General features: G+C 36.2%; 2 protein-coding genes and 1 pseudogene across 3 annotated transcripts; 1 reads left to right on the top strand and 2 right to left on the bottom strand.

The window, feature by feature from the left end:
• The first annotated feature begins 14975 nt into the window (after window positions 1-14975).
• Window positions 14976-31335, top strand: LOC145636006 (uncharacterized). Of its 2 annotated transcripts, XM_081687442.1 has the most exons (4): window positions 14976-15207; window positions 16561-17404; window positions 28673-28839; window positions 30600-31335. In XM_081687442.1, the coding sequence occupies exons 1-4, from the start codon at window positions 14978-14980 to the stop codon at window positions 30805-30807; spliced, it is 1449 nt and encodes a 482-aa protein (XP_081543568.1). In that variant the 5' UTR covers window positions 14976-14977; the 3' UTR covers window positions 30808-31335. The 2 variants fall into 2 exon arrangements, with proteins under 2 accessions (XP_081543568.1, XP_081543569.1); XM_081687443.1 differs by lacking the exons at window positions 28673-28839; window positions 30600-31335 and adding an exon at window positions 20100-20212.
• Window positions 31336-31904: 569 nt separating this feature from the next.
• LOC145636008 (NDR1/HIN1-like protein 6 pseudogene) lies at window positions 31905-32922 on the bottom strand (annotated as a pseudogene).
• A 2205-nt stretch (window positions 32923-35127) lies between these two features.
• On the bottom strand, window positions 35128-51504 carry LOC145636005 (protein translocase subunit SecA, chloroplastic-like). The gene is made up of 20 exons (XM_081687441.1): window positions 50976-51504; window positions 50731-50803; window positions 50431-50637; window positions 49998-50101; window positions 49687-49866; window positions 49299-49517; window positions 48797-48910; window positions 48595-48708; window positions 40779-40946; window positions 40473-40648; window positions 39991-40057; window positions 39751-39897; window positions 38596-38691; window positions 38455-38523; window positions 38240-38341; window positions 37902-38153; window positions 37734-37801; window positions 37038-37155; window positions 36030-36269; window positions 35128-35499 (listed from the first exon to the last, which is right to left on the bottom strand). Exons 1-20 carry the CDS (start codon window positions 51372-51374, stop codon window positions 35353-35355), a joined length of 3060 nt encoding a protein of 1019 aa, XP_081543567.1. The 5' UTR covers window positions 51375-51504; the 3' UTR covers window positions 35128-35352.
• Window positions 51505-72089: the final 20585 nt, after the last annotated feature.

Genomic DNA, 72089 nt, shown 5'->3' on the forward strand with positions numbered 1-72089 from the left:
ACACTAGGGAATTGGATCCACTCAACCAAGGCAATTAGGCAAACGGGGAGTAAAATAGACAAGGTATAGCAAGGACAATATGTAAAATCAACCTCATGCAATGAGAAAACAACTCACACTACTAAACTTAGATTCCTCATTAGTCTAGCAATAGATGATACATAATCAAATTGCAATAAGTAAAGACATAATCAATTTACATTCCCATGTCAAACTAAGCATATCATGCTATCAAGCTCCTAAGTCAAGGGTAGCTAATCCTATCATGAAGAACTAACAAGCAATCTCATATAATCAATTTAATTACAATACAAACATCAATGCTTCTCCCACATTTGCATAATTAACCCAAAAGGTTGAGCTTCACCCAACCCCTAGCAAGAAGACTACTCAGATCACAACTCATGTTTATCAACATGCAAACAAGTATTAGGGTTCTAACTTCTTCAATAATTGGGGAAAAGTGATTAACAATTGAAATAACTATCATCCAATAACAAATTATCGAGAACTAAGAAGATTTAAATATCATGCAAGAACAAATAAAACTAGAATGTGAATGGAGAAAAGTAGAATGAAGTTACTAATTGAAGCTTGGAGATGTTGAATACAAAGTGTCAATTCTTGAGGATGAATCTTGAAACCAACTATTACAATGATTAATTTAACGAAAACTAAGCTAAATTAATTAAAAGGAATGTTTCAAACTAAGAGAGATATCTGAAAACTAGGCTACTGTTCGCTGCCCTCAAATGAGCTAAAGGGTAAGTATTTATACTCCCCGAAAAAATAGGGAAATCCGTCAAAAGAAAACGAATTCCCAGCGAGGAGCGCCCGCTCCAATAAGAGGAGCTCCCTCTCCAAGGCTTGGAGCGCCCGCTCCGTTTTGATGCACGCCCGCTCCTCCTGCTTCAGTGGGAAGTTAGACTTGAAAGTAACAAGGAGGAGCGCCCGCTCCTGGTTCAGTGCACGCCCGCTCCCCTGTTCTCCAGCATAGGCAGTCTTCAAGTTCAAAGGAAGGAGCGCCCGCTCCTAGATAGGTGCACGCCCGCTCCTCACAGACTCTGCATTTGGGCATAATGTTGCTGAAGTTGGGGGAGCGCCCGCTCCCACTGGAGCGGGCTCTCCCTTCTTTGTCTTCGAGCAATTGAAATTTACTCCATGATTTAAGTGCTTGTTAAATTGAAATATAATACCTGCAAAACATGGAGAAACACAAGCAAAGAAGGGGCGAGGCCAAGATACAACATTTTCATTCAAAAACGGGAGAAAGAGGGGAAAAGATTACAAAATCGGGTTTAAATCAACACTATAAGTGGTCAAATACACCACTTATCAAATTCCCCCAAGCTAGCCAAATGCTTGTCCTCAAGCAATTTACATTGCCCAAAAACAAACCAAAATATCAATTTGCTCAAAGAAAAGCACATGCATAGATACAAGAATCTTTAAGCAATAAAACTCGAGCATTAGGTATATGCCTAAGATCAACCACGGTCATGACTAGCCATGACCTAGCTAACCTTCCCGAAAATACTCAACTCAAGCCTATGCAACACATCTTACCGCGTCCCTATCAAAAAGTTCAAGTCCCCCCTAATGGTAGTGTCTCGTGACTCCTCGAAGGAGCCGAAAAAACATAGATAAAGCGGGTTTCAAAACACTCGACATCTCAATGAACAAGTACCCTCTCCATATGCTTGTGAATCAACTCCCTCCACCGACAAAGGCTACCACTACTCTCCTAATCATTACAAAACTCAATGATTTCGACACAAAGTTAAGGCATAAATAGAACTAGAAGTGCATTGCAAAGTGAGCCAAACTAAGATGTATATCATTGAGAGCAAGCCTTAAGAGGTTCCTAACCTTGACCCGAGTTACAACCATGAATGAACTTTTCAAAATACACCCCCAAGCTTGTTTAGTTGCTAGGGTGGTGACATTACGTCACTTCTTTTCCTTCTTTCACCCCTTTTATTTTATTTTATTTTTATTTTATTTTTTTTTACAAAACTAGGGTATTTACATTACTAACTACTAATTACAATGAACTAAAAAAAAATTAAACTATGGAGATGGTAATAATAGAAATAAGGAAAAATAATATGCCTTAACCTTTTGTGAATAAGCAATACATGACACCTTTTATCAACACTAAGAGTAGTTTAGGCCACGGTCTTGGGAGTTGAGACTCAAGTTCTCGATCTAGGTACTAAATCAAAGAGGATCCTTGCCACTCATGCAAAATGTAGTAGGCTTGAAAAATATTAAAACCTCGCTTTTTTTTTTAACAATGTGGGATCAAATACTACCCTTCGGGGATCAAATTCCTTTGAGATAGACGACACCATCTTACCACAAACCTAGACTTTAAGTCTCGTATATTCGGGAAAGTTATTCTCACAATAGCCTAAACTAGCCAATCCTGTGTTCAACCAAGGGCATCTAAACCATGCTCGAAATTTTATTACAAGAAGAAAACAAGCATCCACCACATGCATTCCAATATCATCATTGCAAACCAATCAAAGGCAAACAAATTTTTTTTTTTTTTTTTGAATATGAGGGGAAAAAGAGAACTAATTAAAGAATTTTCATATTAGGGTTTTGGATATTAGGGAATTTGGATGTTAGGGGGGTTAGAGGACAAGAGAAAGAAATTTGGATGTTAAGGAAAACCATCATCATTAATCCACATAAATCATCATTAGTAATCATCATCAAGAAAGACCAAGAACAATACCAACCATACCATGATACCAACCAAAACATGAACATATCAAAGCCATTGATAAGGATAAGATGCTCAAAAGCACATATATAAGGAGAAGTGAGACAAACACATCAACATGCAATTGCTCTAGCCTAGGCATGCCATTAAATCGAGAAAAGAGCACAACCAACCTAAAATAGGCATGCCATCTAGAACATAATAACACATGAATCCTACCACAAGTCCCAAAGGCTAAGCTAAGCCTTTTATGCCAAACATTCCGCATACAAACTCAAACTTCTCTTTATATTGCAAAAGATCATCACATGAAAGCACAAGTCCTACTAAAACCAAAACTACCCTATGTACAAAGACCCCAAGACTTCCCCCAAGCTAGACATGTGATTACCGTTCCCACGATTGATGGACACAATGAGAAACATCTCCCCCCAAGCTAGAACTCGACACCGGCCTCGGTGTTTTACATGATGAAAAAGAATAGAAGGGAACGGTAAAAACAAGTGTCTAAAAGCTACTCCCGATCATCCTCTCTAGGCGGCGATGGCATGTAGTTATAGTTAATGTCTACATCGCCGGGAAAAGAAGGTTGATCCATGTATGGTGGAAGATCATAGTTGGGGCTACTAGGGTAGTGACCGTAGTCCGGTGCACTACTAGTACCCCAACCACCGTCTCATACCCGGGTGGAAACCCGAAGTATCCCCTTAAGGGGTGGTTATCGATCTCCTCGGAAGACATCTTACCACATGTCTCGGGCACGTGGTAATAAGAGGGGTCCCCCCTAAAATCACAACCTCCGGGTTGTGTATAATCGTAGGGAGGGAAGGATTGTAGCTCCGAAATGGAGCTACGGGGTCCTTGCTAATAGGAATAGGTGGGTTGGTTGTTGTTCCAACCCGGAACCGGCCCCTCTTGCACAGGGCGGTGAGGATAGTTGACATAGGGGAGGAAGTCTCCCCTCTCAACTGGGTTTTGATAGGACATTTGAGACACATAGCTTTGATATTCATTTTCTTGGAGAATTCTTTGGTTGGTAAGGTTGAGGTGGTAAAAGGCCGACTCAAGATCAAAGGAGGAGGAAGATGAGGAGGATTGGCCGCCCATAAAAGTAGGAATGGTAGATACGCTATGGCAGCGGGGTTGAGATGGTTGGTCAAGATCGGGAATGTTCCCGGGGGGTGGTTCATTTGGCACTTGCCAAGTGTTCCCCACGGTGTTCAATACCGCCGCATTAGGGAGAATGCAACGGTGCTTCCCCTTGACCAACCAAGAATAGGTGGTCACATTTCCCCGGATTTCCACAAGCATATGCATTGAGGCAAGTCCGGCAAGGTCAAGGGCATTGGAGCCATTCACCGGGGTTAATTGCTCAACCCAATTGGTGAAATTCAATGCCTTGGCAATGATAGTGATCATCCCACCGCACTTGATCTCACCCGTCAACTCCACACTCTTCTTAATATCGAGGCACCGTTTAACAAATAAGTACCCCATATTCACATTACCCTCAAGGTCCCCCTCAAATCAGGAAGCTATAAAGAGGCATTTTATCTCCTCTTTATTTAGCTTCCCGAGATCTTGCTTTGAGAAGCAGGCGTACCCCATAATTCTCATGAATATACGGAGTACGGGGTGGAAAATGTGGCTAGCATGGCTAGACCGGGTAGTGAATTTGGGGTATTTCGCAATAGTATTCCACCAATTGTACTCCTCATAACTGTTGAGGTAGAAATTATCGGGATCGATTATTTGGTTGTTAACGGGCCATCCGAAAATCTGATTAAGGCGAGTTAAGCTTAATGTTTTTTGTTGGTTGAACATATTCAACTTAAGCTCGCACTCAATAGGCTCACCCTCACCACTAACCTTTCGCATGTTTAAGGTAGAATGGAATTCGAGAGTGAGCGATTCGTAGGTTAGCTCCCTTATTTTGAGGAAGTCTAACCATCCGAAATTTTCGTCCACTTGTCCAATTCCATTGTCTACACCTAGGATTTGGCAAGTTTCTTGGTCGTAAAATCGAGTTGGTAGAATTTTTCGTGAGGAAAGCTTTTTGTGGTACCCCTTGAATTTGTCAGGAATTCTTATTGAAAGGGGAGGATTGGTTTGGTTTGTTGTTTGGGTAGGTGTTTGAGTTGGGCTTTCGGAAGAACGATTTTCATTTATTTGGATGCCGGAAGTAGTCTTCCTTTTCTTCCCTCCCGCACCCCAAATAAACGAAGAACCATTTTGTATTAAGGTTTGGATTAAGAAGTTAACTCAGAACTCCACAAACAAACTCACAAGACACCACAAACAATCTCCGAATCTTCAAACCCCCGATTTAATCCAAGTACTTGTTTCCACAATTCGATATAATTCCAATACAACCAACAAACAATTCCAACACAACTAATTCACAATTCCATTATAATTCACACAAATTTAAGCACAATTTCACCAAACTTGTACAAGAAATCAATCACAACTCCTACTCCAACAATCATTCACAAAATTGCACCAATTAATTTTTAAGAGCAACTAATTTGTATAAATCACCAAATCATGCAAATAATCACATAACATTCATGAAATAAAGAAATTTAAGAAGATTGAACACAAACCCTAAGGTATAAGAGAAAAAATGAAGTAGAGAAGAGGAGTATACCCACTAGAGTATGAAAATACTCTAAATTCCTCCAAGTTTTCCAAAATTAACTTCTTTTCTACCAATTTTCACCCTTTTGGTTGCTTGTTCTTCAATTTTGAATTTGTGAGTCTTCTTAGTTTTGCTCAAATTTGATAGAAATTTTGATTTTTGGAGAGAGAGTTTGATGGAGATTAAGAATTTATGAATTTTTAGTGAAGAAAAATGGGTTTTGATGATGAGATTTAAGAGAGAAGTTGGAGAATAAGATGGTTTTTAGAGTGAGAAATGGATGTGTAAAGAGGAGAGAGAATATGAATGGGGGAAATGAGTGGTGAAAAAGGAGGAAGGAGGATAAAAAGAAAGGAAAAATCTCCTCTCTTTTTTTACCCGGACAGGTCGGAGCGGGCGTGTTTGATGGGCGTTAGAACGGTCGCACATTCCACACTCAATCAAACACATTTATTAACAAACACCTTACACACCAAGCATAATGATAAGTAAGAGTTCAGTCCACAAGGAACGGGATATGGTTGTTAAAGATCTTAACACTTAAGCTAATTCGAAGTCTATGTTAATTGGGGTTCGTCAAGTAGACAAACAAACTATGATTCTAAATCGATGGATTAAAGACACTAGGGAATTGGATCCACTCAACCAAGGAAATTAGGCAAAAGGGGAGTAAAATAGACAAGGTATAGCAAGGACAATATGTAAAATCAACCTCATGCAATGAAAAAACAACTCACACTAAACTTAGATTCCTCATTAGTCTAGCAATAGATGATACATAATCAAATTGCAATAAGTAAAGACATACTCAATTTACATTCTGTAGACACCCAAATGTGTCTCCCCAAAACCAAACTCGGTGATGAATACCTTTCATGTCATTTGATTATCGAATAAAGCAAAAGTGTGAAAAGTCTAGTGATGAGGATGTTTTTATTAAAATATCTCTTCTTTCTGTTTTTGAAAATATTTCTTTTCTTACCTTATTTATGAAAAATGAGCATTCCAGTTTAGTTTGGTCTATTATATGGGTCCAATAATAGTGTAGTTGGATAGGGCTTTAAAAGACCTTTCCAATGACATATTATAAGCTCAATTCCGATGAATAATGAGGAAGTTATGGCCAAAATACTAAATTGGGCCCGGTTTGGTTTTTATATGCGGCCCAATGATCTAGAGGAGGGCCTATTGTTAATTATCATTCCTAAAGCTATTAGGATTGATTATAGTCTTCTAGAATACTCTAGAAGTTCTTTTAAATCCTAATGAAGTTAGGATTGATAATTATGTTTCAAAGAGTTTGAAATTAAATAAAACTACTCCTTTTTAGAATCCTTGTTTTGTACGAAGTGGAATATATTCAGATTTTATTTTTGTGCCTCATAATCTTTATCCAAATTTTATATGGTTGGATAGATCTTGAAATTATCTTTCCGATGATATATTATAATATTAAATCCGAGCTATAACGAAAAAGATATGCATGAAAGATATGAAACTTTATCTATAACTGACACCGCCCCACTATTTCGGCCATATATTTTTATCTAAAAAATATTTTTATCTGATTCTAATTGGGTTATAAATTAGACTTCAAGATCTTTCCAACGACATATCATATGCCTTATTTGGACTTCTGGATCAAAAGATATGATAAAAACAAAAAACGCGTGAAACTGATTATTAGCGCCCGACGACAAGCATTAGCGCCTGGCGCTAAGGCTTGGCACCTGGCGCTAATCATTTTTTTATTCTCGTTGAAACTCTGATTTGTTTTTTTATTAATCCGACTGATTTTCTCTATAAGTAGCCTCTTAAAATTCTGTTTTCAATCATCAATTCTCAACAATCATCAATTCTCATCAATTCTTATTCTTTCTAATTCTTTCTTCTCATTAACTCTCATCAAGAATTTCTTGATTCTCTCTCTCTTTCTAGTTTAGCCTTTTACTATCACAATTCCTCATACATTAGCACTAGACATACCTAGCCAAGTTCGAAGTTGTCTTCGCCTTAGACGTGAAAGGTTTGATTTCTGAGGGTTTGGTCCCAAATCTAGTTTAAACTTTCTTAATTTCTATTTCAATTATGATTTAATTTAATTATTTTATTTATTATTTTCCTTGAAGTTACTAACGTGTGTATTTTGTTATTAGAAAGAGGTACGAGGCATCCAATTAAGGGCTTTAATTTTTTACCTTGTTATTATGATTTAGAAATCATGTCTAGATTGTTATTATGATTCCTAGTGTCATGTTAGGGCGTTTTGATCTTCCTAGTATCATGTTTAGGGTAACAACTATAATTTCTATTATCAAATCTGACAATTGTGTTTCCTGCGATGCTTCCTATTTTCTTCCTAATGTTCATGTTAGTATCATGTTAGGATAAATCTTTGATTTTTATTGCTTAGTGACATGCTAGGGTTTGTTATTAATCTTGTTAGTATCATGCCTAGGATATTGCTATTATTATACTTAAGCATGATTATGATTATTTTTATAATTGTTATAATTATTATCATGATTATTTTAATTATAATTTGTTATTATGATTATTGTTTATGATTATGTTGCTTGATATATATTTATTGTTATTGCTTGATCACACATTTTATGCATGTTTAAAGAGAATTTGGTACTTGTAATCACGCTTAATAAGATAATTAATAATCTTGTTTAGGGTTAATTTGATTATAATTCAAGTGATCGCCAATGATAGGTTTGTTTGTGCATTAATATTCAACCAACATAGATAAACAAGTTTAGGGTAAACCTATCGATTGCATGTTAGTCAGAAAGCGCACATGAATACAATCAGAATAAAGTAGAGGCTTATTATTAGGGCAGGTTCAATCTCTTTTAGATTGGATTTGTAGCTTCATCCCTGAACTACCAGTCATGGTTCCAGACCTATTGGAGTTGACGATTTCCTGGATCGTTAAGGGGTGTAACCTTCACCTCGTGAACGGTTTACAAGTTCCTAAAACTTGTTGGCGACTCTTTTGCTCTATCTTCTTTCCCTTTGGATGCCACAATGCTTTAGTGTATGATCACAGTGGGGTTCAAGCTAGGGATAATGCTTGAAATATTCCCTACACATTCCCATGTCAAACTAAGCATATCATGCTATCAACCTCCTAAGTCAAGGATAGCTAATCCTATCATGAAGAACTAACAAGCAATCTCATATAACCAATTTAATTACAATACAAACATCAATGCTTCTCCCACATTTGCGTAATTAACCCAAAAGGTTGAGCTTCACCCAACCCCTAGCAAGAAGACTACTCACAACTCATGTTTATCAACATGAAAACAAGTATTAGGGTTCTAACTTCTTCAATAATTGGGGAAAAGTGATTAACAATTGAAATAACTATCATCCAATAACAAATTATCGAGAACTAAGAAGATTTAAATATCATGCAAGAACAAATTAAACTAGAATTTTAATGGAGAAAAGTAGAAGGAAGTTACTAATTGAAGCTTGGAGATGTTGAATACAAAGTGTCAATTCTTGAGGATGAATCTTGAAACCAACTATTACAATGATTAATTTGACGAAAACTAAGCTAAATTAATTAAAAGGAATGTTTCAAACTAAGAGAGATATCTGAAAACTAGGCTACTATTCGCTGCCCTCAAATGAGCTAAAGGGGAAGTATTTATACTCCCCGAAAAACATAGGGAAATCCGTCAAAAGAAAACGGATTCCCAGCGAGGAGCGCCCGCTTCAAGGCTTGGAGCGCCCGCTCCGTTCTAATGCACGCCCGCTCCTCTTGCTTCAGTGGGAAGTTAGACTTGAAAGTAACAAGGAGGAGCGCCCGCTCCTGGTTCAGTGCACGCCCGCTCCCCTGTTCTCCAGCATAGGCAGTCTTCAAGTTCAAAGGAAGGAGCGCCCGCTCCTAGATAGGTGCACGCCCGCTCCTCACAGACTCTGCATTTGGGCAGAATGTTGCTGATGTTGGGGAGCACCCGCTCCAGGGGAGATGCATGCCCACTCCCACTGGAGAAGGCTCTCCCTTCTTTGTCTTCGAGCAATTGAAATTTACTCCATGATTTGAGTGCTTGTTAAATTGAAATATACTACCTGCAAAACATGGACAAACACAAGCAAAGAAGGGGAGAGGCCAAGATACAACATTTTCATTCAAAAACGGGTTAGAAAGAGGGGAAAAGATTACATAATCGGGTTTAAATCAACACTATAAGTGGTCAAATAAACCACTTATCAGCACCGCCTCCGAAATCACCAGAGAACTTCCGCAAGAGAGAGGGAGAAAGAAGAGAGAGAGAGAGAGTGCAGTAATTCTAGGGAAGCGGGAAGCGTGTGGCAGTAATAAAGGCTATGAAATGACGGTTAATTGAAGAGTGGGAAGTTGGAGTAAATTCTCAAGATAAGTGCGAAGGTGTAAGGACGATTCTGCCCTTAAGAAAGTAGCTTTTTAAATTTTGTAATTTTTTTAATTTTCTTCCTTTAAGTTCTTTTTGTTAAAATAATTTCCAAAAATACATAGATCTCCATGATTAGCAATTAGGGGCAAATTGTTATGGGTAAAATTCTACAAGTTAAAGTCAATGAAATTCAACCAATGTCAACGACGAGATCAAGCTTCGACGAAGAGTGAACCTTGACGAAGAGGAGCCAGTTTCGATGGACGAAAGACACATCAACTGTTCTCCTATATTCTAGGAAGTGATAAGCGTGGGAGACTAAGTCTCTGCCCTTCTAAATACATACAGTCGTTAGTGTGCTGAACTGGAGTGAAGATATTGAGGAGCTAACTCCGAGAATCATGGGAGGAAGCTTATCACCTTGCAACGGCTAGGGATTAACCCTAGGCACCATCTATATAAAGGGAGAGCATCATCAAACGAAGGACACACTGCAACTTAGCCTCTAAAATACTCTAAGCATACATTGTAACTCAATTCCTTTGATATTTTTCCATAGTGAAAATTTGGTAAATCCTCATTCTACATGCGGTTTTTACCTCCATTGGGTTTTCAGCGTCACCAATTCCTTGTGTCGTTTCGTTATTTTTCCATATACTTTCATTCACGGTTTTATTTAGTTGATCCGTAGCCTAGATTTTGTTATTCAACCCCACTTGACAAAAAATAGCATAAACAATATAGTACTTGAATTTGTTGGTCTTTGTTGAGTTTAGTAAAGAGTTCACGAAATCCAATTCAGAAACCCTAGAATTTTAGTTTAATACATTAGTAAATAAAATTGAAAAGAACAAAAACACTAATTAAAATAAAAGCACTACTTAAAATTAAAGTGTAGTCACCTAATTTTGTTTGTCGTTTTCGAGTTTATTTTCTAAATTATACTAACTTAGATTAGATTTAGTTGTTCACCGTTCTTTGTATTTTTGTTGAAGTTTCAGGCTTTCTCTTTCTTCCTTTTTCTATTAATTTTTGGAAAGCATTGGCATTAGCAGCAATCAACTGCATTTTGACGATAAATTCCCCCACAAGAAGATACATGTAACACCCCCGATTTACTAGCTAATAATAAACAATAAATAAATGAAAAATAGACAACATTTAAATAAAATTGCGGAAGCATACACCTAAATCGGAGGTATTACCGCCACACTTAACAACCTGTCAAGTGTTAAGGCTTACAAAAATCCCAATAATTACAACCCAATAAATCTAAGTGAGCTATTTATACAACTTTACAAACTTGTTATAACAAACTAATCGAAACACTTGAGCTCCTTTAGCTACGACCACTTGATCAACCTGCTTAGACAAACTTAACTGCTCACCATTAAGGACAAATTCCAAAATAGATCGTCGCAGGGCCACCATGAGAAAAAGACATGGCCGCAAACACAAGTAGCACAACAAAACAACACACACGTCAGCAAAAGCTGAGTAATTGCCACATATCAAAATATAGAGTATAATATAATAATTAACATTACTAGATCAATTAAACAATGTAGTTCGAAACTACATTACACATTGTACTCTGAAATAACCTTTAACAACTCAACCTCGAATAATAATACGAACTTTTACTCAACTCATAACCAATAGTGTGTCATGCTCTTTGTTCTATACCTAGCCTTGGACATGGGTATTTCGAATAACAAACCAACAAGTATAAAAACTTGAATACTCCCAATAATTAGAAAACACCTTGAACCAGACCACATACGGGCCAATTCCCACTATAGGGGACCATAGAAAAACAAATAATAAAGATTGTACCTCATTCTTAACTCATGATCATTATCTCATTACCAACATGCCAAGGACTAAGGTCTATAACGCCGAGCCTCAAACCAATAACAAAATAATAATCCTCAACCTTTTGATCTCAAACTCGATCAAATAATCATTCACAAATAATTTATAATATCTCAATAATGACACATGTTCTCAAATAATGTAACAATTCGATTCAAAAAAATCTCAACTCTTAGGGAAATAATACTAGCACCCAAAAATAATTAATTCTCAACCCAAAATAATACTCTGCATTAATAACCCTAAAACCTCGATAAAATACTCCCTATAGAAACAACATTAGAACCCTAGAATAAAACATAATCAATCCTAAACAATAAAAGTAATATGATACTCATATCCAATCAAATCATATAATACCAATAATCAATCATATATATATACGAACTTGATCACACAAATTACAATTATAAAATTTACACATAATAATAATATAGAGTGCAAATAATAAATCATATCACACATAATAATACGAAATATCAAACATGTTCAAAGTTTCGTGTGATTACCTTTCGAAAAGCCAAAACATGGTGTGTTGATGGACGAAACAATATAAAATACGAACATATATACATATTACCAAAGTCATGAGAATGAATAAATGATACTTGGAGTTTTAAGTATGCATGAGCATGAATTCATGATGAGGTGGAAAGGAAAGATCAAGTGTAGCTTGCTTGATTCACGCATAAACCCAAACAAATCAATAAGAAGAATAAAAGGTATATCTAGCTCACGGTTACACTCGATACTCTGTAAAGAATTTGATAAAAAATAGCATATTTTAGGGTTTATGTATACCTCTAAATATTAGAGTTCTACTTAAAATAAAATAGGGTTACCAATGTTTTATCATTTACAAAATTATACTTAAAAAAAATTATCAAAATAATTATTTAATAAATATACGGGTATTACAATACCCCGTTCTCGTTTTTCCAACCAAACGGAAGGAATTGAATTTATTTCTTTTTTCGAGATATTAATTTTTTAATTGTGCGTTGGTCAAATTGGACCCTTTTTACTTTTGTCAAAGACTTCCTTGATTATAAGCATATTTTTGTTACTCCCTCCGTGTTTTAATAAGTGTTACAGTTTGACTAAACACGCATGTCGAAACACTACTTTGACCATTAATTTATCTAATTATATGTTAATAAAATCATAGGAAATTTTATAATATGAAAGTATACAATTATGACGAATCCAACCATGTATTATCAATTAATCAAGTTAAAACTATTATGTGAATAGTGAAAAAGTCAAACTGTAACACTTATTAAAACACAGAGGGAGCATAAATCATGTTAAGAAATCTCTAAGTTAATTCCCGGAAATAAATGGAAAATAAAGTAGTAAATAAAGGACGGAGGGAGTAGTCAGGCCCGTCCCTAAGGCAGGGCAATAGGTGCCATCGCCCGGGGCCCAACTGAAGGAGGCCCAAATTTACATTAAAGCTAGATTTATAAAAAAATAAAAAAAAATAAAAAAAAAAAAAATAGAAAAAGAAAAAATCTTAATTAATGATACTACCTACGCATGCTTTTCTCCAGTTTTCCATATCATGTTCATCAGTTCATATTCCCAATTCCCAAATCTCAAGTTCTCAACTTCCAATTCCTATATTCATTCCTAATTAGTTTCCCAAAAATATTTTAATTGCGATTTTCCAACTCCCCTTCCTAAATAATCTCTTTTCAGCCAAATTCAATTGATCTTCTTCCCGTTTTTTTTTTTTTTTTTTTTTTTTTTTTTTTTTTTTTTTTTTTTTGTAATTTTCAACCACATTAATCTCCAAAAACAACTCTAATTCAATAATCAAACGGTCTTCTTCCTTGATTTTCAATGGAATTCGCCTCACATTATTCACCTATAAATAATCCCCCATCCAATTATTCTACATCTCAATTCAATTTACTGATTTATTTTCTTACTCTTTGTTTTGATTTAAACACTTGTAATGGGTATTACGTTGGACGAATATCGGAAATTTGGAGATCGATTTTGCTATGCTCGAAAAATCTGAGTCCTTTAGGTAATGTCAATTTTTTGTTTTTAATTTTTGAATTTAAGATTTTGTACAGTAATTTATAATTGCAAATTTTTTTTTTGGTCTTGGGTAAAATTTAAATCAATTCTTTTGTGTGAATTATTTTATTGTAGCTCATTGCTGGCGGATTTGGAGTCGGAACCTTGGACTTCAATTGTTCAAATTTGAGGCAGCCTTTTTGATTTTGCAATATAAGAACACACAAATCAGGTTCTATTGTTCTTTAATTCTTGTTAAAATTGTTGTTTTATATTTTTGTAGAATACTATGTTGCCTAGAAAACATTTATCTGGTAGTGAAAAAAGGAAAAAAAGAAAGCAAATCCAAGATTTTAAAGAATCACAAAAGGGGGCCTTGGACAGATATTTTCCTAGGAGAGTAGGAGAGTCTTCCGTTGGTGATGTTTTTTTTTTCACAAGTTTACTGTTTTTTTTTTCCTTTACTGTAAGTTTGCAAATTTTTTTTTTAATCATTAAAAAAACAAAATTTATTTTTCATTTTTTTACTTCACTCGATAATAAGGGCCCCAAATTTTCATTTCGCCCATAGGCCACCAAAAAGCTAGGAACGGGCCTAGGAGTAGTGGATATTTTTGATAAAAATTGCAATTAATGTGAAACAAGATAGTACTACCTGCGTTACAGGTTATGTGCAACGATAAGTTTACCCTTGCGATAAATTTATATAACCTGTAACGGATGTAGTATATAAATTTACCGGATTTTTCATTATATGCCCCTGAGTTTTTCTTTTATTTACTGTATACCCCTGAATTTTTTAAATTCATCATATACCCTCAAGTTTTCACAAATATAAATCATATACCGTTGATGATTAATGATTGTTAATTTTGTCAATCATTAAAGTTAATTATGAATTAAAACCATCCTAAATACATTCCCTTACCCCCAAAACCACCCACATTCCTTTTTTTCCACCACCAAAACCACCTAAATTTTCTTTTCTCATCCTCAAAAACATTCATACAAATATGGTTATGGAGATTTGGAGTGATTTCAGGGGCTGGAAAAAGGAGAGAATTGATTTCAGAGATGAGGGGAGAGATCTAAGGTGGTTTCGAGGTATAATTAACAAAATTCAACTCATCTTATTTTCATTAGGGGTATATAGTGAATTTTTGTAACAACTTAGGTACATCCTTTGTCAAAAAAAAAAAACTTAGGGTACATGGTGAATTTGAAAATTTTGGTGGTACATGGTGAATAAACAAAAAAATCAAGGATATGTGCTGAAAAAACCGTAAATTTACCCTTGCGATTATGAACATGTTTCCGTTGAACCCAGTATGGTCAATGGTGGGAGGCTTGACCGAAAACAAATCAATGGAAGCAACCAGAAGATGCGAAGCAGTGTTGGACAGAATCCAGCGCTTGCCACTCTCCAAAATCACTACCTCTTGCAAGGGCACTCTTCTTCGTCTCGTCAATTCTGAGCTCAGATTTCTTTGTCGTCTTTCTCTTTCTACTTCAACCCCTTCTTCATCATTCAGGTTTTCTTCTTCTCTTTTCCTTCTTTTATACAACTTTATTTAATGTTTTTGCTTTGGGTTTTGTATTTTCTTATTTATTTGTTTAGCATATGTAATCATTATTATTCCGTCAATTCCATTTGATAATACATTCGAACTATCTAATTTGATTGGAAAAGTATACGAAGTACATGTATGTATGTTCTTTCGTGAGCATGATGCGCGTTATGAATTTTAATAAGGACCCTTTTTTTTTGTAAGCAGTAATAAACTACGGTGATGTGAGATTTATATAATTATAAATTTATAAGAAAAATCAATGTTATTCTTCACAAATTTTAATTATTATTGCTTGCCATTGGTGGGTGTTAGATGTTAATGGAGATATGTGAAAAAAATTACAAGTTGGAGATGGGATTGCATTAGTATTGGCATTAAGATGCTACTTTAGTTGCTAAATTGTACTTAACATCACATTATTTATAATCAACTCCAAATGGGCTGTTAGAATGCAATAATTAATTGTTGTACTTTTGCAATATGTTGATTTACAAATATTTGTTAGGAAAGGCTGTGCAAAATTACATTAATGAGGAGGTTTTACCAATAAATATGTGGAAAAAAGAGAAGTAGTTGGTTGTAAAAGGCGGGTATATCCGAAATTGCCTCATTATTTGTGAGAATAAGACTGTATATGTCTTAAACTGGCTAAAGGGGGGCATATGGGAACAATATGGGTGGTGGTGGCGTGGTGCTAACTTGACAATGGAGAGGATTGTAATACTGTACTTTCTGTAATATATAAAGCTAAGAAGGTTGAGTTTTAGTGGATTTCAACATGAATGAAGCTTGTAGTGATACATTACTAAGGATACTATGGATAATTGGATATGATGTGCTTTGAGTAAGCACCGGGATTATCCTTTTTTTTTTTTTTATAACTTTTAATTATTTTTTTCTTCTAGGTGAGGCGATTTTAACACCACATGCATAGGGCTAGGTGCACAATTTTTTATTTTTTATTTTCACAATTGTTTTTTCACGGAATTTAATTGCTTCAGTGCACCTTGGACTTATTTCATTCATTGATTTCAACATTAAACTAAACTTCCTTTAATCCTTTTTACATTTTTAGAACCGTTAAAATGTCAAATGGATTGAGTAATCAGTGTAAGATGTCAATGTCATTGTAATTTCAAGGCTGAGATGTCTTTTGTCAACTGTTTGGCATCACTTACACCTTTTCTTTTACATCCATCCATCATCTTATATGCATTCTACCCACACAATTATATACAATATATTATAATGCTTTTGGATGAGCAGCTTCATGTTGTCATTATTAAGTGGAAGGTTTATGCATTCTTTTTGCAGTTGTAATGTGGGCTATTTTGAGGCCATTGTTCACATACTTCAGCAGCCATACATAATGGGAGTGTCACGTGTGTGCAAACCTATTCCTTTGTCACCTACAACTGGCCATAGGGAGAAAACCAATTCACAATGTGAAGCTGTACATGTTGATATTGTTTGCATTCTCCATAATAATCCCACCTGGTTTATTGTATCTGATCGGAACCCAAAGTACATTACTTGGGATAGTTCAGAGAGAAACAAGGGTCTGAAAATGCGGATTGAACAAATAGTTAGCACTGCTCAGGTTTCCTTGGTACTGAAGCCTGTTTCTATTGTTCTCTTCTTCGCAAATGGACTAGACGTTACAATTCGTGAGAAGCTGTTGATGAATTTTGGATTTAGAGAAGTCAACTTGGATTTTTCACATTTTGACTTTGTTTTCTCTGATGCATTAGAAGGTGAATGGGTCAATGTTCTTGGAAAATCATATCAAGGGGCATGCACTCTGATAATGGATGTTGATCAATGTGCAACGCCTTGTCAAAGCATTGATAGTGTAGCAGAGTTGAGTACTAGTAATGTTCATGAAGAGTTTGCAGAGACATACAATGAGTTGGAATTGGGATCTTCATTCCTTTATCTAATTCTTAACATGAAAGCTTGGCCTTTGGATGATGAAGATTTGCCATCTTGCAGAAGAGAAGACCCCTTAGGAGATTATGACATAGTCAATTTTGATACAACAGCATTAATTGCTATTATATCGGGCATAAGTAACGGTGGTGCTGAAAAGCTTTTGGAAAAACCGGAGCATGAACTAAAACACCGATTTAAAAACAACACTGAGTTTGTGATTTCTCAGGTATATATTTGTTTCATTTTCATTTTGTACCTTGTTACTTTCTCTAAAATTGTCATTTTTTCTTGCTGAATGGATACTCTTTATATCCTTAAATGTTCCATTCCAGAGGGTATATTCTTATGTCTCATCTTTTATGTTTTCCGTGATATATTTCAATTCCTTTTTGGTTACTTTCCTTGATATTTTCTGTACTTGCTGGGTGACTGCAGTCCTTTTTTTTTTTTAATTTTTTTTTTTAATTTTTAATTTTAATATTCTATCTCAGTTGCCATAGGATAGACTGACTAGATCTTATCTTTCAGCCCTATTTTTTTTTTCTTCCCTCTCACCGTCATGGGTGACAGCAGTCATATTTTTTTTTTAATGAAAGCACCTGTAGTGATTAATTGTTTTAAGTGTCGTTGTAGTATCAATGTAGTATTTACCACAGGCTTTTCCAGTGTAGCTGGGGTAGTTTGTGTTGCACCTTTAAGGAGTGTGGTGAAGTACATTTTTTGGCTATGGAACTTGGTTTTGCATTTTTATGCTATTTGGGGTCAAATGTCTTCTCTACCATCTTTGTGAGACAGTTTGTGTATATACATTTCTTTTTGCTCATTAGGGAACACTTGGCTTTCCTTGATTGCTGTAGGAGTTCTTTTAACCTTTTAGCTTGATTTGGTTGATCTTGGTCCCCATCCTTGTAGATCTTTCTTTTCACTTAGTGGAAAACTTTTTTTTACCTGAGAAAAATCTCTTTTAAATCTTTTGTAAGTGGATAACCAATTGGGTGAAGTTGCTACTTGTAATGGATTTAGTGTTGAATCCATGGATGGCTTTTGCTATAATTCTTATATTTATTGAGTGAATTTGATTGGCTTAAACTACTTATTTGGGAGTACAAATTAATTAAGAACTAGATACACTTTTGAAATGAGAACCTGAAATTCAAAATTGATTGTTAAATTCACGTGGTCAGGAAATATTCAATTAGGCTCAATACACAAGCAAGGATTTTCTTTATTTTCTATTAGCCTATTGTAGCTTCTGAAAACTCAGCAATTTTTGTTGATGAGGTTGACAAAATCACAATACACAACAGTTACGCTTAGGGCTTGGGTTCTTTATTTTGCCTCTTATTGTTTCTAAAAGGGGTAGTTACTGAACAAGAATGGACTAAAGATGAGTAGCATAACCATGCCCAAGCTGTGCCACATGTTTCTTTTCTTAAGGTAAGCATTTTACTTTTCTGGCAAACCTGCATGGTCTTGGATCTGCAGCTGGTTAGCCTAGGATAATTCTTGATTTAGTGCCCTAGTGGAGCTAGAAGTTTTGAATACACATTTTCAGCGGTTATGTTTTTGTCAATCACTTTGCTATATAGGTACTCAGGTAATGGGAAAGAAAAAAAAATCATATACAACTTCCTGGTCTTTGTTGAATGTCTAAAACTTATATGAGTGGGATGATTGGAATCATTGGATTTTATTGTGGGTTTTGAGAGGTTTCTGTTTCAAATTTTGGTTTTCTATTCTACTGTTTCTCGTAAATTTGTAATTGATCAGGCATATAAAAGCTGGAACTTACGGTGGAAACTTGATTCCTTTTTTCTGTTACACCGAGGCACAGATATATGTTGGCTTTCTCTCGTAACAGATTTCAGTCTGAGGATGACTTAGTCAAAATTTTCCTTTTTCTATTATTTTCCCAGAATATTGCAGATGCCATTACAATTTATCTGTGATAGTGTGATATGCTATGGAAATTGAAACAGGAAACCGTAAGATTCTGTGGGGGATATAGGATTTACTTGATACTATGTGTCAAGTCTCAAGAGAGATTTTTTTTACTTTTATTATTTATTATATTTTTATTTTAAATTTTTATTTATATATTAATTTAATCAGTGTGAGTTATATTATTAGTCAATTATTTGCTGACTGCACTACCAGTATTTGGTATTATCACCCTCTTTATCAATATAGTATTACAGTTTGATATCTGTGATACTAATTTTTCTTCTTCCATTGGATTTAGATAATTTTTTTTTAAAAATATCTATTATCTAATGACTAGCTTAGATAGAATGTTCTGACAGCCATGGCCAACCAAAGTACAAGAATATTTTTTCGTAAATGCTGTGGACTTGGAGCTCTTGATATATCATCATAAGTTGAGGATTATTTCTGATTAGAATAACATTGTATTTGTTTAGAAAATTAATATTATGTTTTTGTTTTTCTAATATTTCTATAGTATGATACATTTATGGCCTTGCATTTTGAGTCCTTGTCAATTAGGTTCAAAAAGTAATTGGGCATATTTTGTGTTCTTGGCGCTAATCTGCAACTAGCTGCGCTCTCGGGTTAGTACTTAGAGAGTGAAATAGAAGATAGATAGGAAGAAGACATTTGATTGATAGATTGAAAGTTTGCCAAAGGCTTTAAGGTTTACAACTAACTAATAAACCAAGCTATTACAATTCTCTGAATGAATCCCCTATCCCTTCACTTGCTGCTATTTAACTCCATACACTAGCTACTCATGTGACAAAGCTTTAATTGCTACTCTTACTAATTTGTCTTATTCCGCAATAGGCCAAAATAGAACTCTGAAAAGCCAAACCATATTCTGTCTTGTTGCTTTAGTTGTCTGCTGCTGCGCATGTTGTTGTGGGTTGTTTATGCCCTGTTGTTGCTGCTTCCTTCTGCTGTAGGTACAGACAATGGGTGGCCTAGGGTGGTGCATTGCATTACTCCCCCCCAAAGCACCACCTTGTCCTCAAGGTGGAAGTCGGGAAAGCGCTTAAGAATCGTATTCGTCTCCTCCCATTTAGCCTCAAAATCCGTAAGCCCTTCCATTTAACCAACACCTTTCGGACTACTTCTTTCCCTTGCCGCATTTGGCTGTCTCTGATTTCCTCTGGTTCTACCACTAATTCCATCTCCGGTGTGATTTGGTCAGGGATAGTGAGTGAGTGGTAGATTACCGATTGCTCTCTTCAATTGTGAGACATGAATGACAGGACAATTATCCGGCAGGTTCAGCTTGTAAGCCACCTTGCCCACACGCTGAATGACTTCAAATGGCCCATAAAAACGTGCTCACAGTTTCTCAAAAGGCGTCTAGCCCTCTTAGCTAGGGATCGTTGCCGATACAGTTGTAATTTGAGAAAAAATAGTCCCCAGCTCGGAATTCATCCTCCCTCCTTGTATTTGCATTTTGTTTCATAACTTGCTGAGCTCGAGTTAAAGTTAAGCTTTAACTCATCTAGCATTATATCTCTCTCCTGCAATGCCTCTTCTAACGACTCCACTTGAGTGCCCCCACCCCTAATTTTATCAATTTAGGCGGTTCTGTGCTGTATAATACGCGAAATGGTGACATATTAGTAAAGGAATGCACAACTAAATTATAGGAAAACTCGGCCCACGACAGGCATTTGGCCCATGATTTGGGTTGGTCTCCCGCAAAACATCGAAGATAAGTTTCGAGCCCTTTGTTCATCACCTCGACCATCGGTCTGAGGATGATAAGACGTGTTGCGCTTCAAGCAGTCCCCCGTAAGCGGAACATCTCTTTCCAGAATATACTCAAAAATACCCTATCCCGGTGAGGGAACCCGTGTAACCTGACTACTTCTCTCACAAACGCTTTAGCCACTGTGATTGTCGAGAATGGATGCCAAATGCGCATATTTCGATAATCGATCCACAACTAAGATTGTATCAATCCCTTTAGAACGGGCTGTAACACCCCTGATTTACTAATTAATAATAAACCAGAATTAAAGGAAAATAAACGACCTTTAAATACAATTTACGGAAGAATACACCTAAATCGGAGGTATTACCGCCACACTCAACAACCCGTCGAGTGTTAAGGCTTACAAAATCCCAATAATTACAACCCAATAAACTAGGTGAGCTATTTATATAACTTTATAAACTCATGACATCATACTAATCGAAACACTTGAGCTCCATTAGCTACGACCACTTGATCAACCTGCTTAAAAAAATCTTGACTGCTCACCATTAAGGACAAATTCCAAAATAGATCGTCGCAGGGCCACCATAAGAAAAAGACATGGCCGCAAACACAAGTAGCAAAACAAAATAACACACACGTCAGCAAAAGCTGAGTAATCACCACATATCAGAATATAGGGTATAATTGAATAATTGACAATACTAGCTCAGTTAAACAATGTAGTTCGAAACTACATTACACATTGTACTTTGAAAAATAATCTTTATCAACTCAATCTCGAATAATACAATCCTTCACTCAATTAACTCGTAACCAATAAGTGTGCCATGCTCGTTGTTCTATACTTAGCCTTGGACATGGGTAATTCGAATAAAACCAACAAGTATAAAAACTTGAATACTCCCAATAACTAGAAAATACCTTGAACCAGACCACATACGGGCCAATTTCCAGTGTAGGGGACCATAGAAAAATAAATAATAAAGATTGTACCTCATTCTTAACTTATGATCATTATCTCATTACCAACATGCCAAGGACTAAGGTCTTTAACGCCGAGCCTCAAACCAAGAACAAAATAATAATTCTTAACCTTTTGATCTCATACATCGATCAAATAATCATTCACATGATAAAAAATAATATCTCAATATTGGCACAGGTTCCCAATTTATATATGACGACATATTCGGTTTATAAATGTCTCAACTCTTATAGGGCTAATACTAGTACCCAAAATTTAATTCTCAACTCAAAATAATACTCTGCATTAACAACCCTAAAACCTCGATAAAACAATGCTCCCTATAGAAACAACATTAAAAACCCTAGAAAAATAACACAATCAATTAATACGACAATCAAATCATATAATACAACACTTTAATCACATATATATAAATCTTGATCATACAAATAAATAATAAAATTTACATATAATAATACAAAATATAATCAATGCAAACAATAATCAATTATCAAATAAACAACTCCAAGGATTAAGATTCGTGTGATTACCTTCCGACTAGTTACAATCGAACCACAACATTCAAGACAAAGTATGTGCACTGACGTTGCAATTTGTGGGCTTTGATTTTGGAAATCCAATGGAGTTTGGAGAAGTAAATATTGAATGGAGATTGGAAAATACTAATGAAAGAAAAACTTTAATGGAAAATCAAGTTTTGGGGTTGGATCATGGAAGTCATCATGCACAAAGAGATTCGTACGGCAAGGTTTTTTTTTTTTTTTTTTCTTAAATAAAATATCTCTTGAGAGTTAAGAATAATTTTAGGGTTTAAAATAGTTTATATACGTTTTGAATTGTAAAGTGCTATTTAAACAAGATAGAGTTTTAAAACTTTACGAACTCTAATTAAAAATATGAGCTTAGAAAAGTTATATAAAAAATAAAAATAAACTATATTTTTATAAAATATATTATATAAAATCATAAAATATTCGGGTATTACACGGGCAGCCTTTCAACGAAATCCATGGTGATATCCTCCTAAACGCTCTCCGGTATTGGTAGCGGTTGCAAAAAACTCGTCGGACTTTGTTGAGAATGTTTCTGGCAAACTATACACGCCTTCACATGGTCAGCCACGTCACGCCGCATCCCTTGCCAAAACCACTCTCCGGCCATTTTTAATAAGTTTTTGTTTCTCCCGGATGACCTCCGCCGGTGAATTGTGATAAGCACTTAGCAAGGTTGCCTTCATACTCGAATTTCGTGGGATTACCACCCTCCCCTTGTACAGCAGCCTATCGCCTTCAATCACATAGCCGCGCATATCTTTTCCCTCCAAGATCTCCTTCTTTAACGTTCCTAACAGTCCATCATTGGTGATTTCTTGTTCCAACAATTCCCAATCGACCCCTTGAGTAGTCACTAACGCCCCCAATTTTGGCCTCTCTTCACCTCTATGGGACAAAGCGTCCGCGACTCGATTTGAAGAACCCGGTTTATATTGGAGATCGAAATCAAACCCGATCATTTTGTGAATCCATTTTTGATACACCATTCCAAACTCACGGTGCTTTGGGTGATGTGTCGTAGGCTTTGTTGATCACTTCTCACCACGAATTTTCGGCCTAACAAATAGTGTTTCCACCGTTGCACCGCCAAGCACACTGCCATTAACTCTTTCTCATACACCGACTTACCTCCGAGGCCCAACACTTTTAAAGTTATCGGTCTTCCCCCTTGCATCAAGAATGCGCCCAATCCGAACCCCGATGCATCGGTTTCCACCACAAACTCTCTGTGGAAATCGGCCATCGCTAATACCGGAGCTACTGTCATTACGTGCTTCAATTTCTCAAATGCTTGAGTTGCCTCCTCTGACCACTTAAAATCCTTTTTAAGTTAACCAGGGTGAGCAATATGGGCATGGTGAGAGATAAATTTCCCATAGTAGTCCGTTAGGCCCAAAAAGCCTCTAAGCTCACTTAGTGTTTTTGGAATGGGCCAAGTTAACATGGACTCCACCGTACTTTGGTCCACAGCAACCCCATGTTTCGAAATTACATGGCCTAAGTATGCAACTTCATGCTTACCAATTCACATTTCTTCCTATTTGCAAACAACTTGTGATCTTTCAACGTGGCTAACACAATTTGTAAATGTTTCATATGCTCATCTTGACTACTACTATATACAAGGATATCATCAAAGAAAGCGAGTACAAATTTACGAAGATAGGGCCGAAATACCTTGTTCATGAGTGATTGCAAAGTTGCCGGAGCATTAGTTAGATCGAACGACATAACCAAAAATTCATAGTGGCCCTCATGAGTACGAAAAGTCGTTTTGTGAGTTTCCTCAGGTTTCACCAATATTTGATGATAGTCGGCCTTAAGATTGAGTTTGGAGAAAACTTGAGCACCATGTAACTCATCAAGTAGCTCATCAATCACCGGAATGAGGTACTTGTCCTTGTCCTTGAGGGTTTCCTTGTTGAGAGCTCGATAGTCCACACAAAAACGCCAAGACCCATCTTTCTTTTTGATCAAGAGGATAAGTTTCTCAATTTCATCCTTTTGAAATTGTGGATATCGGTACGGTTGAACACTCACCGGGTCACTACCTTCTTTAAGCACTATGGCGTGCTCATGTCCTCTACTAGGAGGTATCCTTGTGGGCTCTTGAAAACTTCCGGAAATTTCATGAGAGCTTCCTTCAAGAATTCAGGGTCCCCTCCATCAAGCTCCTTTATCTCCTCTTCAATTCGGTTGAGCTCAACTAACAATTGCTCTTTCTCCTTGCGCAAGGTTACCATGGTGCGGCATAAGGAAGATTCACCTTTGAGGCTTACGGTTTTTCCTTCTAGCAATTGGTGAGCACGGCCCCAAGCTTCTGAAGCCATTGCACTCCCAGTATGACGTCGGAATTTCCTAAATGGAGAGGGAGAAAATCTTCTACCACCACTACTCCCCCTTCTAGTTCGAGCCATACCCCGGAGCACAGCTCCTGCCCCTTAACCGTCTCTCCGTTCTCCAACGAAACCCCAAATGAACCACTTCCCACAACCGAAATTCCTAACTTCTCCGCCGTACTCAAGGAAATGAAATTATGAGTCGCACCCGGATCGATCATTATCACTACTTCTTCACCTAGTTTTCCCTTAAAGCTTCATAGTCTTCAGATTCGAAATCCCCACCCCACTGTGTAATTCATTGACTGGCCCCAATTCCTCTTCTAGAGTTGGTCCTTCTAAAGTGGCAAACTCACCTTCCTTAACTCCCTCCTCTTCATCCTGTACCAACAAAATATTGAGTTCCTTGGCTCTACAAACATGATTAGGTCCCCACCTCCCATCACATTTAAAACACAAGTTCTTTGCCCTCTTCTCTTGAATTTCCTTCCTAGTCAATCTCTTTACTTCCCCATTAAAACAAGATGTGCTTCTAGTGGACTTAATGTAAAAAGAATCAGAGCTCTGGGTAAATTTGTTGGATGATGCTCGGGAGTTATAAGGTGTGGACTGGCCGACCCATTTCATCCAAGGATAGTATTGGCTGGGCTTCTATCAAAAAACGAGTACGGACCGGGTTTGCTAAAAGCTCCACCCGATTTCTTCAACCTATGGATCTGGCTCCTCTCCTCAACTCGAGTTGCCAAATCCATGGCTTGCTCAAGGGTAAACGGGTTGAGCATTCGGATCTCAGCTCTTATATCTTCCTATATTTTCCTTCAAACTATTGACGAATTGACCCTTCATTAGGCTCTCCGAAACTCACGGCCTTGTCAAGAAACTCACGGCGGTACTCGGCCACCGTGGTGGTCTGAGTCACGGCCAACCACTGCTCATGTAGAGTACCAGCGTTGGTGGGTCGGAATTGAGTGACATTCCTCTGTTTTAGGTCCTCCCACCCACGCAAGGGTCGCCGAAGGCTTTCCCATTGATACCACCTTAGGGCGTTGCTTTCCATCGTTACCATCGCCGCCTGTAACTACTCTTGTAGAATTGGAAGTATTGTTCCGCCCTCAACAGCAACAGTCCAGGTCGGAGCCCGAAAATATTGGTAAATCGAGCTTCCAATATTTCCAGTTGTTTTAGCCGCCATACCTCTCACCACTCTCCATCCCCCTGACTGGTTGAAAGGGTGGTGGCCCGCCTCCATTATCTAGTTCGAACGGTCTTCGAGGAACACCACCGCCGCCGGAGACCTCAGCCTCGTCCTCCACTGGGATAGGCTGTCATCACTTCACGCATCTCCTCGAAGAATTTGTCCTGGTTGCGCCTTACTAAGGCGACTTGTTGAGTGTGGTCATCCCGGAAATGGTTGATCCGCCCCTCAAGTCGTTGCGCCTCGGTGTCTTGCTGCTTGGTAAATTGCTCCGTGAGGGATCTCCGGAGAGCAATGATAGTATTGGTCAGAATGGCCTGAATGGAGTCCTTTCCGTCGTTCACCTTCGACACCACCTCTAACACGTGCCCTTTAAGAGCCTCAATTCGATGCGTGTTGGTTCCTGCCGCCAGAGCCATGCCTGCTCTGATACCACTTGCAACAGACTGCGCGCTCGGGTTAGTACTTAGAGAGTGAAATAGAAGGTAGATAGGAAGAAGACAATTGATTGATAGATTGAAAATTAGCCAAAGGCTTTAAGGTTTACAACTAGCTAATAAACTAGCCTATTACAATTCTCTAAATGATTCCCCTCTCCCTTCACTTGCTGCTATTTAACTCCATACACTATCTACTCATGTGACAAAGCTTTAATTGCTACTATAACTAATTTGTCTTCTTCCGCAATAGGCCAAAATAGAACTCTGAAAAGCCAAACCATATTCTGCGCTGTTGCTTTAGTTGTCTGCTGCTGCCACATGTTGTTGTGGGTTGTTTGTGCCCTGTTGTTGCTGCTTCCTTCTGCTGTAGGTACGAACAATGGGTGGCCTAGGGTGGTGCATTACATAATATCTTTCTTACTAAGACTTTCATAAGTAGCATCAAAGATACACGGAACGCGGGACGGCAGCGCGATCTGCGCACCAGGTCGTGTGTCCCGAAACGCGGAACGGACTCGTTCTGGTTCGTGGTGGTTCGCAATCTGGAACGTCATTGATGGAGTACCCATTTATGGGTGTAACAACCTTCTATTTTCTTGCGCAGCAACTGTATTTTGTTTGAAATTTCAAGTTTATTGGAAGTTTTTAATAGATACATACTTACATTAATGGAGGGAGATGAAGAATTGATAAAGGGAAGAAGATGACGGACAAGTCACTTGCAAACCTAACCTAATGAAAAAAAGAAGTTGTGGACCCTTTCTTTTTATCTTTTTATTTTTTTTTTTATTATTATTTTAAATTTTTTATAATGTTTATAGGCAAGTTGGCATCTATTAGTGTGTACAGCTATAATGTTACTTTTTTAAAATTTGGCTGTCTCATTGGGAAGAATGGCATGGATAATTGTGTAGTCTACAAGTCATAATACAAACTAGATGTAAACCCGTGCGATGCACGGTTCTAGTAAATTATTTTATTTGATATAAGATTTTGTACATTTATGAAGATCATTCATGAAATGTTTGGATAAAATTCCTAATATCATAAGATATTTTTTGTTAATTTAACACTAAAGATATATATTTCGTTATTTTATTTATTTTACGTGGTGCTTGAATTTAAAATCCCAAATATGTAATTAAATATACATTAAATAATAAATTTATTGTACATGCCATTAATATTGCTTTAGGTGACAATTTAAATTTTTCATACAAAAATAAGGGTCTGTTCATATTTACTGAACTGAACTTAGTAGAGCTGAAATGAATAATTTATGAGAGATGGAAATTAAGAGCTGAACTGAATTGAACTGATTGAAGACGAACTAAACTGAACTGAAATTAAGCTGAAGTGAACAGACCCTAAATGACATCTTTGTTTATTGATTAAAATAAGCCCTTTGCTTATGCGTTTTTTATATGCTCGTTTTGTTTCAAAATGTTAGTCTCGTTTAGAATCTTTTAATTATTAAAAATTAGAGAGAATTTTCTAAATTTCTCCCTCTATATAAGGACAAACATAGTCCTATGAGATTTAGTTTTATTCGTCTCGATGACTACATTATTAATATCTAATTTGTGTAATATTTGTTAAGGAGCGATTAAATATATTTGCGATCAAATATTTGCATTGATATATGTAAAAAAGATAATTATTAGTTTTTTTTAATAGTTTAAATTTTAATTATTTACTATTCGTTGTTTTTACATATGTAGCAAAATTTTAAAATCTTATTCGTCACTTTTTCTTAGGTGGCAAGTGAATTTTTTAATTCTAAAATAAATTATTAATCTAATTTTTCATTGGTCAAAATAATACCCTTTCTTATGTGGCGTGCCGAATTCTCTCCAAAAATGCCTACTTTATTTATATATATTAGATTAATTCTTTTTTTTTTTTTAAGGAAATCACATATTAATATTGGTTCTAGTAAACGTTACTCTTATAAAATTTACTAATTATAAAATTAAAAGTCAACTCAAAAAATAACCTAACGTTCCAGGAACTTCAGACCCCACGTACCCCATTCCCGTTCCCGTTCCCGTACCACATTCCAAAACGTACCACGTTCCGTGTAACATTGAGTAGCATGATTGATAATATCCAGAAGCTTACTGATTGGCTGAACTTTTAATGTGAAAAAAAATTCCTGCATTTACTTTAGGCCTTTCTGGCACAATTGAATTGAAGACTTCATTAGCATCAGTGATGTACTATGGGTTTTCACTGATAAAGTTTCTCCTAATGGTGCTGAAAAATGTCTTTTAATACCCAGGCAAAGTCTGAAATTGAGAGTCCAATCCATGAGGAAATGTATGCTGCATTATCTGGCAAAAAGGGCATTGTATGTAAAAGTGTTCATATAGAATTTATGGAGTTGGTTTCTATGTTTGGAGGCCCTAATGAGAAGACAAGAGCCACTCAATTGGTCAAGCTTCTCAAGTAAGCTTTTTCCTTACCTATGCTCTTCTCCCTCCTGTGCAATATATCAAAATCTTGGATTTGTTGATTTTCTGTTATGCTTTTGGTTATCTTCTCTAAATTGCCCTTCTACTTTTATCTACTTCATGATCACATTTTTGTTTAGTGCCATGCCATACCATTGACTTTTTTTTTGGTGGTGGGGGGAGGAAGGCATTTATGCTGCATACCCTTCACCCTTGCATTGCACTAAGCTTTTATTTAGCTCCACTTTACCATTTTAAGTAGATTATTTCTAGTAAACCATTGAACCAAAAGGCAACAAACAAGCCTAGTACTTTGCTTACTGAGACTTTCATTACAATAATTCTTTGTTTTTATTGATTTTATTGTTTGATACTTCTGCCTTTTCTGTTGAATCAAGAGATTTTTTTTTTCAATTTTATTGCTTTTTATTTTTGTATGACTGTGAGAGTACTTTGGCTTTCTTTAAAATCTTCCTTTTCTTTTACTTTTTCTTTTTCTTTTTTGGTTAACTTTGTTACTTAGGCAAAGTCCTGCCAAAAGCAATGCACAGTTTACTTCTCCCTCCATTCCTTGAAGTTTGCCCCACTTTCCTTTTAAGGCCATCCCTAAAAGATTTCCTCACACCATAAATGTCCACAAGGGAATACAACTGTATCTTCACCAAAATCATTGAAGATCCTACCAATATTTCTCATCCATTTCACTCAACCAGAATGTAATAAAGTAAACTATGGCTATGGGGTAAACAATTTAGGACGGAGGGAGTAAAAAAAAAAGGATAATTAGGGGAGTTTTGGGGGATACTTGGACTTCCAATGCATAAGCTCCACATGTTATTTTCCCCACATTTTGTCTCTTGGATCGAGGAGAAGGCGGGCTCGTCGGGAAGAGGATTGTATGATGACAGAAGCAAGGAGGTGACGAGAATTCAAAATCATGTTTTTGCTATCTTTCCTAAACCCGTTTCTTAGCTGTTATTGGAAGAAGTGGACCCAGCCAGTCTTTTCTCAAGGACCCGGAGATGTTTACAAATACTTGTTCCACAGGTCAAGACACCCCTAGACATCCCTGCAGAAAGTTGGTATTCAAGAGAACTATGCAAATGACAGTTGGAGTCAGGGTGTATGTAAATTGGCCAGTTGAATTTAGATTGTTTACTGAGCTAAGCCAGTCATAATTACTGCTTTTACAGTTTTGGCATCTTGGGGAACCATTTTAAGGTCCAGCGGGAAATTTTTTGTTCTAAGAGATCAAAACAGCTAAGGAAAAAAGTTTGAAGAGGGGGGGGGGGGGGGGGGGGGGGGTGTTGGTGGACAATTGATTAATGTTAAAGTCCATATTTGTGAGGTAAGAAATTCCATAGTAATAGTTTTAGACTTGTAAGATTCTCCATCGGTTACATAATGATGTCATAGTAGAGTACTATTACATTTGTAAGCAATTAGGCAACAGAATTAATTTAGTAAGTTCATTTAAATTAGATGAGATTAAGGCTAATGAGTTGTATTGACAACTAAAATAAATTTAGATAAGTTCTAACTAGTTCAGATAACTGTTAGACCCAGATCTTAATGTCAGATGGTTTTAGTCCAGTTTAGGGTGAGATGAATGCAATCACTAAGTGGTTTTGGGGTAATTGTGTGAAGTGTGAACTTCAATCAATATATAGCTGAAACTCCTTAGCCCTGTGATTTAAACATCTGAATACATCTAGTTTATCGTGCTTTTATTGATAACTGGTAATAATCTCACAGGGTTGTCCCTGATACTCCATCACCACGCATGATGGCCCTCCCAGTCACCAGGAAGCTAGCCATGAAGAATAAGGTTACTTTTGGCACTGGAGATTATTGGGGTGCTCCAACTTTGACGGCAAACATGGGATATGTGAGAGCTGTCTCCCAAACTGGAATGTCTTTATTCTCTTTTGAACATAGACCACGGGCTCTTGTTGGTGACTAGAATTTTCAAAATAACTTATAGAAAGTTGCTAGATCATGTTTATAATAACCATCTGTTATCAAAAGCCTGGTCACCTGGTCATATGAGTTTTTATATCAACACTCCTGTAGGTTGTAACAATCAAATGCTTGGCACTTAAGAACTGCAAACTTTAGAGGGAAGTTATTAATTCTTGAACACTAACGCCAGTTGGTGTGGCCTCCATCTATCCCTAGCAGTTAGAGAAAGAGGGAAGAGAGTTCGTATTTGCCCTTTTCTTCGGTGGTACATGTTTGCAGAGTTAGCCCTTCTGTATAACAATACTTCTTGTGGCATATCGTTGCCTTGCTGAAAAATATGTTGGTGAGTTGACAAAGCTGATAAATTTGACAAAATCAAGGTAAGCTGTAACATTTAGTCTTGCTTTACTTGAAGTACTATACAGTTTAACAAAAAGTACCTAGCTACGCTAGTGTCAAAACTACATTGAGAATTGCATCGCTCCAAAGAAGTTTCATCTTATGTTCTAATGGACACTTTATTAAATTACTTGAGCGTTATATTCACTAACTTTTCCCTGAGAGCAAAAAAAACCCTATTTGGCTAGAAATACAGTGGAATTTAATATTTTAATATATATTATAGATGCTGAAATTACTACTGTAAATTTTAAAATAAAACTACTCTCGTAGAAGAAGATAATCAATGTCTACCATATAGTATGAACCATTAAGTAATTTCATCAACTTCAGTAAAGTTTTGGTCAATTTTAAAAGAGCTGAACATGGTCGGGTAGCAGTGTTGCCAAATTTATATATTTAATTATTTATGATGTGCATTTTGGGCCTTATAGGGTTGTTTGGGGACCCAAGGGGTGGTGTGAGGAGGAATGTGGATCTTGCATGGAGATTGGAGAATACTCTGGGTTTATGCCCTCGAGTCGAGCTCGAATATATGTTGTGCATTCAGACAATTAGCCACGGTCTAGCCAACTCATTTGCAATTTGAACGTGTAGTCTAGTAATTACAGATTTACAGGGAAGATAAAACACGAGAATTTATTTGGTTATCGTAGACTATAGTAAAATATCCAGTTACGTAAACAAAAGACACTAGTTTATACTAAGTTGAGAAAAAGCTTTTATAGTATACAAATACAAATCAAGAGACGTTAATCTGGGTAGAAAAAAAAAAGAAAGAAAATAAAGCTGAGATATACATGAACAAAAACGACAAATAGTCAAACAATTGAAGATATAGATTAATTCTTTCTTCAAAAAAAAAAAAAAAAAAAAGAAGATATAGATTAATTCATTATTTCTTAATTGCTGAAATCTAGGAAAATGAATCGATTCAAAGTTTCACCCTGATTTTGCAATTGCTAGCTTTAATACTAATGGCATTATTGGAGCTCAAGCTATCCACTGTCAACTGGCAGTTAACCAAAAACCTCACTTTCCCAAGCTTCATACTCTGGACTTTAATCGAAACAGGTTGATCCACTTTAAGCTCCAAAGGAATGTTTCCCGTCTGCTGTTGCTGCTGCAACGCTTGCATCAACGTGTTCCCATACTGGTTTTGCCCCGAAAGGGAGACATCAGTTGCTGTTGTATTAAGCGGACTCTGATAGAATGCTGGAAAAGACCCTTGACACAGGTTAGTTTTCTTGTACCAAACACTCATTTTACCTCCTTTTTCATAGTATATACCAATCTTTTTATTCGGATTCTTTGCTGTTACCCTCACGTTGAACCTAGCATACAGGCTAAGGTCCAGGTTGAGCCTGAAGTCGGTTATTCTTAGCCTGTCAACCGAGTAGCTAGGAACTTTAGGATGAAAAACCAAGAAGAAAACGAGGGCAAGAATCCCAACGACAAGTAAGAAGGTAGCCAGTAAAGAAAATATGCAACAGATGACTCTGCAACAGCAGCTTCGGCCCTTTGGCTGTCTAGCAAGAGAACGAAAAGGCGGTAATGACTGTGGATAAGGGGGTGGATTGTTGCCCATTGTCTGCCCTTTATCTGATGAAATCGAACTGTTTCTAGGAACTAAAGGAACTGTAGGTTTTGTTGCCTGGTCTATGACAATGGAAGTTGGATAGATTCTCGGATTCACCGGTATCCGATCTGAAGGCATACTGAAAACTTAAGGATAAATTCCGTCCTTAATTTGTAGACCAAAAACGTAAAGCAAGCTACACAAGTTAGTTTGAGTATGCTTGTTGACTTCTTTGTAACTATATTTATGATTAATTGTTGTAAAGGAGTTGTTCTTTAAGCCTTTTAAGTTAGGTAACCTGTTTCATTTTCCTTTTACCTAATTAAGCTAGTAGAGCCGCGGATGAAGCCTAAGTTAGAAAGTGGTTGAGCTAGGAATTCTTTTGTCACCTTTTACTTGTTCTCATTATTAGCGTCTCTAGACTATGTACAACATTTGCTAGTTATTTTTGAATTGAATAAAGTTTCATGAAATGACCTCATCATAACCTGAAGTCTTAAATATGTACCCTTATCACGTATATATACCAGGTGTATGTTGTATAAAAATTGGAGTTTGGGATGAGGATTGAGAATTTATTAGAATTTGTGAATGAAAATTTCCACAAGTAAAAAATTTACGAAAAATTGCCACAATTAATCTCAACTTTGCTCCATCCGCCAATATTAATCCCAACTTTAGTTTATTCATCATCACTTCCAACTTCATATATCCTATTAATTTTCATCACCTCCAACCAGTCATCCAACTTGATGTAGGAGGTTATTAAACAAGTGTCAATGCGTGGTAGGTTCGAAATTTTTTTTAAAAATAAAAGTCTAAAATAAAAAATAAAAAATAAAAATCCAAAACCACCAATAACTAGCCACTGCCACCCACGGCCAGGCCAGTCTACCCTCTTCCTCCCGGACCTCCGGTCGTCGACCATTTCCCCTTCCTATACCCCGGTGCTGGTGCTGCCCTTACCACCTTCCCTTTTCCCTTCACCACGCAAACCAGCCAAAATCCCCCAAATCCCAACCATTGGCCACGAAATCAGCCCCAAAACCCGCCAATTTTGGCTGTTTGTGGCCAATTTTGTCATTCTTAGAGGGGAGGGGTTGTTTTGGGTGGGGAAACTGTGGTTTAGGGATGGGTAGGTGGGGTAGGTGTGCGGTGGCCGAGGCAACAACGACACCAGGCAGGAAAAGGGGGTCTTGGTGGTGGCTGGCGCTCCGGGGGAAGGAGTTGGCTAGGCTGCGGGTTGTCGTTGGGTGGTTTTGGATTTTTTTTTTTTTTTTTTGTTTTTTAATTTTTAATTTAAATTTTTTTATTTTTACTTTTTAACCAATTAGGTCGCAACATGAGTACACAAGTAATCCCAAGTCAACAAGGTTTATCTCTTCAATCAGTTTCAAGTCACTTAGGTGATAAAAATTAATAGGGTACAAAGTTAGTAATGATAGTGAATATACCGAATTTGATATTAATATCGGCGGATGGAGCAAAGTTGAGATTAAATGTGGCAAATTTTCCAAAGTTTTATTAAAGAATATTTTTTTTTTTTTTTTTAAACCTAATGAATATTGACCTTTGATAATAGTACACATTCTTTATATCATCTTGTCAACAATACACTTCAATTGAAGAGCATTAACACCTAGGCGAGTTCAATTCTAGCTTGGTCTTGTGGTTGGTGCTTGCTTTGATGTTTTGCTATAACGGGTTGCATTGAGGCCAATGTTTGAGTCGTCTCTAGCAATGTCTATGTGATGCAAGGATTAAGAGGACAAGAAGGCCAACCATGGCATATGAAGAGGAAAATACTCTCTCCGCTTATTGGGGCTTTCCACCATCGTGGGTGTGTTGCCAAAAGGATAAATTTTTTGGAGATGCAGAAGCATCTTTCCAAATTACAAAAGCATCTAGCTTTGACGCTTGGTAATATATTTTCAATGGCTACATTGTCAAGGAATAAAACCCCATCAATTTCCAGTAGTCCTTGAGGCATCAAGTAACTCTTCTAAAACAAGCTAATCACCAGCTGGCTGGTACATTGTCCAAGGAAGAAACCTCCACTTTAAATAAACTTGGAAAGGATTCCAATTCCATGACTTTTAGGCAATATTACACAACACGGAAGAATTCAACCTGACTGTGTTGCACGCTGCACCTGTTATTCCTGCATCTCACTGCTGATAGTGTATTTTGGCGGTAAAGTATGGATGCTCAAGAAACACACTTTTCATTGCTGCCCTCTGCTTGATTCGTTTCACCTCAAACCAGTGTATGAAAAAGTGTGGACTGGGAAAATAAGCAAGCTACCAGTGTACAGCTTATTGAACTATTTGAATAGCTGACAACTAAGACTGAAATCTGTATAGCTTTTGCATAGTAGTATATCAGTATATCACAGCACATCAAATGGTTGTTCTTCTGAATAAATTGAAATCCAGCAGATCTTTACAATTTCCAGTAGCCCTAATTTACAAAGAACATCAAGCAATCATATGTAAGGAAAACTATAAGCTGTGAGGAGTGATTTAGTCCAAGGGCCAAATTGTTGCATATATACTTTCTCAAAGACCTCTATGTATTCCGAGGACTAGCAGATGAAGAGGATTCCATAGCACTGACTGGATTAGGATTTGCATCACCAATTCTTTTATTCTCCACACTGCTATTTAATTTTCCCTTTTGCTGCTGCTCCTGATCCTTCACCAGGACAGGTTGAAACTGCAAAAGATGAGCAAAAATCTTTTAAGATATCCATGATAAAGAACACTTCATCTAGTAGAGCCTAAACTAGACTTATTAATTATTATATCTATAAAACAAGTATGGAGAGTACTTTAAGGAACTCCCCCAACCCCCCACACCCAACTCCTCCCCCTCCCACCCCCCAAATAATGTGAAAAAACATACAACAAAAGCTTTATTCCCAAAATGATTTGGGGTCGGCTAACATGAATCATCAAAAGGAACCGTACGATATGAATAGAGACATAACAAGGTAATCAGTTGAATGAGTTTGAAAAAAGGTGAGTAAAGTGAATAAAAAAAAATATTAATAATAATAATAATAATAATAAAAGAAACAGAATCCAAGAAAAATAAAGGGAGTTTTAAAAGAGAACAAAAAATAAAAGTCAAGAAAGTTTTAAAGAGGTGGTTAAAATGTTTAGAAAAACTCAAGAAGAAACACAATGTGGACACATAACATTCTGTAAGCACACAATTGACCAAATATCAGTTCTGATAAGGACCTGGTATACAGAGTAGATAACATTTCTTCTTATCTGAGCCATCATTTCTAGGAAAAGGTTGTAGCCCTCGAGTTTGTATTCTATGAGTGGATCTCTTTGTGCATATCCACGCAGGCCTACTGCTTGCTGAACAAATTTGATAGCCTGCAAATGTTCCTTCCAAAGGCGATCAATGTTGCTCAAGATAAGAAATCGCTCTGCTTCCTTCATCAGGCCTGGTGCCTGTTTCTCCACCATGTCCTGAAGCAAATTGAAACATTATCTACATCTATACAAAAGATACATGAAAATGCTGAAAGATTTATATTACAATGTTGCATCCACATTCCTCTACAGATATAACAGGTGACTACGAAAAATATTCTGGAACAACAGAAAAATTCCACCCTAATCTTTCTATTTAGCTCAATGGAATCATTGTTCAAGCCAGCTCAAAAGGTCAGAACAGCCATGCAGCCAAAGCCACCAAGACACACAGTTTCCATGGAGAAGTAGATGGAAATTATGAAACAAGGTGAGGCATTATGGTTAAATTTATCATGGTAGCTTTATAAATGTTAAGCAATGGAATAGACCATTCTTCAACCGAAAGCCTTCAACACTCCCATAGAAATTTATGGGCTATAGCCAAAAGTCAAACAAACTAATGCTGCAAAATCACCTCCCTCTACACTAATTGGAAGTGTGTTTCTGCCTATCAGAGAACCCCATAATGACATTAATAAGAATCCAAGCGTAGGTGCATATCCCAGTAATCCCTATTTTTGTTTGGAGAGAGGTAGATGGCAATTAATAACTTTACTGACCAAATGCCACACATGATGAAATGCTTTAGCAACTATTTATACAGCCAACAGGAAGGACAAAGTGAACAGAAAATCAAGCAACACAGATAGAGAGAACATGGGGAAGACACCAACATACAAAGAGTACTTTAATGGGTGCATAACGATTACACAAAGGGAAAAAAAAGTAGGGGATATTTTAATGGCAAGAAAGCAACAAAACCTTTTTCTGCAAATATGCCTCACGACCACAACGACGAAGGTAATCTTGCAAATCTTCATAAGTTGAGCAGTTGTTTGAGAGCAACTGTGGGGTTAAGTCATTCAGCAGATAGCAATACCTAGAAAAAACAAATAACTGTCAAATAGATAAAAACGACTTACAGATGCCAAGAGTGTCACAGAGCTTGGTACAACCAGCTGCCTTTCTTGCTAAAGAAGCAATAAGTAGAAGCAGAAAAAATAGAAAAGTAACCACACCCCCTAAAAAACTATTCCAAAATTTAACTTGTCAATAAGTAGATATGACAAATCACTGAGGATTGCAACTATCATATCAGAAACTTTTGTTAACATGCACAATCATTGCTTGAAAGATCAAGTGTGATGCTAATTTACGAAAAGTCAATCTAAACTATCTAGGCAAGGATCCGCAATTTTGATGTCTCCATATTTGGGAGAGTAGTACTGCCTGAATTGTGAAACTAAAAAACAATCAAAGCGACACACTGTGGTGACTGGAAGCACATCTGTAAAGCTCAAAGCCAGTGACACACACACAATCACTCTCTCTCACACACACAGTAACACACACACGCGCGCACACACACACACACACACACACACACACACACACACATTTTTGCATTATTGTTACAAAGATCAATTTCAAAAATGAAGTCAACATAGTTTATCTCACTGTTGAATTTTAGCGATGAGCTTTTCAAGATCCCAACTTTCCTGTGGGGACTCAGAACCAATATTTGCCTGTACATTTACAGAGGGCAATCAAACATTAGAAGAGAAAAAAAAAAAGGAAAGGAGATGGAGAAATCATTCATTCTGTACAAAATTCAACTGAGATCACCTCTAGTATATCATCCATCGTTAATTCAGCGTACTCAATAAGAAGAGATTCAAGATTGTCCGACTCCAGGGCTCGCCTTCTCTCTGCATAAACTCGGTCTCTTTGGCTGTTCAAGACTTCATCATACTCAAATAACTGCTTCCTTATATCAAAAAAATAATTTTCCACTTTCCTTTGAGCTTCATCTAGTGCTCTAGTCAGCATCTTAGACTCAATGGGCAAGTCTTCAACTCTGAAAGCTCTCATTAGACCCTAGTGGTAACAATGAAGAGTGTTAGATACTACATTCATGATAAAGAGTTTTCAAACAAAAAGTAGGGATACAAGAAAGGATATACTTGAATGCGGTCACCACCAAATATTCGAAAGATGTTATCTTCAAGGCTAAGGAAAAAGCGGGAACTTCCTGGATCCCCCTGCCTGCCACTTCTACCACGTAACTAAATGACGTAAAGATAATTAATTCAGCTAACATTCCACATTTTTGCAGCATAGAAAACCAAGCAAAGAAAAACAAAGATAAAAACTTTATCATAAATTGATTTGAAGTCACCTGATTGTCAATACGACGTGATTCATGGCGTTCAGTTCCAATGACATGAAGACCACCAGCTAATACCACCTGTCACAGAAAATTACATAAGGAAATGCAATATACATCAATGGCTTGTAGTTCAAACATAAGATTGCATACCGTGTTTTTCTCTTCATTAGTATAAGTCTTATACTCTTCTGCAATTTCCAAAAACGCATGTCGGAGCTTTGCAATGACTTCATCCTGAGCAGGACCCTGACATTTACCCACAATCATAATCAGGCACAATAATATTCAGAGTATTTCAACTTCATCGATCATTGAATTTCTTAAATGAATCACTTCGTCTAGCATGGAGTAGTTTAGTGCTTTAAAGTTGAACATTTCATCCTCTTCCCATTTATTGGGAGGAACACTTTCAGGGATTTTAACAAGTTACCCCAAATACTCTCTAATCACTTCCCTAGCTCTCTTCAACTTGGAACTTGAGGTGTTATCGAGTGTACATTTGATATGACAACAAGCAGCTACAGATACAGAGTTCTGTAACTTAGTAGAGGCCCAGTAGATAGCTTTATTGCCTAGAATTTGCTTTTATTCACTGTAACTCAATGGGAGGTGTTGGATATATAGGTGTATCATGTTTCTTTGAAATATCCCATATATCTCTAAAGCAGATGAGAAATATATTTTGCCAGGAGGCTATTAGGAGATGATCCCATCTTTGTTATAATATAACCTTGTGACCGCATCCTTCAGCCGCTTGGTTAATATGGAAACTTATACAGAATTGTTGGATAGGAGAGGCTCAATGCCACAATCGCAACAGCTTGTGGCATCTCATTTGGTATTTGCATGTGATTGATCTTTTGCAAACCCAATTATTGATTATATATATGAGTGACTAGAATGAGAAAACCACTGATAAACTGCCACATGGCCTGCATATCCATCCCACACCCCCCCCCCCCACCCACACACATTTTTCAGCAGTATAAACAATGACTGTCTTACACTCTTACAGCTCTTACCTTTTTGGGCCATTATGTGCACTGCATTCCTTTTTTGGATGTTTCACAATAGATGCACTGTTTCGCTTTTTAAATTTTTTTTGGTGAAATGACACAAACGCTCTTACTTAACCCACTCAAAATATATCAACTAGGCCCACTTGATCAGACCTATGTATAATGAAACATGCAGGTATAATAAATGAAAATTAACCAGGAGCGTAACAGGTGCACAGGATAACGACTGAAGAGGGAAGGAGAGGGGGAGGGGTTTAAAGTATATATTAACTTTCAAACTCCTTACCTTTTCACATGAATAAGAGAGACGCTCCTCTGCTTCAAGCTCACTTAATGATTTCCGCCCCCAAGTTTTGACAGCCAACTGTACTGCTTCGTCAACCAATTTGGCATTTTTTTGTGATAGTTTGCATGGAAACAAAGTTTCTATAACCTAAATGAAAAGACAAGTCCATATCATGGATTATAGAAGCAAGATATAATGAACTCTACCAACATCAATAGTATTACAAAATTAAGAGCACACCTTCCACGTTTTCATAGGAGGTGGGTTCTTCATGGAAACAAATCCTCCATCACCTGGCCTAACTACCCTGCAGTTGCAAAATATTAATGGAAGAATGGATAACAATAATACAAAAATGACAAGTGCAAAGTATTACAAATCAAGTGATCTTATCTCAACAGGATGAACTTGAATGTTAATGGAGCGAATTTTGAACTTTTTATAACTTTTACTAATACTAGTAGATAGTTAAATATACTAATAGTCAAAGTTGTGTATTGGCAAACATGAAACTATGAAGTCGTGGTAGAACTAAAATAAAAACCTGAGGAAGTACATTGTTGCAAAGTTAAAATTTAAAGTCTATAGCTTTGACCCCGGATACGCAATATAGTTAATCACAGCATGGTAGTTACATCTTTGAAACCTTCTTCATAGTATGACACCATCAATTTCAGACACTGCTTGAAGGTTGAACAATTTGAGAGACTTCACAGCAGTACCTTGGCATAAGCATCTCACGAATTTTCAGCCTTGCCATAAATTCAGCATTACCCCCAAGAATGATGTCTGTTCCACGACCAGCCATATTTGTAGCAATAGTAACAGCTCCAACGCGACCACTTTGGGCCACAATCTCCGCCTCTCTTTCAACATTCTCAGGTTTAGCATTCAGAACCTCCACATAAAACAACAATCAATTAATGTCACCATCCATCTATCAATTTTTTTTTTTTTTTTTTTAATTATTATAAGGTCATTACAATAGTAAAAATATTCTTAATTTCATCCAATTTGATTTACCTTACCTCGTGAGGGATACCAGCTTGTTGTAATTGCTCAGACAGTGACTCACTCTGCTCAACACTTGTTGTTCCTACAAGCACGGGCCGGCCCGTCTTATGCATTCTTGAAATTTCTACTACAACTGCCCGCCATTTGCCTGCAGTTGCCCTAAAAACAACATCGGATTCATCCTACAAAAACAGAATTTCAGATTAGTTAGCACAAGAAGAATTTGTTGGAGAGAAAGACCTAAGTTCATCTTGATGATTCTGATCTTATTACTGATGAAAGTCATGAAATTAGGACTCCTAGAATGTCTCTTCTAATGCAATAATTTAAACTTTGAAGTTCAACAATTTCGAAAAAAGGCTTTATATTGCAGAATCAAACGAAAATCTGTTACCCACATGGTGTTGCTTGCTCTCAATAAAGTTGAGCAAACTTCTTACTAAAAAATAATAATAAAAGAAACCTGAACAAACAAACTAATTAGTGTAGTACTATGCAACAATAATCACTTGCAACTTAAGTTTTTCCTTAGCCAATGTCAGGAAGTTAGCTATGACATTACCCTAGTCTAAAAAAGTAGGGGACACACCTTTTGTGTTTTTGGGTGATTGTTTTAAATTTTCTGAGATGCAGCAAATATTCCAATACTAGGTGGCTCTCACAGGAAGAAAGTGATGGAAACAGCCCTAAACTCGCGGAAATTATCATGCTCTCACTGTATAAAATTAATTATGCTATACGCTAAAACACGATTTCCTAAACTCTTGAAATTATAATGATAAAGTGGACCTTTTCAATTTGTCAATTCATTGCAAGGCTGCAAAGCATGTCACAGCATCTGCAACCTGTCACTTTTGAGAGATTAACAATCACAATTCACAACGACTGCGAATTTTTTTCTTTGATTTGACAAGGACTGAACAGGTTTAACAACCTGTCAAGTTAATGTCAGGCCCATCTGCCATTGATTTTGGTATGACAAGGTATAGGAGATGAAATCTGCTCAGAAGTATCCAGCAAATCGATAGGCAGGGCACAATTTTATAATTATAGATATGTAATCGTACCAGCCATCTCTCTCCCCTTAGAGAAAGCAAAGTGCTATACAATAGAGTCAACCCCTAAAAAGAGTTACCTTACAGACGAGAATCCCTAAGGATGGATGAATTAGGATATTCAAGTAATTAACGACTAAAGAGAGACATATTGTGATTTACCAGTCCACAGCAAGATGAGGTCCCATTTACAAAGTTCAAGGTCTTAGTCAAGAAGAAGCACTTCACCTTCTTGGGCTTCAGTGAGAGCAAAGGACTAAAGGCTGTAAAGTTGAACTTTGTTCTAAACCCAAACATGACATTTTAGCATATGTAATGCTACATTTTTTTTTAGGGAATTTCTCAACGGTGACCCTCAACTTCTGCTACGTACGTATGGTGACCCTCTTGAAAATTTATTATAAAAAATGACCTTAGTTAAAAAATTCATCTCAATCATAACCTTATTCCATTAAATACCAACTATGGTTAGATTTATATATTTTTTTTAAAAAGAAAAAAAAAAAGAAAAAAAACTAAAACAATCAACCAAACCACCAAAAACCAGCCACCACCTGCCAGCCACCATCTCCTTTTCCGACAACACTACCCATGTTCGTCCGAACGCCGGCAACGCTACCCAGAGTCCCCCGACGACCGCCGGTAACGCTGCCAGACTCACTCGACCACCGCCAAGTCAGGTTCTCAAATTCCCGCCCACAACCCTCCCTCTCTCTTCTCCTTCTCAACGTCACCACCACTAGAACCCAAACCATGACCATTGCCAAACTAAGAACCCCGACCACCCCCAGACCGCCAAACCCAACCCACGACCACCCCCCCGAACCGACTACGGATCTATCTAGATCTCTTTCTTATCCACCTTCTCCTCCACCCTCTCTCGATCTCCTTATCTTCTCGATCTCCACCCAGAATCAAAATCTCAAACTCTAAACCCACCACCCCTCCTGCGACCTCGACCAAAACCAACCCACGGCGAGGCGGCGAGAATCGAAGGTCAGAGGAGAGAGAGTTGTGAGGTTAGGGTTCGGGTATAGGCGGAGGGGGTTTGGTGGCTCTGGTGAAAGTGGAGGTGGTGCTGGCAAGATCTGGTGGGGATGAGGGTGGAAGTGGTGGTTGGGTTGGTGGTTTTTTTTTTAGTTTTTTTTTTTTTTTTTTTTTTTTTCCAAAGCTAACCATAGTTAGTTTTTTTTTAATTAATTAACTATCATTAATGTCCTAAGTGAGATAAATTCTACAATTGAGGTCATTTTGTATAATAAAAAAAAGGGGAGGTCACCGACTCACCGTTGGTGCATAGCAAAACTAGGGGGTCACCATTGAGAATTTCCCTTTTTTTATCATCAAATGGAGGTTTATATATTCAAATGAAGAGAATATTATGTTTTGATGAAAGAAGTATATAGTGGTCAGCTCGTATATCAAGATTATCAACTAGATGTCATGAACTTCATATGCTAGAAAAGTAGCATGTAATTTGTACAAACATGCTAATAAAATAAAGCCATTAAGGTCAACACTTAACAATTTTTGCCCATTGCTCTCCTCTCTCATACAAGAAAGGATTGGTTAAGGAATGAGATAATTAGGAAGAAAGTAAGGGTTAAATCTATTGCGAACAGGACAAAGGAGATCGCCTGAGGTGGTTTCACAATCTAAGATGGGGATTGAATGATGCTCCTATAAAGATGCTTGAATAGTGACAAAGTTAAGGAGTCGTGATGTGTAGGGGTGGCAGACCAAAGAAACCTTGGAGGGTGAATGAGGAAATATGGTATTGGAAAGGGCGGAATGGATGGAGAAAATCTAAATTTATATACTTTTTCTATTTTTCTTTTATCTAAACTCATTGTATTTTCCAAACTCTATTTATTTTCCTATGTCACAGTTATTTCAAACTTTTTCTAAGTTTATACTCGCTTGTTCTTCCTCTCTTTTAACTCCCCTTATGTAATACCCGAATATTTTATGATTTTATATAATATATTTTATAAAAAAGAAAAATTATTTTTATTTATTATATAACTTTTCTAATCTAATAATTTTATTTAGAGTTCGTAAAGTTTTAAAACCCTATCTTGTTTAAATAGCACTGTACAATTCAAAACGTATATAAGCTATTTTAAACCCTATAAGTATTGTTAACCCTTAAAAAAATATTGATTAAAAAAAAAAAAGCAGCTGGCCGTTTTTTTTTTTTTTTTTTTATGCGTTTTATTCTTTACCAAAACTAACTTTTGTTCTCTTTAATTTGTTTTTGATTAACCAATCTCCATCATCATATCTAATGTTTCATATGATGATTACATCACGTTGTGATCATTAGAGAAGCCTCAAGAATTTATTTTTCTTCGTAAAATCAAAGCTTACGAACTCCAGTGTTGCCCAACGCTATTTCTTGCCGTAGTTAAAGGTAATCACACGATCTAGGGTATAATTAATTTATATAATTATTGTATGATTTGCTATTCATATGTATGATTTATGTATATAATTTTATGATTTGATCAGATTTAATTATCTTGTTATTGTTGTATAGGATTGATTGTGTTTTATTTCTAGGGTTTTTCATGTTGTTGCTATAGGGAGTATTGTTTTTGAGGTTTTAGAGTTATTAATGCAGAGTATTATTTTTGGGTTGAGATATGATTATATTTGGGTTATTAGTATGTGTTTTAAGAGTTGAGATATTATGAATCGACTTGTCATGTTAATTGGGAACATGTGCCATTATTGAGATACTATTTATTAGTTGTGAATGATTATTTGATCGATGTATGAGATCAAAAGGTTGAGAATTATTTATTTTGTTCTTGGTTTGAGGCTCGGCGTTATATAACTTAGTCCTTGGCTTGTTGGTAAGAGGGTAATAATAATGAGTTAAGAATGAGGTACAATCTTTATTATTTATTTTTCTATGGTCCCCTACAGTGGGAATTGGCCCGTATGTTGTCTGGTTCAAGGTGTTTTCTAGTTATTGGGAGTATTCAAGTTTTTATACTTGTTGGTTTTATTCGAATTACCCATGTCCAAGGCTAGGTATATGTAATCCCCCGTATTTTTTAAATATTTTATAAATGAAAATTTATTTTATTTATAATATTTATTTGTTATTTTTCATAATTTAATTTCAAAAGTTTCAAATTATTAATCTGGGTCGAAATTTATTTGCACAAATTATTTTATGCACCTTTATTCTACAATTTATGTCCAATCACACAAGCCTAACCCATTTGTAATCGACCCATTATTTTTATGAGGCCCAATATTCTTATTTACCCTACAATTCTCTCCTATAAATACCCCATGAATCCCCAAAAAAATTTCCCACACAAAAAGGTTGGTCTTATTTTCTTTCTCCTTAGTTTTATTAATTTGTGTAATTATAATTATTGATTTATGGGTTTTGATTTTATTGTTTGAAATTAATTTAATTAGTATCAAATTGTATTTTGATGATTAAACTTTATAATTTCAGATTTTATTAGTGTCATAATTTTCAGATTTTGTAAATTTTATAACCTAGGGTTTTTAATTATTAAAAATCATGATTTTAGGGTTTTATAAACAATTGATTTAGGGATTTTTATAGTAATGATGTTTTGAAATTTTGGTGATTATAAGTACTAATTAGTTTAACTTAATTCCAGATTGTTTTGAACACTTAAATTCGTGTTTTAATTTTAAGATTTCCGTTCATTAATATTAATCTCGTTTTAATCCCGATCAGGTTCTGAACTCATCCGATTTTGACAAAAAAGTAGTGTTTTCCATGTAGAAACAATGTTTTAAGAAAGACTCACTACCTTTGGTAATAAGCACCACCCTCTCGTAGCCAAATTCAGCCTCTAAATATGATTTTCGGGCAGTTTTTGATTTTAACGAAGTTTTTTTATACTTAAAATATTATCCTTGAGTTTGATTAATAAAATTAATTATGTTTAAAGTTAATTAAGCATAAATATATTTTTTTTTATTGAAGTTTTAAGTGCTGGAAATAGTTCCTAAGTACTACTTTTGATGTTTTATAAAGAGGGTTTAATCACCCATTAAAAAGGGAGATTATTAGAGGTTTTTGAATAATTTTAAGATTTTTATTAAACTTTAAACTTGTTGTAATTTCATTTATAAGAGTGTATTTTAAGGTTTTTATGAAGAAAATTTAAAGAACTATATATAAGCCTTTAATTTTAACTAAAGGGAGGGTTTTAATGTGTTGTTTGATTTGGATTTTGAAGGTTTTAAAGGAAGTTAGTGTTGCTGTAAATTTGATTGATTGGGTATTGATTGAGATGTTATTGTTTGGTTTAGGAGAGGAGTTTATTGAAGGTGATTTCTAGTTTTTAAGTGGCCAACCGAATTGTTTACACGAGGTACGTACATGTCTACTTCGTTATAAGTAGTATCATGTTTAGGTACCAAAAGGAAATAACTTAGTTTCATGATTAGGGAACACTTTGATGGAAATTGTTTGGTTACACATTGATTTAATTCATGTGCATATGTTTATGAGATATGTTTTGGTGAATTGATTATGTTTGTATGGAATTATGGACGCAAACATGTTGAGTTATATTGGATTAATTGTTTGTATGGAATGTTGATACAAGCATAATTTTATTGGATTGGTTTGTTAACCACATTTGGATTATTAAAGGATAGGAATTGAATGGTTTAATTGGAATGAATTTATTAATTATTCCACAAGGTTGTTATTTATTTTATTACTCAATCATGAATTGTTAGTATGTTGAGTAAAGGTGGATTAAGCCGAATGGCTAGGTGGGTTAACTATGTTCAACAATTTGGATAATTTGGAAGTTTAATGAAATTAAAGGTCAACTTGTGATGTGATCACCATTGTCCTAAATAAGATTAAAAGTGAATTGATGTATGATTGTTATGTATGGTCTTCTTGATTGAGTCGGCTATTAATTAAAATTGTAATCACGTAAAGTGAAACATGGATGAGCAATAAAACTCTGGAAAGCGTGCACTTCTGGAGTATTGACAATTGTGAGTTGGGGTACACGGTGGTAGCCCGTGGCTTTTCGAGGCTTGTTTGATCAACATGTCCTCTTCTCTTTTGGTATTTACATTTTTATTTTATAATGAAAGTTAGATAGGATCCTAGACTAACTTTGTGAGAATGGAGTCGCGCCCATTCTTGCATCGCGCTAAACTTTTATTTTAAATGGTCATTTGGGACCAAAATGATTTGGTGGATTGGACAACCTCGTCTATTGCTTACTCCAAATTAAATTAATTAAATTAAATATAAAAAGTCAAGTGTTTGGAATTGATTAGCAAGTATGTTGAGTCGATTGATTTGTTTAAGTGTGGAGTCTAGATTAATGAATTCGTGTTGTATGTTATTTACTTAAATAAGTTGAGCATGCTAGGTTTGGTACGTTGTAGCTTGTATGTACTCAGCTTTGCTGATTGCGTGCTTTTGTGTGTTTCTTTTGGTCATGGCCTTCGCCTTTCAATGACCCTGTGATGATCCAATTATTACACTTGTATTATTAGGGAGCAGTATTGCACAGGTTAGCTTCATGATGTGAAGTTCGGGGATTTGACATACGCATTGTCAAGGGATTGGTGTGATTGAGAGTATTCGTTCTTTGTGTTGAACTTATTTATGTTTTACTCTTTTAATTATGTTTTGGGATTTTGAATATTGGTTTGGTTTTAATAAGGGCTTTTATGGTTCCAATTTGTAAGTTTTGACTTATTGGTTTTCTAAATTATATTATTTAAAGATGTAAGTTGGATTTCCGCTGCAATACTTTGATAAAGCCTTAACGTTTTAACACGTGGCGGTAACATGCCAATGGTTCTCCTCTATTTTTATTTAAAGTAAGTGGTTTAAAAAGGGAGAATTATTGGGGTGTTACAATATAAAACAAAGAGCATGGCACTCTTATGGGTTATATGAGTTAATTGAGTAAAAGTTCGTATTATTATTCGAGGTTGAGTTGATAAAGGTTATTTTTTTCAGACTACAATGTGTAATGTAGTTTTGAGGTACATTGTTTAATTGAACTAGTAATGTTAATTATTATACTATCTTTTGTATTCTGATATGTGGTGATTACTCAGCTGACGTGTGTGTTACTTTGTTGTGCTATTTGTGTTTGCGGCCATGTCTTTTCTTATGGTGGCCCTGCGACGATCTATTTTGGAATTTGTCCTGAATGGTGAGCAGTCAAGATTTTCTAAGCAGGTTTATCAAGTAGCTAAGGAGCTCAAGTGTTTCGATTAGTTTGCTATAACAAGTTTGTAAAGTTGTATAAATAGCTCACCTAGTTTATTGGGTTGTAATTATTGGGATTTTGTAAGCCTTAACACTTGACAGGTTGTCGAGTGTGGCGGTAATACCTATGATTTAAGTGTATGCTTTCGCTATTTTGTTCAAAGGTTGTTTATTTTTCCTTTAATTCTTATTTATTATTGGTTAGTATATCGGGGGTGTTACACCTTAATCCTCTTTAATAAAACTTTCTCAGATTTTATATTATATCCTCATTTGGGTTTTCACTTTACACTAACATAGTTTTTTCACTATATTTTTCTAGTCTTGTCATCCACTTTCATTTTATCACTCTCACTTCTTCGTTTCATTACTGTGGACGATTATATTAGCTGGCTCCAAATCATTTTGGAACTAAGGTTTTCTTGTTGTTGACTTGTTGCTGCTCTCCTCTCTCAGACATCACTGTAAATGTATAACAAAACAAAACCAAATGATTAAGGAAGAGGAGATTGAAGAGACCTTTCGTAGCATGGGTTTGTTTGTGGGAACAATTGTAACTTTAAGCTTGTATATACTCTCAAATTCTGCACTCTCAGTAGCTGCTGTGCCGGTCATCCCACAGAGTTTGGGGAACTGCACAAGGGAAAAGATCACAGTAAGATACCTTAGAGTTGAAAATCGTGCAGCATTAATGAAAATCTCAAGAATGTGAAGCAGGGACCTGAAGAAAAAAGTTCTGATAGCTAATTGAAGCCAATGTTATTGTTTCATTTTGTATAGGCAGGCCTTCTTTTGCTTCAACAGCCTGGTGAAGCCCATCACTCCAACGCCTCCCCTAACAAAAATCATAAATATATTGAATACTGAAGCTACTTCCATTATCAGCAAAAGGTAACATCAAGGTCATTTTGCAAAAGTACAAGGCCACCACATAGAATTTCCCTAAAGTATATTAATGTCCTTTGAGGTCTTCCTGCATTTACTTTTGCAAAACATCAATGCAAACCAGCCAAGCACAACCGACAACCAATTATCCATATATTATATAATTATTCCCCCCCCCCCCCCCCCCCCCCACCCCCCCGAACCAACTCCTAAAATATCACTACAGAAGCTCTGTGATTAGGGCCCTTGGGGGAGGGTGAAAAAAAAGAATATGGATAAACAGAACCATGAATCAATTTGCAAAGTCAGTTACTCCAAAATCAAGATGTTAGGCTAACCTGCATTACACGGCCAGTAAACTCATCCACTATAAGGATCTCCTTGCCTCGAATTATGTAGTTCACGTCTTTTAAAAAGAGCTCTTTCGCCTTGATTGCATTCAAAATGTAAAGTGCCCATTGCTCTCGAGGGTCGTATAAATCCTTTACATCTAGAATCTCTTCAGCATCTTGATACCCTTGTTCCATGAGTAAAACTGATTTTTGCTTCTCATCAACCTAAAATGTTGCCATGAATAATATAAATCAAGCACAATGACCTGTGACACAGTTAAAGTATCCTACATGATAAACACTATCCTTGTATTTCTTGAAGATTGCAATTTGCTCCGGTAAACAGAAGTGAGCAATATATAGTGCCACTGACTCACTATGTCTAATTTCCTACCGTATAGTGTATGTCCCGTTCGAAGGCAGAAGCTATTTTGGCAGCTTTGTAGTATCGCTCACTAGGCTTCTCAGCAGGTCCAGATATGATCAAAGGAGTTCTTGCCTCATCAATTAGTATAGAATCAACCTCATCAATTACGCAGAAATTGAAACCCCTCAGTACGAGCTCATCAACACTCTGCAGCATCCAAGAGTACATTTAGGCATTTAGCTAGATCATCCTACCTACGAGAGAGTTGTTTTGCAAGTATGAAAAGGCCAAAATGAACACAATAACTCGTGAAATTGGTAACCATAGAAGCTACTTTCCGTGGCAAGATTATCTCTCAAAAAATCAAATCCAAGCTCACTGTTAGTGACGTAGGTGATGTCACATAAGTAATTTTCCCTCCTCACTTCACTTGTCATGTTCTCTGTAACACAAAAAATCGTCAATTGTCAGATAATTGCTGAAAAGTTGATAACATGCAGACATTTGGGCGAAACAGGCAAATTGTAGCAGGACAAAGAGCAAATTAATCAGGACACATAGCTCATTATGCTTATGACAGACTATGCTGTAAATTGGATTGTCTATTTGCATTTTGCAATGAATTAATGAACCCCAACTGATGTGAACGTGTACAAACTTAGTCAGTCACATTACAAACTCCGACTAAATAATTCAAAGTCCCTAAACAAACATTAAGCATACATAAATAGATATGGACAATAAATTTGACAAAAAGGGAGTAGCACATACGCTGAACAAGGCCAACCTTGAGACCAAGAAATCGAGCTACTTGACCAACCCATTCACAATCACGGCGAGCTAAATAATCATTAACAGTAACAACATGAACCCCTTTACCCATCAAAGCATTGAGATATGCTGGTAATATGGCAACTAATGTCTTCCCTTCTCCAGTTCGCATTTCTGCTATTTCTCCTTTATGTAACACCATGCCTCCTGCGTATCGATTTTTTTCCACATTATTGTATCGTAAATTCGAGCACTTCTAAAAATAAAACAATAATCCTAGCACGAGTTGCTTCATAATACCAATAAGTTGGACATCAAATGGACGAAGGCCTAAAACCCTCTTGGAAGCCTCCCTAACAACAGCAAAAGCTTCCTATATATACAGAGAAAAAGCAGCAATTAAAAAGCAAGATTGATTTAGTGAGGTTAACTCGAGTGGTTAAAGCTTCCCTCCCAGTTCCAGATGATCCTGACATCCATTCTCATCACAGATTGAATTAGAAAGTACAGTAAAAAAAACGAGGAATAGAGGTGCATAAATTTACAGGAAGAAGAGAATCAAGAGATTCTCCGGAAAGAGCGCGCTGCCTAAGTACAGAGGTGCGGTCTTTGAGTTGAGCATCTGATAAACTGGATATCTGGGGTTCTAACTGATTGATAAGCGAGACGGTGGCTGCATACTGCTGTCTGGTGGATTCAGCAGGATCGCCACCCTTAAGGTTGAACAACATGTTTCCCAGGTTTAGTAGTCCGCCTTGTGCCGACGCTCTAACTTGAAAATGCGGCAATTCCCCATTTTTTCTTGTTCTTCCTCTTTCATGATCAATTCGACGACGAGTACTAATCCAAACGTAGCTGAATTGGTTGTGATTGAATGAAGAAGAACAGCATGAAGAAGCATACAAAGATGACAATTGTAACGCACTTCTTGCGCAGGATTCCATCTTAATTACTTTGATTATCGCTGCTACTGTATTTTTAATGCTTTAGCGTTGTCGCCGGAAGCTCAATTGCTTGGTATGGAGACCAGAATGTTCAGTGGCCAAATGTGAAGAGAGACGAAGTGGATAAGAGTTTAATATTTTAGATTCTTTTGTTAAAAGTAGTTGTGGTACCGCGTACCTGTTCTTTTCACCTTAAAAATAACATTAAGTAAAAATAATTTCATTTCACTAAAAATAAATTCAGTTCAGTAAAATTAATTTTAGTTTAGTAAAAATAATTTCAGTTCGGTAAAAATAAGTTTAGTTCAATAAAATTCAATTTTCTTAAAGTAGAATTATAATAGAAAATCAGTAAAAATAATTTCAGTTCAGTAAAAATAATTTAAGTTCATTAAAAATAATTTCAGTTCAGTAAAATTAAGTTCAGTTCAGTAAAAATAAGTTCAGTTCAGTAAAAATAATTTCAGTTCAGCAAAATTAAGGTGAATCAAACAGGGCCTTAATTAGTGTATATAAGTATTGTTAATTTATAAATATTAAGGCTTGATTCACTTTAATTTTGCTGAACTGAACTTATTTTTACTGATTTTCTATTATAATTCTTCAAGAAAACTGAATTTTACTGAATTGAACTTATTTTTGCTGAATTGAACTTATTTTTACTGAACTGGACTTATTTAAACTGAACTGAAATTATTTTTACTTAATATTATTTTTTTAAGGTGAAGAGAACAGGGCCTAAGTAGGAAAATTTATAAATATTAAGTCAACCTTTTGGCAATACGCTTTTATTATGTCAACCTTTTGATTAACTTTGAACACGTCAACCTTGTAAACGCATTAATTTTTATTACGTTAAAATTAAAAATGACCTATAAAAACAAGTTAAATGCTTGTGTAAACTATTAGATGAAAGTAACAAAAACTTGAAAAAAAATTTCCCAATACTTATTCCACAATTATTTACAATGATAACTTGATAAGTTCAATTTAATCCTCATTCTTACTTTTTCTTCTCCATTCGATCTTCTTCTTCCTTATTTTTCTTATTTCAATTTTAGGCTAAAATGAAGCCACAATTTGTTGTTTAATATTCTACCCTCCCTTAAACATAATAATAATAATAATAATAATAATAATAATAATAATAATAATAATAATAATAATAATAATAATAATAATAATAATAATAATAATAATAATAATAATAATAATAATAATAATAATAATAATAATAATAATAATAATAATTCAATTTAGAATATTCAAGTGCATGTGATTCGAAGAAGAAGATGATGAGAAAAGAGGTGAATGGGTTGTGGTAAGTTAGTAGGAGGATGTGTGGTGACGGTGCGACATGTGATTTTGATTCTGCTAGTGTGAAGTGTGAGCATATGTGGTAACGAGTAATAGGCCTGTACAAAACTATCCGAGAATCCGAAAATCCGATCCGCAACCGATCCGAATTTTAGGATATCCGATCCGAGTTTTCATTTCGGATCGGATATCCGATCCAAAAAATTGGATATCGGATACAGATTCGAATAATGGTTTTCAATTTTTCGGATATCCAATATCCGAAAAAAGTCGGATATTCGATATCCGATATCCGGAAAAATTACTTGCATTATTATTTTATTTTTATTTTACAGTTTCAAACTTTCAGTTACTCTTGTTATTTACCTCATTCAATTCTCCCAAAAACCCAAACCCTAAAACCATTTCCTACCTCACCGCCTCTCTATCTTCTCTCTAACTTCTCTCAGACCTCCCTTCACCACCCCTTTCTCTCTCCTTTATCTCATCCTCACTGCCTCTTCTGTCATCTCACGGTCGTGGGCCTCGTGGCTTCCTTCTCCTTCTAACGGCGGCTTCCCTCATCTCTCTCACTCTCGCGGCTGCTCCGATCCTGTTCCACCAGTGGCTACTAGTCACACCTCACACCCCCTGCCCCCCCCCCCCAGATCTTCTTCTTCATTTAGTTGTTGGCTTAATTTTCTTTTTTATTTTCGATCTTCTTCGCTTTGTCATCGCTAGTTTGCCGGTTTGTTCGATTCACTGAATTGCCATTCATTGATTTTCTCTGATAAAGGTTAATAAAAGGATTCATCTGTTATTGGGAATTTTGATTTTCAATGTGTGTAATTATGTACGTGTCTCCTCTGTTGTTGGGTTTGCTCGTCAATTTCGGCAATTTGTGGGTATTCTCGCCAAACAAAGAAGCTGCTAGTTTTTTGTATTTGTGGCAATTAAATGATGAATAGACTTTATTATGTATATCAATTAAATGGTCTTTTTAGTTTTTTACAAATTAAATTAAATGGTCTTTTAAAAGACTACTAACTACTACCTTGTTAAAATTTGAAGTACATTGTGTTTCTTAACGATAAAAAAAAGGCAATAATATTAATGAGATTTATAAACTAGTTTTAATCAATTTTCATAAATATTGGATAATGGATATCCGAAACATCCGATCCGAATGATTTCGGATATCGGATATCCAAAATTTTCGGATCGGATTCGGATATCAATTTCTGATATCCGAAGATCCGATCCGAAATGTGATTTTGGATCGGATATCCGATCCGTGAATAGCCCTAACGAGTAAGCAATGGTGGAGGCTGGGCCGTGGGTTTTAGAGTAAGAGGAAGAAATCGATATGTTTAATGGAGTTAAGAGTATGAAGATGAAAGGAACAATGGAGACAAGCAGACTGGAAAATCAATTTTTCTTCTCAAAATCAGAAATTACAAAGGATTTACCTTGTTATCCGGTTGCCGGTAGAAAAACATAATGAAAATTAATGTTAATACAAGGTTGACGTGTTTAGAAATAATCAAAAGGTTGACATAATAAAAGCGGACAGTCAAAAGGTTGACTTAATATTTACAAATTTTCCTTTTAAGTATTATACAAATATTTACAAAGTATAAAAAAAACTGTGAGAACAAGAGTACAGACGTACAAACTGAATATATTATTTTATTTTTACAATACAATTATTGTATTACATAAGTAAAGCTTGTTGCAAAACAAATATTTAAATTTTGTAAAGCCTTGTGTGTGTGTGTGTGTGATTTAAAGCTTGAGTTTAGTAAAATTTGTTGACATTTGTTGTAAAAGTTGTTATAGTCGCCAACATCTATATTGTAAGTTTGCTGCATAAATTTGAGTGTTTGTCTAGCAGTATTTTGCTGTGATGGACCAATTCGGGTGGCTGGTGTCCCAATAAATCGCACAGGACATGGGACATTAGGAACACCATGTATATCTATGAAAGCTTTTATTTCATCGTCGGTGACAACATATATACCAAATTCTGCTCGAGGTAATCCTATTTGAAGTAGTATATCGTGCAAAATTATTTTGATATTTGTCTCCAGAACTCTCCGCGGATCCTCCATTAGTATGTTGGTTTATGACTTAATATTTTAATGTGAAAGGGGAACTTATTATGTATGAAGTTAAGTTACATTAGTTATTGTTGTGAGAGAAAATCTCAATTTCTATTTCTATTTATAGGCGTACTTTAAGAATCTTGTAGTGATCCTTTTTATTATGGGGTAAGAATCCAAATATGCGTGTTAAAACCCAAAATGTTTTATAATACACACGACAGACATGTATTATGTTTAGTGCATGGTGTACGAGTATAACATACTCTAAATTGTACAATAATTGTACAATTTACACGTGTGTGTGTGCGCGTTTATTTGTGTGTATCTATGTATTATTTTAAATTTTATTATTTAAATCCTATATGCTTATAATATATCATATTAATCCTATGTAGTTGGTATCCTAATATATAAGTTGTACGGGATTTACTATGCTATAGAGTTAAGTTTAAAATATGATAAATACCTAAAGTAAAAGTCTATTTTATGTAAAATGCATGCATAAGTACATATGTACACAAACAAACATTATTTAGTGTACATTTTATAGTTCAAACTGCCTAAGGAAATAAAGTTCGTAATAAAAGCATGAAATTATACATATATGTACGCTCATAAACGTTTCTGATTATTATTACACATTTAAATACCAATAATGCGTTTAGCTTTCTAGCGGAGCTGTTGAAATCCTTCTCCCATGATGTATATGGTCATCTCTATAGTCAGCTCTTTGTCTTTTAAAGTTGCAATGCAGCTTTCTACAGCAGACCTTTGTTCCTACAAATGTGTATAAATTGAATTTTTTTTTACCCATGTAATGACAACCACAAAAAATTAGTAGTGTTGAGTTTAGAATAAGTTGTAATTGTTAGGTAATAGTTACATACTTGTAGTGTGAGCGTAGCCATGTGATTAGCGTCATCATTTAGCTGTTGTTCAGCAAGATGACCAAAAAGTGTAATCGGTATGTCGCCACTATCATCAGTAAAAGTTATTTGCAGCACAGTTCTACAACGTGTATGATTACACACGATTATATAGTGAACATATATATATTAAAAAAAAAAAAAACATTGACTATTGTATGCTATGTTATTAGTAATGCTACATCAATTACCGTGGTTCAGACGTCCCTACGTGCTAAATGCACGACAGGTAAACACCGATCCTCTTTCAATGTCATAGCGTTTGCTACAGACACTACAGGCATTGTATACAATAATGTTCTTGTTTGTAATGTCAGTGACACGTCCAACGATCTATAGTGTTTTTCCAGACTTGTACAAAAACAGATGCATGATATAGTTATACAAAACACTATGTTGTTCACTCTAATTTGTGTATTGAAACGTATTATGTAATTACATGGAATCAGTAACTCAAGTTGTTGGGAGCTTTCTGCTGCTTCAGTTGCAAATGAACTTTTGAGGATTCGAATTTGGTCCTTATTATTTGTCGCCCTATAAAGCAACAATGTTAAGTAAGTAATAATTAATGCACAAATGGAACCAGTTTGAGAATTTCTGTTTACCAATCTCAGAGAAGTTGTGCTTCAGGATTAGTTGGATTAATTTTCATTGTAGAAGCAAAGGTTATGTTGAATGAACCCTCTGTAAAACATGTGTACAATAAGCAGTTGATGAAAGCGAACTCGTTATTTAGTAAATATTTATTCATATTATATATCGGCGAAAGTTGATGCTTTGACATGGGACACTTCTATTACAGGAGTGTGTCTATATGTCAGCAACATCAACAGCTTTGTGTTTAACCAAATTGTTCTACATTGAAACCTTAACTAGCGCCATGCTGTCAAAAGTAGAAGAAGTTAAATCTTCGATAAGAGTAATTGTAATTACCTACGTATTGGAAAACCAGTTTATATTATTGTACATACACGTACTTGGAATTTATTATCTTAATCCTACACACTTCATTAGGCAGTCCAAAACTCTTGAAGCGAATGGTTGTTATATCATGTATGTGAATAGCAATTCCAATGAAATCTAGGAAAAAAAATAAAGAACGTAATTATATGTCGAGTAATTCAGATGTATTCACAATGCATGTATAATAATTTTAATAGTTTAATAAATGGAAAGTAATACTTACCCATTCGATCGGATCTTCCAATAAGATCCAAAACCTGGTTAAGTGGGACAAATTATGAGTTTGGTTCAGATTGTTATTGTTGTGTTTCAGAGACTTTTGTTACGGAGTTGGTCGTCATCTGATACAACTGTTGTTCTCTTGTGTACATCTCGGGTGTACGAGTTATGACAGAGTTGGTATGTTGTATTCTTTCCCTTCAAGAAGAAGATTCCAAAATAGCTCAATATCTCGTTCAAAGATCACAGCCTTCATTTGTGTTCTCTGCAATTTCAATGTTACATAATCGTTAATTACGTTAAGATAATTAATGTTTTATAAGTTGTATAAAGTATACCTCAGCGTCTTCAAACATCAGCTGCTGTAAAGTTGTTGTGCCACTGCGATATTTTTTAGATGGGAGCTTCTTTATTAATATAGCGGTTACAGTAAATTTTCGGCTCTGGTCTGTCAGTCTGACGAGGGTGAGGCGTTGAGCGGCCATTATGTTTGTTCTGCACTATGATTTGAACCTATCATCAATGTATTGTCAATAAACATTTTGAGAAGTAAAATAACAATAGTATTGTATAATGTATTGTTAAAGGAAAAAAAATATATTTTAACCTTCTTCTAGTATCGTATCTGTAAAAAAAATAGTCTACAATATTCCAGCGCGCCTTAAAATCTCATAACATACAACATTTTTAGTTCTTTTCCATCCATCTAATTCATCCGTAGTGGGCTTTATCGATATCTAAACATGTTTACTTTTCTTAGCACGAGACAGTGCAACATATAACTGACCATGAGAAAAAACTAGTTGTGGTAAATATATGCCAACTCTATCTAGTGTTTAACCTTAAGACTTGTTGATGGTCATTGCAAAACTCAGATTGATTGGTATAAAAACCCGTTGGCCACAACGATGTGTTCCAACAATAATTTCAGCATCAATAACATTAGGGAAAAATGCTTTGCGTACTAATCTTGTTCCGTTGCATAAGCCTGATGTCGGGACTATATTTCAAAGTAAAATTATTGGACTGCCTACATTCAAAGTTAAATGATGAGGCGGAAGACCGGACGAACAAAGGCTGTTGAGAAATTCAGTTGGGTATTGTTCGCTTGAATCGTCTGTGCACCCGTCAAAACTTCTGTACTTGTAAGCTCTTCTTAGCTATTGATGAACTAACAGGGAGTTTATTTTTGTAGCATGTTCATTTTTGGGGGTTAAAATAGCTCTCTTTGTTGCAAAGAATGATTCACAAGTCGTATTCACTATATCAGGGTAGATACTATTTACCAAGAGATGCAGAGATGACTGTTCATTGTCGTATGGAATAACTAATGGTTTAGGTAGCTCTATATTTCTCCCATCTTCATAAGGAGGCATGCCATTTCCGATTTGCAACACAGAGTTACAAAAAGGTAGATCATTAATTGCTCTCATGTTTTGTGTTAAGTGGATTTTCTGGAGCTCATGCCATAAGGGGGACATCACAAAACTTGTTGCAACAACTTCATGCAGACTTACTTTTGGTAAGACAGGTAATACTTGTCGGAAATCACCACCAAATACAACAACCTTTCCTCCAAATTTTTGTTTATTTGAACAGACATCTTGTAGCAGCCTGTCAAAGTACTTAATTGTTTGACGCTTTGCCATTGGTGCTTCATCCCATATAATAAGTCTTGCATGACGAATGAGTTGTCCTAGAGAACTTTGTTTAGATATACTGGGGCTTGGAATATCATCAACATCAAGAGGGATTTTGAACCGAGAATTTGCAGTTCTACCTCCAGACAGACCCGATGCAGCAATTCCAGAACTCGTAACTGTTAAAGCAATCATTCCCTTTGCCCTTACATTAGCAAGTAATGTAGAATATAAGAAAGTCTTTCCAGTGCCACTAGGCCCGTCCACGAAGAAAGCAGATGGTTTGTTATTTAACACTTTATTGTAGATAGTGTTGTATGCAAGTTTTTGTTCATCATTAAGCAATTCAACTGCATTTATTTCTTCTGGACTTATAGGGATCTAAAGTTCTTCCTCAATTTTTTTCATTCCTATTTCAAAGTCGTCTTCTTTGAGTTCTAGTAAGCCAAAATTGTAGGTGTCGAAAGACTTTCCCATCGATTCAACAAGGTAACAAATGCTTTTTATAGTTAGCTTGCGAACCTTTTTTTTTTTGTCTATAGGGAAATTATGATTGTAATATTCAGAAAGATATTGGTAATATTTTTCCCACAAATTGTTAGGGTCTCCAGGATTGCAGTGTACTAACAATGTAGCAAATAGTCGTCGCAAGGCAAATGGCATCTGACTTTGAGAAGCTTCTTGTAGGCACTTGTCTATGGAGTCATCTGCATCAAGTAAACCTCTCTGGAATGCTGCTTCTCGAAACGAAGAATATTTTATGTTGTTGAATGTGAGCAAATAATCAAAAGAGGTTGGACCACAAATGTTTGCAAACAATAGCCGCAAATAAAAGCGTTCACCTTCTAAGGGATGCGCATGTACAATACGCCCAATCATGACAGCTTTTGACCGACGTTGTTGCTAGAATTTTCACTCTTTTTTGGATGCCATGTGTAGTGCTAAGGAAATTCCTGGTATAGCAACATGCGCGCAAAAGCATCAACTTGGTTGATCTCAAAGAATGCAGTTAGCATAGTTCGTTGGCTGGCCGAAGCGGATGCAATATTCTGTAAGTTTTCTTGTGCACGGAATGTCACTGTTTGCATATTCGGCAGATGCACTTATAGAGAAACAATGGGTGGGTGTATGCTGTTCAAAGGGAATATGAAAATCCTCCAAGCAGCCTCTGGTGGTGATATCCACCTTGCTTTTTGGAATGATGAGATCTCGTCACCTACTGTGCTAGTATCGTCGGGGTTAGATAGTGCGTAAATGATGAATCACATTTATATAGGATTTATAGGCACGTTTATGCTAAGTTTATTGTTGCTTTTTAGGTCTTTTTGTTGCTTTTTAGGTTGCAAATGCATACGTTGTTGTGGTACCTGGTTTTTAGTGGACAGAAATTAGTCTATAAAAGGCTCCACTAAAGTGTCTGATAAGACTTATAATTAAAAACTTAGAGTCGCCACCTTATTTTTATCCGAATAAGGACGGATTTAAAAACAGTCAATTTTAAGAAATAAATCTTAAGAAAAAAAACAACTGCTAACTCCATAAAAAGAAATAAGGCACAGGGTTCGGGGTTTAGGTTAAGAGAATCGAACGTCTGGAATTCGTCTTCCCTTCCGTTCTAAGGAAGGGAAGACGAGTTCCAGACGTTCATTAACCTAATGAACATTATTAATTTATGATGGGATATTAATTTATTTTTGTGGAGATGGATAATTGTTACAACCTTATACAACTAAATAATTAATCTTAACCTCATGTTTGGAAATGAGGCCATAACCTTTCATTAACTATCAATAATTATTAGAAATAAACAAGCAAGGTTATGATTCATTCTTGTTTCACAAAAGGGTTTGAAATAAAAAGGTTCATGAAATTATAAAAGAAACAATGTTTGCTAAAACTTTTATTTCTGAAGTCATCTTGAAATAAAATTAAAGTCCTTAAGACATCATTGTATAAGATTAAAGATTTTTAAAACAACTACATTTAGAATTAAAGGCTCTTATTTTTGAAGTCATCTTTAAAAATAAGATTAAATTTTCTTATAAACACTTAGAATTAAGGCTCGTTAAAACTCTTATTTCTAAAATTACTTTTTAAAATAAGATTAAAGACATTTTAATTAAAACTTCATAAGTTAAGGAGTATATATATAATATAGTGTAATATAGGTTTTTTTTTTGAAGCCGTGTAATATAGGTTTCATACCACCATTAGTTTCTTAAAAATAAATTAATACAATTTTAAAAAGAAATTAAGAGGAAAACGTGCATATTTCATCTCTTTGATAGCTTGAACTAAAAAAATCATAAAAATCATAGAAAAATCGAAAAAATTATTGTGAGATATGGTTGGAAAGCTCTTGAAAATTTCTATCACTTGAGCTAAAGAAATACAACTGATTCTGGTCATAAGGGTTACTTTACAGGCCATCTTAGGGACATGGTAAATAGTTCTTTACTCTTGAACAACCTTTTCTTAAACTCTTAATTCCTTAGGTCTTTAAGCTCACTTTAAGAAATAAATCATTCTTTAAAATATATATTAGGCAGTCACGTGAATGTATTAACCTTTCATATTTAAAATGCATTATAAAGAGATACACTGCAAAATGCAATTAACCCTCCACTTTGTAACCTATCACCTCACCAATATGTTGGGGTTTGGTGAGTCCGACTCACCGCGGAAACAACCCCGACCCAAGGAACCACTCGCAATTAATAAAACCATAAAGCATAAATAAATAAACACGAGAAAAGGAAGAACGAATCATACCCTTGAAGCGAGCTTCGCCCTCTCAAAACGGGCTCTTACTTGAAAGCCTTGAGCACCGCAAATGTCGTGCCTCCAACGGTATCCACCCACAAAGGACGAACATGACTTTTTAGGTTCACTACCTTGGAGTTAGCAAGGTCCGACCAAAATCCAAGTGTTAATGGAGTTTAAGAGTTTTTCCCAAAATATGGAATGCTCTTTCTAACTCCCACTCAAGCACTTTACTCTAAATCCCAAGGTTGATATTTATAGAGGAAAGTATGAGTGGGAATTTCTATCCCATCAATGTGGGATAATGAAATTCCACAAATTAATTTAAAGCTAAATTAAATTAAAATTGCAAACTAATAATAAATCTACAAGTGGCATTACCATGTGAAATGGGTTGGTGAGGACCACATGGAGAGTAGGGGACCATACTTGCTCCCCACTCAATAATCTCCTTGTGCCACATGTCCTTACTCACTTGCTCCCATATTCCTCAAGCTTCCCCATAGTGACCGGCCCTATGGCCCAGCCACGAGCCCAGCCCGAGCCCAGCCCCGCACCAAGATGTGGGCTGCTGCTGTGCGCGCAAGCCACACACTTGGTGCGGGCTTGCTGCTGTGCGTGGCTGCTAGTGCGTGCGCTGCTAGCACGCCTAGCTTGCGGCAGCTAGCTACTGCACGCACCACGTGCACGCGACTACTAGCTGCTGCTGTGCGTGGCAGCTAGCACGGTGCGCTAGCACGCACCTAGCCAGCCATGCTAGGCTCGGCTTGGTGTGCTTTCTAGCCACCTATGCTTGGACATTTTTGCCCCTAGCATTCGGATGCTCGGGGCATTCCGATGCTAGGGGTATTTTGGGAATATGGTCGATTTATTATTATTTTGCGCGTCTCGTCTTTTTATTATTTTTGACTCGACTTCCGATGATCGGTTTCGACGCTCCAAGCTCGAATTACCGACGTCTAAATATTTAACACTCGGGCGACGAATTAATTTCTTCCGAATTAATTCGTCGAGTCGGTTCGTATATTTTGCTTGGGTGTGACCCGAAGGGTTCAGTCAAGATTAAGCTGTAATATTAATTATATTAATATTACTGATCGGAAGCGGCCTCCACCCAGGAATTCCGATCACTTGACCTTACTGAATATATTAGCTTTCTAATAATTCTGAACCCGCTATTAGAATAATACACTTGTTCGAAGGACACCATTCCTTTCAATCTCCCACTTGAACTTTCGGACAAGTGTGCATTTAGTGTATAGCCCCTTTCCTATGTCTCTTCATGTCTCTTCATGAACTACAGAGTAAGATTACTCGTCATCTCTTGATCCCCCGTAATTTTTAAATATATTATTAATGAAATTATATTTTATTCATGATATTTATTTGTATTTTTTTCGGATTTAATTTCAAAAGTTTCAAATTATTTTTGGGGTTGATAAACGATTTTATTACAAAGAACTTTTTATGAACCTTCCTTCTATAATTTATGTCCAACAAACAAACCAAACCCAGTTTACTTTCTTAATTGACCCATTAATTTAATGAGGCCCAATATCCCTACTTACCCTACTACCCTCTCTCCTATAAATACCCCATTGATAAGTGTCATTTATGTCACTATTTTTAGGAGTTTTGTAGTTATTTTTTCATAGTTTTTCTATCTTTTTACTTGGTTTTAATAGCGTTTTACTACATTTGTCATGTTTGTGTGTGAAATGTCGTTATTGCTCAATTTTGGCTTTTCTTGCATATTTTGGTGGCTTATGACATTAGATTAAACTTTATTGGTTTACTCTTATGTTTAGGAACACTTGGATAAGTTCATTGCTCAAGATTGAAGAAATATAAAACATAAAAGAACAAGTAATGAAGAAATGTGCACTTGATTTGCAAAGATCATACTTCAAACGCCTATATCTTTTGATCTACAAAACATTTTGGGGCGATTATAATTGGAGATGAAATCTTATCTCGAGAGCTTTCCAACGACAGGTCATATGCTCAATTCCGATGTAAAACGTGGGAGATATGCTCATTTGAAGCTGAGCAGTTTGCCCAGTCCGAGAGGAGCGGGCGCTCCAAAATCTGCACGCCCGCTCCTCATAGGAAATCCAAAATAAAAAAAATAGATTGTTTCCTCCAGATTTGGAGCGGGCGCTCCGACCTTCTCCACGCCCGCTCTTGGACCTGGAGCGGGCGCTCCACCTCCTGCACGCCCGCTCCTCTAGGCGCTGCTCGACTTTTTGCGGAGCTTCCTAGGCAATTTAGTAAGGGCTATAAATAGATTTTTTGCTCATTTTAGAGGGAGAAATTCATATTTTCAGTTGTTTTAGGTTAGTTTTAGGTTTTTAGAGAGAGAAACTCTCAAATTTTGGAGAGAGAAAGTGAGAGAAACAATGGTTTTCATGGATTTTGGATAATCAAAGGAGGAATTTTATGATTTGAAGATCTCCATTTTATATCAATGAGCATTTCTTACTCTCTTCTCTCTTTATGCTTTATTAATTGCTTTGTTAATCATGTTTGAGTAGATTTCCTTCTACTAGGTGTTGAGTGAAGCTTTGTTATGGTTAATTGAGTTATTTGAGATAAATTTGATGATAATTGTGTGATTAAATTTATTGAATTGATGATGGCATGTTGTTTGTTTTAGATTGGATTGATCTCCCTAGATAGCAAACTTAATTGCATGTTAGTTCTAGTTTGACAAGGGATTGTGAATTAGAATTTATATATTTGATTGCATTTTGGGTAAATTTCTTCTATGCACCTAGTCAATGAGGGATCTAGGCTAGGAATTTGAGAGATTGCTCTTGATGGTAATTAATTCCCATTTTAATTCTTTCTTTGCATGATTGATTATCAAATCGATTCCCATTAACTTGTTAATTGTTCAAAGTTGATCTTTGCCCCTAGTAGACTTTGTAATATCTTGATCTTTATATGTGTGTTAGTGTAGTTGTAGTGTCCACTATCCATAAACCGACTTCGGCGTAGCTTAAGCATTAGATCGAGAACAATTCGACATTACCGTTCCTTGTGGTTCGACTCCGAACTTACCATTAGACTTGTTTAGGGGTTAGTTTAGGATTACAATAAATTTTGTTTGGCCGTGAGGAGGTTAGTCAACGACATAATTTCCCCGCACTCACCCATACATCCCCAAAAATTTCCCTACACAAAAGGTTAGTCTTATTTTCTTTCTCCTTTGTTTTATTAATTTGTGTAATTATAATTATTGATTATGGGTTTTGATTTTATTGTTTGAAATTTATTTAATTAGTGTCAAATTGTATTTTGATGATTAAACTTTATAATTTCAGATTTTATAAATGTTAAAATTATCAGATTTTGTAAATTTAATAACCTAGGGTTTTTAATCATTGAAAATCATGATTTTAGGGTTTTTATGAACAATTGATTTAGGGCTTTTATAGTAATGATGTTTTGAAATTTTGGTGATTATACTACTAATTAGTTTAACTTAATTTCAGATTATTTTGAACACGTAAATTCGTGTTTTAATGTTTAGATTTTGGTTCGTTAATATTAATCCCGTTTTAATCCCGATCAGGTTCTGAACTCATCCGAATTTGACAAAAAAAGTAGTGTTTTCCATGTGGAAACAATGTTTTAAGAAAGACTCACTACCGTTGGTAATAACACCACCTTCTCGTGGCCAAATTCAGCCTTTAAATATGATTTTCGGGCAGTTTTTGATTTTTAGCGAAGTTTTTTTATGCTTAAAATTTTATCCTTGAGTTTGATTAATAAAATTAATTATATTTAAAGTTAATTAAGCATAAATATATGTTTTTATTGAAGTTTTAAGAGGTTATTCATCATATTATATTGTTGGAAATTACTTGGGTTAGTAATATTAATTGTTGGTTGTTTTCTAGGAAGTGATTATTCCCTAGGAGAATTTTAAGTGATTAAAAGTGGCACAAAGGATTGTTTATACGAGGTACGTACATGTCTACTTCGTTATAAGTAGTATCATGTTTAGGTACCAAAAGGAAAGAACTTAGTTTCATGATTAGGGAACACTTGGATGGAAATTGTTTGGTCACACATTGATTTAATTCATGTGCTTATGTTTATGAGATATGTTTTGGTGAATTGATTATGTTTGTATGGACTTATGGATGCAAACATGTTGAATTATATTGGATTAATTGTTTGTATGGAATATTGATACAAACATATTTTATTGGATTGGTTTGTTAACCACATTTGGATTATTAAAGGATTGGAATTGAATGGTTTAAGTGGAATGAATTTATTAATTATTCCACAAGGTTATTATTTATTTATTTATTACTCAATCATGACTTGTTAGTATGTTGAGTAAAGGTGGATTAAGCCGAAATGGCTAGGTGGGTTGACTATGTTCAACAATTTTTAATAATTTGGAAGTTTAATGGAATTAAAGGTCAACTTGTGATGTGATCACCATTGTCCTAAATAAGATTAAAAGTGAATTGATGTATGATTGTTATGTATGGTCTTCTTGATTGAGTCGGCTATTAATTAAAATTATAATCACGTAAAGTGAAACATGGATGAGCAATAAAACTCTGGAAAGCGTGCACTTCTAGAGTATTGACAATTATGGGTTGGGGTACACGGTGGTAGCCCGTGGCTTTCCGAGGCTTGTTTGATCAACATGTCCTCTTCTCTTTTGGTATTTACATTTTTATTTTATAATGAACGTTAGATGGGATCCTAGACTAACTTTGTGAGAATGGAGTCGCGTCCATTCTTGCATCGCGCTAAACTTTTATTTTAAATGGTCATTTGGGACCAAAATGATTTGGTGGATTGGACAACCTCATCTATTGCTTACTCCAAATTAAATTAATTAAATTAAATATAAAGAGTCGAGTGTTTGCAAATGGTCAGAAGTATGTTGAGTCAACTGAATTGTTTAAGTGTGGTGTCTTGATTAATTAATTCGTGTTATATGTTTATTTATTTTAATTAATTGAGCATGCTAGGTTTTGTGCGTTGTAGCTTGTATGTACTCAGCTTTGCTGATTGCGTGCTTTTGTGTGTTTTCTTTTGGTCATGGCCTTCGCCTTTCAATGACCCTGTGATGATCCAATTATTACACTTGTATTATTAGGGAGCAGTATTTCACAGGTTAGCTTGATGATGTTAAGTTCGGGGATTTGACATACGCGTTGTCAAGGGATTGGTGTGATTGAGAGTATTCGTTCTTTGTGTTGAACTTATTTATGTTTTACTATTTTAATTATGTTTTGGGATTTTGAATATTGGTTTGGTTTTAATAAGGGCCTTTATGGCTCCAATTTGTAAGCTTTGACTTATTGGTTTTCTAAATTATATTATTTTAAGATTTAAGTTGGATTTCCGCTGCTATACTTTGATAAAGCCTTAACGTTTTAACACGTGGCGGTAACATGCCAATGGTTCTCCTCTATTTTTATTTAAAGTAAGTGGTTTGGAAAAAGGAGAATTATTGGGGTGTTACATCTCTGTTACGTCCAGAAGTGTTTCTCGAAATCCGAGTTTGACTGTCAATAAGCAGATGATTTCTAAAATCCATCTGAGCACGGCCATGCATTTTCACAGTCTCGCTCTTCGAGAGGCCTTGTAAACAACAAGACATGTTCCCTATTGTTAGTAGGGGGACATTTCCAGTCTTGTAATGTAGCTTCTCTTACTAAGAGGACCTAGCCGCCCGATATCTGTCGTTATAATCCCCAGTTACGGCAGACGTTTGGCGGATACCAAAGTGGACTAGCACTCAAACAAGAGACTTCCCACTACTCATGGTCAAGGAAAAGAGTTCCGATAGTAATAATGAGAAAAATACTTATGACGATTTTTAAATCTCTTAAAGTATTCTCATAGGTCGATCCAGTATGGTTCTAAACCAATACCTGTGCAAATTATTTATATCCTCATAGCACAAGAAACGGTGCTATAAATCATACTACACACTAATCTCTAATGGTCATTAATCGTCCACAAAAAATATTACCTTGATTAGGGATAATTTTCGATTAAAATATTCAATGTTCACTTAATAGGTGTTTCTTTATCCAAGCCATTGACTTGATACCCTATTTTGAATATTTATTAAAATCGAATGGACTCATTATTTAATTCTAAACCACAATTAAATAGAGACGGAGTGAATTAAATTGCATGAAAAATTTTAATTACTCCAAAAACTGAATGGTTCATTATAGTGCTTTACATTAACATTGTCCAAAATTTAATTAAAACACTATAATATGGAAATCAAAGCCAGTTCGCGACATGCTTGATTCCCATTGCCTCAATGTGTTTGTTGTGCTTCACTTGAGACAAGGGTTTGGTAAGTGGATCGGCTACATTGTCATCCGTTCCCACTTTGCAAATTCTGATTTCACCCTCTGTCTTCCATTCTCGAATCATGTGAAATCGCCTCTTGACATGTATGACCTTATGATGTTCTCGTGGCTCTCTAGCCTGAGTAATAGCTCCATTGTTGTCACAATGGAGGACTATTGGACCCTTGATGGAGGGTACAACACCAAGTTCATCAATGAACTTGCGAATCCAAACTGTCTCCTTGGCTGCCTCAGACGCTGCCAAGTACTCGGCTTTAGTTGTAGAATCAGCGGTTGTGCTTTGCTTTGCACTCTTCCAACTAAACGCTCCTCCATTGAGACAGAATATGTATCCGGATTGTGACTTGGAGTCGTCTCTGTCTGTCTGGAAGCTTGCGTCGGTATATCCCTCAACAACCAATTCATCTTTACCCCCATAGACCAGGAATTTATCCTTGTTCCTTTTCAGGTACTTCAGAATATTCTTGGCCGCAGTCCAATGCGCCTCTCCTGGGTCTGATTGGTATCGACTTGTAGCACTCAAGGCATACAATACATCCGGCCTAGTACATATCATGGCATACATGATCGGTCCAATAAGCGAAGCATATGGAATACGACATCCTTTCTCGCTCATCAGGTGTCTTTGGACACTGCTTCTTGCTTAAGGTTATGCCATGTGACATGGGTAGGTGCCCTCTCTTGGCTCCTTCCATTTGGAATCGAGCTAGTACCTTATCAATGTAAGTACTTTGACTCATTCCTAACATCCTCTTTGATCTATCCCTATAGATCTTGATGCCTAGTATGTACTGAGCCTCTCCTAAGTCTTTCATTGAAAAACATTTCCCGAGCCAAGCCTTTACAGACTCTAACAACGGAATGCTATTTCCAATGAGCAAAATGTCATCGACATATAAGACTAGGAAGGCGATGTCACTCCTACTGACCTTCTTGTAAACACAAGACTCATCTGGATTCTTGATAAAACCAAACTTACTGATGGCTTCATCAAATCGCAGATTCCAACTTCTGCTTGCTTGCTTTAATCCATACCTTCTTAGGATTGTTCTGGTCGACAAAACCTTCAGGCTGTGTCATGTACACAAATTCTTCCAAAATTCCATTGAGGAAGGCGGTTTTGACGTCCATCTGCCATATTTCATAATTGTAATATGCAGCAATCGCTAGAAGAATTCGAACGGACTTAAGCATAGCTACTGGAGAAAAGGTTTCATCATAATCAACGCCGTGAATTTGCCTGTAACCTTTTGCTACCAGCCTTGCTTTGTAAATGAATACATTTCCATCTTTGTCGGTTTTCATCTTGAAAATCCATTTACATCCGATAGGTGTGTAACCTACGGGTAAATCAACCAAGTCCCATACTTGATTTTCAAACATGGAGTCCATTTTGAATTTCATGGCCTCTTGCCATTTTGCAGAGTCGGGGCTCGTCATAGCTTGCTTGTAGGTTGCCGGCTCATCTCCATCCACTATTAGGATGTCCTTATCTTTGGTTAATACAACACCGAGATATCTGTCAGGTTGAGATCTTGGCCGAGTTGACCTACGTAGGGTAATGGACTGAGCATTTGCATTGTCGGTTTGACTTTGCATATTTTGACTTTGACCAATGTCAACAGATGCTTCGTGAGCACTTTGATTGTCAACTTGTCCTTGTTGCTCGTCCTTTCGAACTTCGTCGAGTTCGATTTTCCTCCCACTTGTCATTTTGGAGAGATGCTCCTTCTCCAAAAAGACACCATCACGAGCAACAAACACTTTGTTCTCGGATTTGTTATAGAAGTAATACCCTTTGGTTTCTTTTGGATAACCCACAAAGTAAACCTTGTCAGATTTTGGATGAAGTTTGTCAGAAATGAGTTTCTTGACATATGCTTCGCATCCCCAAATCTTTAGAAAAGACAACCTTGGAGGTTTATTTGTCTATAATTCATATGGAGTCTTTTCCACTGCCTTTGACGGAGCACGATTCAGTGTAAGTGCCGCAGTTAAAAGTGCATGTCCCTTGAAAGAGATTGGAAGTTCACTAAGACCCATAGTCGATCGGACCATGTCTAACAGGGTTCGATTCCTCCTTTCAGATACTCCATTCCATTAAGGAGTTCCCGAAGGTGTCAAATCTGAAAGTATTCCATGTTCTTTCAGATGTTCATCGAATTCTTGGCTCAAATATTCGCCACCTCGATCCGATCGAAGCGCTTTGATTTTCTTGCCGAGTTGGTTTTCAACTTCGTTCTGAAATTCCTTGAATTTATCAAACGATTCAGATTTGTGCGACATTAGATAGACATAAGTCCACATAACCATATCTACTATAGTCGTCCGTGAAGGTTATGAAATACCGATAACCACTCCTTGCGGGTGTACTCATTGGCCCACATACATCGGTGTGTATTAGTCCCAACAAGTCAGCGGCCCTTTCTCCCAACTTGGAGAATGGTTGCTTTATCATCTTGCCTAATAAACATCCTTCGCAATTCTCAAAGGATTCTAAATCAAATGAGTCAAGAATACCTTCTTGAAGAAGCTTCTTGATGCGTTTGATGTTAATGTGGCCAAGACGACAATGCCACAAGTAAGTTTGACTAGACGGTGTAGTCTTAGCTTTCTTTGCAGGATTATTAACGTTATAAATTTCTTTGTCTAGAGATAACACATAAAGACCATTTTCTGAATGTGCCGTACCATATAAAACATTATCGAGATAAAATGAACATGATTGGTCCTTAACTCGAAATTCAAAACCTTTGGCGTCCAACGCCGAAATTGAAATGATGTTTTTGGTAATGTTGGGAACACAATAAACATTGTCAAGTTCCAAAACTAGCCCCGTGGGCAAAGACAAACTAAGAGATCCTACGGATATAACACCAATCCTTGCTCCATTTCCTACCCAGAGCTCGATCTCTCCCTTCGCTAGCCTCCTAGTGTTCCTTAGTGCCTGTGAATCGGAACAAAGGTGTGAGCCACATCCGGTATCTAATACCCATGAAGCCGAGCTAGTGAAGTTAAAGTCTATAACGTAAATACCTGATGTAGAAGCAACGGTTCCGTTCTTCTTATCTTCCTTGAATTTGAGGCAGTCTCTCTTCCAATGTCCCTTCTTCTTACAATAGAAGCATTCGGAATTAGACTTAGAAGATGCTACCATTTTCTCCTTGTTGTCTTTGGTAGCTTTCGGCTTAGGCGGAAAGTTCTTCTTTCCTTTCCCCTTGAAGCCCTTCTTCAAAGCCCGCCCTTTTGAATGGCTTGCCCTTCTTAATCATTAGCATATCATGCCTTCCCTCATCCTTGAGCGTCTGCTCAGCTTGCTTTAACATCCCATGAAGCTCGGTGAGGGTTTTCTCCATGCTATGCATGTTGTAGTTCATCTTGAACTGGTCATATCCTTTGTGAAGGGAATGGAGAATGATGTCAATAGCCATTTCAGTTGAATACCCCGCATCAAGCCTTCCCATGTTCTCAAATAATCCGATCATTTTGAGCACATGTGGGCTGACTGGCTCTCCTTTCTTGAGCTTAGTCTCAAGGATCTGCCTGTGGGTTTCAAACCTTTCAGTTCGAGCCTGTTCTTGAAACATATTCTGTAACTTAGAAATAATCTCATAGGCCGATTCCTTCTCGAAGAAGGTTTTCTGAAGTTCAGGAGACATAGTGGCTAGCATTACGCACTTGACATCCCGATCGGCTACTTGCCGTCGGTTAAGGGCTGCTTGAGTTACCTCCTCATTGGGAGCCTCGGGGATTTCCTTATCAAGGACATACTCTTTCTGTTCTTTCATAAGAACGATGCGCAAATTCCTTTGCCAATCAAGGAAATTTGTACCACTCAACTTCTCCTTGTCGAGAATTGAGCGTAATGAAAACTGGTTGTTTGAGGTTGAAGACATGATTCTACAATTGAAAGAATTTTAAAGAAAAACCATTCAAATTACTTAAATAAGATTGAATTTTATTCATGCAAATTTTCAATACTTATTTAACGTCTTATTTACACGTAAAATTGTCCCTATTATGTGAAAATAAGGCGATTCCAAGATCCGAAGAAACAAAGAGTGGTTAAGCATGCTTTGGCTTGTCTTAACACTCAATCTTCTAGGGTAAGCATTGCCTTGCTAATGGCTCTAAGCCACTCTTGGTTAGACAATCGTTGCATCTAATGCATCTTTGACGATGTATCTCTTTTGCCACGGTATGTGAGGACTCCTCACTCATACCGATGAGTTAAACCAAAACCAACGTGCACACCCGGTGTGCCTTATGAGCCTTGGAGAAGTGATGGCACCTCGTTTTGGCGTAGCCTACCATCACCCTCGTTCGGTCGGTAAGTGTTGTTTTGGAAAGGCAAGTTTGACTCAATATTATTAGGGACCTAGGATTTCTATGTTAGTTGATTTAAGTGAACTTAACTAATCATCGCAACATAAAG

The sequence above is a fragment of the Chenopodium album genome, chromosome 6 (genome assembly GCF_948465745.1).
Source record: "Chenopodium album chromosome 6, dcCheAlbu1.1, whole genome shotgun sequence".
In the NCBI taxonomy this organism is placed as follows: domain Eukaryota; kingdom Viridiplantae; phylum Streptophyta; class Magnoliopsida; order Caryophyllales; family Amaranthaceae; genus Chenopodium; species Chenopodium album.

Bases quoted from the DNA above. Each gene is read 5' to 3' on its own strand.
- LOC145636006 (XM_081687442.1), top strand. From the start codon at position 14,978: ATGAACATGTTTCCGTTGAACCCAGTATGGTCAATGGTGGGAGGCTTG. The intron at 15,208-16,560 runs GTTTTCTTCTTC...TTCTTTTTGCAG, and splicing joins ACCCCTTCTTCATCATTCAG to TTGTAATGTGGGCTATTTTG. The intron at 28,840-30,599 runs GTAAGCTTTTTC...ATAATCTCACAG, and splicing joins CAATTGGTCAAGCTTCTCAA to GGTTGTCCCTGATACTCCAT.
- LOC145636005 (XM_081687441.1), bottom strand. From the start codon at position 51,374: ATGGAATCCTGCGCAAGAAGTGCGTTACAATTGTCATCTTTGTATGCT. The intron at 50,102-50,430 runs GTATGTGCTACT...TTTGTGTTACAG, and splicing joins CAAGGTTGGCCTTGTTCAGC to AGAACATGACAAGTGAAGTG. The intron at 37,802-37,901 runs GTGATCTCAGTT...GTAAATGTACAG, and splicing joins CGATGGATGATATACTAGAG to GCAAATATTGGTTCTGAGTC.